This window comes from Haliotis cracherodii, unplaced genomic scaffold (genome assembly GCF_022045235.1).
Source record: "Haliotis cracherodii isolate W230 unplaced genomic scaffold, xgHalCrac1.p SCAF_12, whole genome shotgun sequence".
Lineage (NCBI taxonomy): Eukaryota > Metazoa > Mollusca > Gastropoda > Lepetellida > Haliotidae > Haliotis > Haliotis cracherodii.
Window position 1 is genome coordinate 1,860,508 of NW_027266267.1, and position 57,088 is coordinate 1,917,595.

The 57,088-nt window shown below is 38.2% G+C and overlaps 2 protein-coding genes and 1 long non-coding RNA gene across 3 annotated transcripts; 2 read left to right on the forward strand and 1 right to left on the reverse strand.

The window, feature by feature from the left end:
* Positions 1–13,889: 13,889 nt before the first annotated feature.
* LOC139458048 (platelet binding protein GspB-like) lies at positions 13,890–21,063 on the reverse strand. Its single transcript, XM_071239362.1, has 6 exons — positions 21,026–21,063; positions 18,632–20,969; positions 17,363–18,439; positions 15,188–15,218; positions 14,296–14,393; positions 13,890–13,959 (listed from the first exon to the last, which is right to left on the reverse strand). The coding sequence occupies exons 1-6, from the start codon at positions 21,061–21,063 to the stop codon at positions 13,909–13,911; spliced, it is 3,633 nt and encodes a 1,210-aa protein (XP_071095463.1). The 3' UTR covers positions 13,890–13,908.
* A 3,771-nt stretch (positions 21,064–24,834) lies between these two features.
* On the forward strand, positions 24,835–30,033 carry LOC139458109 (uncharacterized). Its single transcript, XR_011652653.1, has 3 exons — positions 24,835–24,887; positions 29,485–29,517; positions 29,905–30,033. It is a non-coding gene; the product is annotated as an uncharacterized lncRNA (long non-coding RNA).
* Positions 30,034–34,482: 4,449 nt separating this feature from the next.
* LOC139458049 (uncharacterized) lies at positions 34,483–43,184 on the forward strand. Its single transcript, XM_071239363.1, has 7 exons — positions 34,483–34,503; positions 34,837–35,484; positions 36,515–36,565; positions 36,711–36,914; positions 39,964–40,086; positions 40,204–40,351; positions 41,258–43,184. Exons 1-7 carry the CDS (start codon positions 34,483–34,485, stop codon positions 41,668–41,670), a joined length of 1,608 nt encoding a protein of 535 aa, XP_071095464.1. The 3' UTR covers positions 41,671–43,184.
* The last annotated feature ends 13,904 nt before the right edge of the window (positions 43,185–57,088 follow it).

Consider the following 57,088-nt stretch of genomic DNA (forward strand, 5'->3'; position numbering starts at 1 on the left):
TATTTGCAACATTTTCCACCGGCTGCCAAAGAATCGAGTCTTTCTCCATGCTTATCTAAAGATTTATCTGTCATAGGTTCTGGCTCATCTTTGAGCATTTGTACGATGAGTCTAACATAATAAAATATGGCATAATACAGCCCGTAATAATAAACTGTTGCGAAAGAATGAGGATTTCAAGCCACGTTATGTCATAATAACCGCTAATGTTCAATTTACTTGTGCTATCTGTTTGCTATAATTGCTATAATTTTGTCATATTCTAAATCATCGCTGACTTCTTTAACAGAGTGTGTACCAGCGTATGGAATACCTAGACTAGGGTTAACTCCACGCAGACGCCAATCTTTACTCGTAGAAACATTAAATTCCTAACAAATACGTTCAAATGCCCACCTATTGTACAGATTATCTGATGAATTCCATACTCGATCCTGCGGTAATGCTGCACTAATTTCTCTAAGTATACGTCTAATCTGATAGTACAGGTGAAATGATAAAACAGACTTATTTAGTTCAAATCCTGGGGCATAAAGAGATACACCACATCCTGTTGTGGCACACCATATGGCAAAGTTTAATTGATTCTGCCAAAATTGCATTAGATTGTGAAACCAATCGTGCACAAAAAAATTAGCACCAGAGGTACTTACTAAAATCCACTGATTCATAATATAAGTTGATTTCACATTTAAATTATCATATAGTATCATTGTATATTTAATATGTATGTCACATTCCCGGGAATAACAAATGGTCGGTCTACTGAACTGCTTCATACTATCGATAACTTGGATGGTCAACTTGAAGTCACCCTATGCAATGTAACATATTACCCGCGGTGGACCAATATAAATGCTGCAAACAATAATGAGATGTTTATATTAGGTGAAAACGATGTTATTGACAAAAACATTATTATACCTGATGGGTATTACAGTCTACGCTCACTCAATGATGAAATTTTTAAGTCTAATGGAATTAGTGTCACACAAAATAAGTCGAATGGGATGCTGATTTTGAACGCTGGAGAAAAGGGTGTATTCAACTTCAACTTCAACTCTACTCAAAGCTATTCCAGTCAAAGATGAAAAATACAATAGCGGTAGAATGGAATCTTTCTCATCATTACAATATAAAAAATTAAAGTGTGGTTTTATTTCAGACCTCAAATTTCTGTATTAGATGTAAAACACCAACCTGTACATATAGGATACTTGAGTGTAACACTCCATATTATAAATAATGGTTGATTCATCAAGCCCTGGAACACTCAGACAATGTAATACAATTGCGCTTTCCGATCTTGGAGACACAGAAAGATTTGGTAAACCCAGTACCGATAGTAAGTCATATGCTTTACACTTACAAGATAATGTACACAAGCGGAAAGAAGTTACATTCACAGGTAATCTAGGAGATTTAAGCGATGTCGACGTTAGTAGACTCCATAAAAACACTTCGTATAATCTTACTCGCAACGATGATAATAAATGGACTATGATCGACTAACATCGAGTGGCTATTGAATATCGTCATTACCCCCACGTATGTGATGATGGGTAAGGCACATAATTTAACTAAGATGATAAATAGTGGCATCGTACACGGGTCTTATATCCCGTCAAAACGAAAAAGTGTGTTAGTCGCTCCCCTACCAGAAAACCCAGGTCACTTGTTATATAGTCGTCCGGCATAAAAAAATGTTAGTTTAAAGTTGGTTACTGAATTCAATGATATTAAACAGAACTTGAGTGCAATACCTAATCTTTCTACGCTTATTATTGACGTCTTGTTCGGAGATGTACCGGAAGATGCCTTCGAAATATTACCAGGTCTATCGTTTAAATGGCTAAAGAAACACCAACGTTAACGTTGCAGTATTATTCATATTGGAGCATCACCCATTGCAACCCTTGAGGGGGTCCAAATTATTAAAAGTGACATAATTTCTCTTACTAAGATATTCATGCTGTATAATATTCACTTGATAAGGTTGATGTATACTCTCAAAACATTTAAGCAAGACCAATTAAAGACTATTATATTATATAATAATAACATGGATTTATATCCGACACTGGATGAAGTTGATGGATATCGATTACATCAAATAAGCGACATAAAACATCGAAAAGAGAAGGAGAGGGAGTTGAGACTTGGATTGTATAAAAAGTATCACAGAGCCATGAATGCTCTCGATGGAGTTGACACCGTGCTTGTAACGGCTAGCATGAGACTTGGTGTAGCAGGTGTTGGTTTGTTTTCAACTATAATTGCTGCGCATATCCTCACCAAATACAATGCAATGAAGCAGGAAATTCGATCAAAGACCAGTGGCATAAGTAGTGAAGACGAGAAAAAAAAGTTCATAGAATAGGGGAGGCAACAATTATTCCGAGCCGAAACCAACATTTAGAAGAGTGCTTGCACAAATATATAATAATATCTCATGACGATCGTTGAATCGCATAATCATTTTTGCATAAAAAATTCCCCCTGTAGTGGTGGTATAGGTATATAAATCTGGCTCAAGTTGAAGTTGTCCAGAACCCCCATTACCTATACTACTGCATACAATGTGTTGGTTTGATTTTTGTGTAACACCGCACTCAGCTATATTCCAGCTATATGAGGGCGGTTTGTAAATAATCGAGTCTGGACAAGACAATCCAGTGACTGACACCATGAGCATTGATCAACGCAATTAGGATACGATGACATGCACCAACCAAGTCAGTTAGCCTGACCACCCAATCCCGTCGCGGAAAGCATGGGTTGCTGAAGACCTATTTCAGCCCGGATGTTCAAGGGTCCCTCACAACATGTAATACGTCCAACAAACTCTAAACGCCATATCTGTAAGGTTTAGTTAGGAATTCATATGCAGATTCATTATTACAAAGCTTTGTAGTATCATTGATGGCAAATGCTAAATCACAATCCCGCATTAAGACACTAATTGTTTAGGGTACATTTCCTGACGCTGGGAATAATATTGGCATTAAGATAAATGCACATATTGAAATTTTCCAAATCGCTTTTTGGGAAAAGCAGTGAAATACACATATTTGACACCGCTACCTGCCATCCTGGCAGGAATGTTATTTCATATATGCCGGAATAATAGAATCAAAAACAATTAGTAAGTGTTCTATGGTATACATGTAGGTACATGCAAATTTTACAATGTCCAGTTCTTAACGGGACTAACATATTATGATATGAACTAAAAGATGTTATGTTTTACGTAGTTATTTCAATCCATATTTCAGGTGTTCAGATTGATTCCTACATACATTTATTTACTACGTCAAACTTAAAACTTGAGAATCATTAATGCAAAAAAGTTCAACGAGCTTTGACATTAACAGACACAGATTAAAACGATACTCGTCACGACAACTTCTAAAGTCAAACCTGTCAAATGTGCAACATGAACGTGCCGTCGGCATGTTGCAATTAGGAACGTGCAAAGGCGATGGGTTGCATAGGCGCACAGTTAATGATCTGTGAAAGGGATCGCCCCATACCAGGGAAACTACGTGTGACGTCACAGGCACATGAATGTCACTGCTTTGTGACAGATACATCGACAAGGAATGAATTTTTCAGAGGTCTGGTGTCTGCGCAAAGGATCCTGAACGGGCATCGAACCGCTCACCTTAATGCACGGCTGTCATAACTTGGATCCATTCTGAGGGTTTCAAGGCGGCCGAGGGACGTCACGCTCTGTGGTGAGTACAGGAAGTAGCTGTTTCGGACACACAAGTGACAGATTTTGGGAAGCATTCTGTTGGCGGTTCTTGACTGTTCATGTTCCAGGCCAGATCTTTCTACACGACAATGCCACCCAATAGCGCCTTCTGGGGAACGGCGAGCCATCAAGGTTGTTCGACCAGAATCCAATCGAGCACCTTTGGGTTATGCCGGGATGACATTTGCATACTGTCAGGAGTTTCCCACAGACTTTGAAGGAACGTGGTGCCGCATTGTTTTACCAATAATTATTATGGGCCTATAAAAGGGCCAAAACCCGTCCCTTTTTCATGCAACATGTATGATTCCGACTATTTTGTAAGGATATGCTTATGATTCACTAGCAAGTAATGATTGTACTAGATGTTGGCGGAAACTTGAGCGTACCCTGTCCTAGAGATGACACCTATCACAAACACATGCAAAGGGCAGTCAGTTGCTCACCTGAAAAAAGACACTGACACATAATGGTACAACTCAAAATAGGGAGTTGTATTGGACATTATTTTTGTCACTAATGCGTCAATTTTGCGTCAATGTCCTTTAACTGTCTTCCTTGAATGATTTCTAAATCTTTACAGATGTGTTGAATGTTTTAATCGTAATCGACCAGCTTCTGAGCAAAAAGAGGCACGGTTGGCCCAGTCGTCTTAGGCGCCGGAATTCGCTGGGCAGAGTTGCGTCCCTTGGGCCCACCAGAATCCTATGATTGTGGGTTCGAATCACGGTTCGCCCCGATTATGTTTCTTTGTTTGCACCATACCTGTGCACGTGGGTGTCATCGAAGTGGTAAACGTCTAAGGCATGCATCACTTCGTGCTTTCCTCCCACATTAATCTGACACGCTGTGATATAACTGGAACACTATTAAAACGGCGATAAACCATAGTCATATGCCACTCTTTGAATTCTTGGAAGAAACTTTCCTTTAATGTTGAAATATTACAGCAGCTCCAGCCTCCAACATGAAGGTTGTTCACAAATATCTGACATACAGACATTAAACAACATAAAACAAAATATGTTTTGGCTGGTTGATGCGCAACATTTAATTTGTTTGAAGTGTTTTGGATCAACCATACTTATTTTTTTTCTTTTCGTGATTTTGTGTCACCTGAAAGTTGGGCTTCGACGCCTTGACGTCAGCATTATTCCTAACTGAGTCACACGAACTACCTTCCGCCAACCTGGTTCCTTAGCGACAAGCATAACAGTGTTGTCTGTGTTGTGTGTTACCCGGAGTGAAGTACCGAGTGGTTCTGGATTTTATGACCAGAGGTAATCAAGTTCAGCGAGAGCGACCTACGTGACTGTCCTCAGAAGTACAAACCCTGATTTATTGATTTTTCACACTTGACACCAACTTGATCAACGTATTCAGGGGCACTGAGTACAAGAACGTTTAACACATACACCTAGCAAATAAGATTTAAGAAATGCAATAAGCTGCATTCCCTTTGCTTGTGAACTTTAAACCTACATATTCAATGATTACTCTGCAATTACATCATCATTCATCTGCTTCTCACTGCTGTGAGGAGGTGAGATGTGGACTGTCGTTCACAATAATTATAACTGGATTGAATGAACCAGACTAGATTACAAACAGGGTGCCAGTATGCAGCAGGAATATCGCTAAGGGGCGAGATAGTGTTATGTATTGAATAACTGGTTGCATATTCCCTGTGATCCCTGTACCTCAAAGTAGATTGTCTAGCATCGAGACAAGAAGTTGACAAGAGTTGTTTCCCTTTAGCTGTTTATGCCAATACACACTCATATCACTTGGTCGCTCGTCACCATCATGATCTAAAATCTCACTCTAATTTCCTTTGTGTATAAATATGAGATACTTAAATCTATTGCAGAACAATGTTTGAACCTATTCTTATTTTCTGTATTTATCTCAAGAACCTAGGGAGTTTGCATTCAACCTGCATTCAACCTGATATATTTTTTGTTTGTAAATTCTATATGGGGAGAGTTTGTATGTACATTTCTTAATATTTTAAGAGTGATATAAGAGAGATAAGGTTCATAATCATTAACCAGAACGCAAAATGGGGAAGTTATAAGTATTGGATATAGTTAATGTTTCATACAGAACATTTTAGAGGGAGGGATTTGTATCCAATATATTCTATTCTTAATTCAGAAGTGTGAAGATATTTGTGTGTATGCAATATATTTAATGTTAATGCTATACAATCTTGGGAAGGTTTGTATCAAATATAGTTTACGATTAATTTAGAACATTATGCAGAGACGAGTATTCAACCCTATTGAGGACATGTACTTCAATGCCTATCAGTTGCATTTCAGAATGGAAGGAGAATTTCAATTCACATGATCATTGTTTCAGTGACAGGCTTACTTCATGACGTCAACACTGCTAGTAAAACACGTCGTGTGCGCCGCTGGTTGTTAGATGATGCATCATACAGACTGTGGAAGTCAACAGTACCAATTAAACACGTCGTGTGTGCCGCTGGTTGTTAGATGATGCATCATACAGGCTGTGGAAGTCAACACTGCCAATTAATTACGCTGTGTGCACCGCTGGTTGTTAGATGATGCACAATACAGGCTGTGGAAGTCAACACTGCCAATTAAACACGCTGTGTGCGCCGCTGGTTGTTAGATGATGCATCATACAGGCTGTGGAAGTCAACACTGCCAATTAAACACGTTCTGAGCACCGCTGGTTGTTAGATGATGCATCATACAGGCTGTGGAAGTCAACACTGATGGTTAAACACGCTGTGTGCACCGCTGGTTGTTAGATGATGCATCATACAGGCTGTGGAAGTCAACACTGCTAGTAAAACACGTTCTGAGCACCGCTGGTTGTTAGATGATGCATCATACAGGCTGTGGAAGTCAACACTGATGGTTAAACACGTTCTGAGCACCGCTTGTTGTTAGATGATGCAACATGGAAGTTCAGAATCAGCACTTTGATGTCGGCATTATTCCAAGTTACCTCGATCTCCCTAATGCCACCCTGGTTCCTTTGCAACAATGTTAGACATTTTAAGAAACAAGAAGGACAGACGGCAAATTCAATGTTGAATTCTCCCGTTTCGTATGTTTGACCGTGCATGCGAGTCAATGTGACCTGTGAAACGATTATATGCACCTAATACCTGACATGTTATTAGACTAAGGACATACACAAATGCCCAATACGTTTACATGTTCCTTTCTACACAAGCACCAGGACCTTAATGCACCATGAGTTAAAACTGACAGAAGCGGGTGACCTCGCCTAGATGAACACGACCAAGCAGCGTGTCGTTCATTTCTCGATGAACGTCAGTATGTTTTGTGATGACGTTGTCAATCGAGCGGACACGTACAGAACTACTTTAGGGAATTCTTCAATGTCAAAAACTTATGTCATTTGGGACGGAATCATCATAAGACAATTTCTTTTAGATTCTGCCCCTTACACCAAAACTATTGCCATAATCTTAGTCTTCAAATAAAGAATGAATTTTAATCTGTTTATAATATAATTGTTGTCACAAACATCTGTTGGCTAGTATTGAACGCGTCTCGTGGGTTGAGCGAACCCCACTGCATGGCCCATGACATCACCGATACCAGAACCATGGCAAATGCTGGTCAGGACGATGATTTGGATGAATGGATGTATTTTTGCGAATTTGATATCAGCGTTCCTGGTGTTACTACACACTTTTAAAAAAACTATCTCGGACATCATAGGAAATATCCAAACGAGAAATTAAAGATGTATTAGCCCTTTCTGACTACAAAGAGTTACAACCCCTGGAAATTCCGACCCAAACAACGTTCTGAAGCGTTTCAATGTTGCTACTGGGGACAAATTGATGCAGTACGAGTCATTACATCAGTCCGAATCAACAAAGAAAAACACAAAATGGGGACTGAGAATACTCCAAGGAATGAGAATATTCTAAGATATTTTCCTACATGTGCCTAAATACAACTAATCTACGTTTATTAAATTATTGGTGTGTATTACATTTACAGCTAGATTTATGAAATGGGAGTATCAGACAAAACGAAACATGAACATTTTACATTTTAATTTCAGATTGGTACATGAAAACCTTTAATGAGACATGGAAACTGTACCCCCAGAGGCAATTGCTCTCCCTATTGAGGCTCCCTGTCAGGACACGCATAGTGCAAGGGAGACTACTCCTTCAGTCACCCCAACATCATCACAGCAAAAGGAAAAGAAGCTCACTGTCAGGACACGCTCCGTGCAAGGGCGACTACTCCTTCAGTAACACCAACATCATCACAGCAGTGAGGTGGAATAGGCTCACTGTCAGAACGCACACAGTGCAAGGGAGACTACTCCTTCAGTCACACCAACATCATCACAGCAGTCAGGTGGAAGAGGCTCACTGTCAGGACACGCACAGTGCAAGGGAGACTACTCCTTCAGTCACACTTCTTTGGGTGATACTGTGTCATGCACAGCTACTTTTACAATGTTATTTGTGTTTGTGTGTTGCTTATTGCAATATTTCTAGTGAACAGGACTTTATCAGATACATTATTTTGCATACTGGCCTAAAGTATTTAAATATCTGTATTGATATTTGTATAAACATTTGATTGTAGAATTGCAGGTATATACTATTTCATTTGAAACAAACACCTCAGATAGCATAACCATCTGCAATAATTACTTAACCAAAGAACATGACATGCATCAACCAAGTCAGTGACCACCCGATCCGTTACTTGCCACTTGCCGACTTCATGGGTATATTATATTTCTGACAACTAAGAAGCATCAAAACATAATGCTACGAGCTTCTACGGAATCCCAACAATGTAATACAGTTACAACACTGTTTAACAATAAATTGCACTGCCTTATAACAAGGCATACTGATGATCTGATATTGTTCAATAATAGTCCAATAGCCCATTCTTATCCACTGATTTATCAAATTAGAAATATGAGAAACCAGTAGGAGCGGCTAATCCTTTTGATTTTAGATCCATGCATAAAGAGGGACACACAATTGTCCAGCGGTGGGGTAGCCTAGTGGTCAAAGCGTTGGCTCCTCAAGCAGAAGACTCGGGTTCGATTCCCCACATAGCCCATTTGATATTGCTTGAATATTGCTAAAAGCGGCTTAAAACCATACTCACTCGCTTTGGCAAGAGGGATGACTTGACACTTTGCACCAACAACTGATACATATGATTAAGGGTATTAGTTTGTAAAAGATCTCGGTGAGCGGAGGACAGTTAACAAGTTGTATTTGTTATCCCTAACTATTTGACACATTGACAGGTTTCATGTTCCCTGTACTGCACTGATGCTTGTTGAACTCCCACCCGAGAGGTTGCCAAGAGTTATTTCCCTTCAGCTGTTCATGATCTAAAACCTTACTCTGACGCCGTCTGTGCTTAAATCTGAAACTGTCAGTTCTCGTCCAGAAGAATCTTGTAACCCACAATTAGTATGTGGATTAACCTCAAAATTCTCATCCCAGATAATTTTAATACACAATTATGATTTATGCTTTTCGTTTACAATTTCATTTAAGTAAGAACTCAGTTCTGGAGAACCTGTTCTTTTCTTATTATCCGTATGACATACAAAGTAAAAGATGAAGGATTCATAACATCTTGTAAGCTTGAGGTTTCTTAATTTGTGGTCATCGATTGTCACAAAAACACATCGACATTGCAAATACCAAAATGCATCTCTAATTTTCCATTACAAAGCAAAATTGTAGCATACACATTACAATAAAATGTAACGAATTTAGAAGGCCAGATTTGTTTGGAAACGTCTTATAATCATTGCCCAGAACGGGGAGAGTATATGTTTAATATAGTACATAGTACAGAACACTCAAGAGGGCAGGGTTTGTATCCAGTATAGTCCATACTTAATTCAGGGAGCTGATTTGGAGATGTATTTGTGTATTGAATATATTGTTTGTTTACTTCAGAACACAATTGGGGGCGCGGGTGGCCCAGTCGTCTAAGGTGCAGCGATTCACTGTGCAGAGTTGCGTCTCTTGGGCACACCTGATTGTTGGTTCGAATCCCGGTTCGCCCTGATTATGTTTCTAGATTTGTCAGCACCATACCCATGATCGAGGGTTTTACTGAAGTGGTAAACGTCTGAGACCTGCATCACTTAGTGCTTTCCTCCACACATTAAGCTGACAGGCCGTGATATAACTGGAAAACTGGAATCACTCACTCAGAACACAATTGTAGGAAGGATGGCATCAAACATTATTTTTTTTATAATTAATTCAGAACGCTACATTGGAGAGAGTATTCAACCATAGTGGGAACACATACTTCACTTCAGTTTTGTCTGGAAACAGGAGTATTTCAATTCGCAAGATCACCGTTTCAGTGACAGATACTTTATGACCTCGACCATGCTGGCAAAACAAACTGACTTCACAACTGTTTGCGAGGTGATGCATTACAGACATCTATAGACAACTAACTTGTCGTGAGACTAAGGACCGGCACTTATGCTCAATACCTTTACAGGTTCGTGTCATCAATACAAACAACAGTGAGATTTTGGAAACAAGAAAAACACGAATACTGGAGAGTTCCTCATAAAAAAAAATCAAACCTGCATTCATCGACATATTTTACATAATAATTAACCAATTTCATCATAAGCTCATTTTGATATATACTAAGGTTGATCCATGCCCTGAGAGTGAAATATGTGGTTGTGGATAAAAGGAGAAAGGTTCTAGTATCTGATCCAAAACGAAGCAGGCGCAACATGTATCCTGATCTATCTCTGTTTGAAGCTGATTAAGAAAGGTTTTTTCAACAACACAACACACCCTAAACAGGGTGATACAAGGACCTAATCCGTCATAATAAGCTCCCTACTAATATAAGTAAGCAGCCCACTCCAAAGAGGCTCCCCACTAATACAATGACGTAAACCAACAGCAGAATCAGTTTTGCCTTGTCATACGCCCTTGTTGGTCTCGTATACTAAAGACGAGTAAACAAGCAGCACAACAGCCCCCTTAACCTTAGGTGTACAAAATATAAAAATATTAAATTGAAAATTGGCAGAACATTCGACTTATAAGTTTTCTATTGAACACGTTAATAGAGGTGGGAAGTGAGTTGCAACGTTGAGCTGTCAAGCTTTCCATCTTTCCAAAACGATGTACAAAAGTAAGAAGTTGGAAGCGGTGTTGGTCTTTCAAGCATTCCATCTTTCAAAACGATGTGATCTGCGAAACAAAACCGGGAAACAAAATAAAACATGAACTACTGATTTTGATTGATTTTGAAAAACAACAACGTTTGATACTTATCGAAAGGTTTGATGATGTTAGTCCTTGAAAAGTATGATCTCGGCCCAGTTCTTAGAAAATGGATCAATATGTTGAGAAGTAACTCAAACCCATGATCCACATCTTTCAAAATGAAAGAGCGAGCAGGCAGGGTGACCGTATCTCTTCCCTTTAGTGGCTGACAATTTAGGGAATATGATTATAAAACAATCCTATAAGGGGGATAAATATCAACAATACTGAAAATAAACTTGGACAATATGCTGAAAATACAGAATGTCTTTTAGATTGAACAGAATCAAGCCTCAAAGCTATTTATGTTACTCTTGACATATTAAAAAAAATGTATCAGCCTCATCATTAATGTAGATAGAATTAAGCAAGTTAATGGGCACAATTACAAATAGCAATGTTAGGCTATGTGAAAATACACAATAAGATTGGCATACAGGCAATTTTAACGTACTAGAGTTTTAAACATAAAACCATAACTAGAGGATTTCTGGGCCATTGACATCAGAAAATGACTTAAACATGTTAATATAGGCGAATTATTTGGTAAAATTACGGTTCTCAAGACACATGCATTGTCAAGAATAGTACATAATTCTAGAACATTGCCGAATCCGCCTGAGAGTTTAAAATAACACTAAAAAATATTTTCTATGACTTCATCTGGAATGACAAACCTGTTAACATACAGAGGATCAATTAAATAATAAATAAGTTAGCTTATGATGAATGATCTCAGTGCTTTTACTGATTCTTTAAAATTGTCATTTCTGAAACAAGCTATCAATAAAAACTGCAGCCAAAATATCATATTTTCCATTTCCACATTTTTTAATGAAGGAGCACGTATCGGATCGATAACCCATTTTGGAGAGACGTTTTAGATACTTGGGCAAAGTTCAACAGTACAGTCTTGTTGTTGAAATAATTAGGGAACCCCAGTGGCTTAATATTCACTTAAAAGATCCGGCTAAATGATAAAACTTTGAGTGAATAGGAAGGTACATCTAGCTAAAACATAGGGAACGAAAAGGTTTAATGAGTTTCCAGGTTTCCAGGACAACAATGATATTTAGCATACGTTTTTAGATCATAAGACATTTTTGATGAACATTCCTCCAAAGACAACGGTATAAGGATCTACACTGAAACGTCGCCTTTTCAGTAAATAGAGAATGTGTTATCCATAAATTGTATCTACTTTGCCATCCGTCAGCTTCTAAGTAATGCCTATCAAACAATTCAACATTCCTCCAGACCCGTGAGGATTCCGGTGTAGAATAGGTCTTCAGCAACCCATGCTTGCGGTAAAAGGTGACTATGCTTGTCGTAAAGGGCGACTAACGGGATCGGGTGGTCAGGCTCGCTGACTTGGTTGATGCATGTCATCGATCCCAATTGCGTGGATCGATGCTCATGATAATAATCACTGGATTGTCTGGTCTAGCCTCGATTATTTACAGACCGCCGCCATATAGCTGGAATATTGCTGAGTGCGGCGTTAAACAATAAACCAACCAACCAACAACCAACATTCCTCCCTCATGAAGGACAAGGTTGAAACACACCTACAATTTGAACCTATAGTGTAGGTGTTCCAAGAACATGTCTTGCATTATGATTAACATCAAATCATAGTAAAGGAGGCCGACAATTTTATAATACCTTAATTGAAACAAGTAAAGAACTCAATGTATGCTTTAAATGGCAAACTAGCAGAGCCTTTGGTTTTAAAGGATATATTTAATCAATGTAAAAAATATACAAGAGATATTAAATCAATTGATTTCCACTATACATTTATACATTAGATAATGTATACAAAAGAGCAGCCTTTAGGCGATCCTTTCTATGTGATATGCTTCTTAAATATTTTTCTTTAAATGTATTTTCTGGTTGATGAGATAAAAAGTTGTCACAATAGCACTCTTCATTAAGGATGAACTTGTTCAGTGTCTAGAGGCCTAAGTTCAACAATTGGCTACAATGTCAGTTATTTACACTGGTGCCGTACAACAGAATTATATCATCGACATTAGCTGTCAAGTATTTATTTTCCAACACTTCATTTATTGCTAGATGACATGGGCAACGATAACAGCAACTATTGCAATATATTTACAGTTTTTCTTGAATGTCAACCTTGTGGTACAATATGCAGGAATCTAGATGTCTGGCAACATTTTCTTGTTCGTGAATCTAGGATTCTCGCTTTGCTCAAATCTTAGACAGTATAGAGTGTATAACAATTGTTTTTCTTGTTTGTAAACACATTGAATTTAAATAATTTGTGTTCAATAAAATTAAGTTGTAGTAGTGCTGGGATCCGTTGTTCGTGGATTCGTGGGTAGTGGATCAATATCCATTGGTGGTCATTTCTACACCCCTTGAGTTTCACCTGTTTAAGGCGAGTTAAAGTTGATATGAATGATTAGAATATAGTGTAAAGGTGCTTATTCACTCTATGTGTCTCACATGATATACATATTCGTTTGCTTTTGCCTGATCTAGCCTAAAGTATATCCAGTCTGGTATGATATATAAAACCTCATATTTAGAGTCTGTTGCCTGAAAACAATGGAACTTTGATGACTATTTCACTAGGTATTTGAGATCATGGATGGGTGCATAGCATTCGCCTAACCTGCTGCAAATGTCCTTGAAAGTTGCTGGATAAGACAACTACATCCTTTATGTATATATCGCCTCAACCAGTTCGCACACTCATGATGATTTAGTTCCTCTGCCTAAACATGTTTGCCTACAAGCTGCTCACGTAGAGGCATCATATGAATATTCTTCACAACAACTTTCTTCAGCGTCCCTAATGCCACCATTTCTTCAGTCCGCTATACCATTTCACATCTGGCTTCACCTGAAAGGACCAATCAACAGATCACACCGTAGCCTTCCTCCCACATGATCATCATCGCTCAGCTACAAAACATTCAATGAGAAACAACTACTTCTCATCAGTTCAGATCAGTTCATCTGCTGTATCATTGATTTTGTTTGTATTTGTTTTGTGTTCTCCAAATGAAACTCAACAAGCTTTGAATACATTTACACTTGGCATGACTCCGAGCTACGGGAAAAATAACACTGAAATAATTATGGTGTATCATATGTGTAACAAAGTGCCTCCAAGTGGATAAAAGCACCAGAATTACCTGAACACAGTTCTATATAACAGCCCAAAAGTGAATGGTACCTTTAGCAGAGATGTTATGATCTTATTAACTGATCCTTCATCCAGTGTCAGTTGCTTCTCTATCTTGCTGGCCACATCGACTCTAAGCAGGGGCGGAGCTGAAGATAATTTGAATCATTGTCACATCCTTGTACATAGATGAAACAATTAAAAAATTAAAAAATATATAAAAATAATGATAATAAAAATAAATAATAATAATAATAATAATAATAATGATAATAATAATAATAATAATGACTACAGTTTATAAAGCGTTGGTATCCAGCTCAAAGAAATGCTCAAAAGCGCTTCATTTGAGTCTACAAAAAAAAAGAGACATTACACAGCTAGGAAAACACAAAGCCTCAATACTCTAAGAAAGATTTGGTGAAAAGATCGGAACAAAGTAGGACTTTCAATGTCTTAATATCCAATGGCAGCCTATTCCATAGGTCAGGGGCAACTTTGGCGAAACACCGACCTCCAAAAGTCGCCGTTCTAACACTAGGCACAGAGAGTAGGGCCTGGCAGCTAGATCTGAGAGATCTCCCAGGCACGTACTCTTCAAGAAGCTAAAATTAGCTTAATTATCATTAAGTGTGTAAGGTCAATTCTGTATCAAAATAATAAGTTATATAAAGAATTGAAATACTGATTTTTCAATCATGAGGGATGTTCATAATTGTTATTGAAGCATCACGAAACGTATATTTAATCCATTGATAAGAGATTTAAAGGTGTATGAAAACTCTGTTTTTTCAGCATTATACTGATAATGGTTACATGTTAAACGTACATTGAATTTAGAGTCTCATTAACTGTTTCATTGAAGACCCATCATATGCTTACGCTACAATTACGTTACTTCTGTTTTTACTTCTCTGATCAGAATCTTCCGTTTGGGACTTACATCTTTCCCTTATCTCTGCAGTTGCTGCAGCCTGAAAAATATAACAATTTATCTTGTGAAACATCTCTTGAAATACATGGAGGGTCGTGACGCTGACGATCCGGATTCGATTCCCGACATGAGCACAATGTGTGAAGCCCATTTCATGGTGTCCCCCGCTTTGATATTGCTAGAATATGGCTAAAAGCGGTGTTAAACCATACTCACTCATTCACATGGAGGGTAGTAGTATTTTGTATAACAAGTAATTCCATTTCTCTCTCTGACACATAGTCTTGGTTTCCCTTCTCGAAGTTTAACTAGTAATTATATATGCATGTTATATATGATATACTTATCTAAAACACTAACACTCTTTCTAAAAAACACGCATTTCAACAGATGATGGAATAATTTGCTTTGACATTAACATAAACATCAATCTCTATCTGGCTAGCAATTGTTTGAAATTTGTTTGGAATCAATAAGACCGTTTCCTGGATCAAAATGATCCCAATGTAGACATGCAAATCATTAGTCGGGAAACACGTACGATTCGGAAAAAAACGTACCCAGTGTCTTAACAAAAGGGCCATGGAGCTGCTAGCACTGCACGTGCAGCAGCTATATTAACGGTAACTAAGTGCAGGGTTTTTGATTGCCAATCGAACAGTGACAGTTCAACAACATGCGAAGATTAACAGAAGTGCAAAGAAATAACGTCATAGGCAGCTTGCAGGCAGGGGAATCCCGATCAGTTGTAGCAAAGGATTTTAACGTAGCGCCCAGCACCATCACAAGGGATCGGTTTATACAGCATGGGTCAACACGTGATTGGCCAAGGTCGAGACGGACAAGAGTAACCATCCCCGTCCAAGAACGCAGAACGCACAACACGGATCAAAAGAGCCTGTCTACACAACACCAACATTGATGTTTGCTCCTGGCCCTCCAGATCCCAGGATTTGAACCCGATACCTCGGGATGATATGGATAGACGACTACGCTGACGTCAACCAGGCTTTTGCGTTACAGGACGAGTGGGCTACCATTCCCCAGTATGCGATTCACATACTCGTCTCTTCCATAGGCAGGACATGTCAGGCCGCTACCGATTCCAACGGGGGGCATACGCGTTATTGATGGTAGGTGACCTTCAACTTGGACGCTTCCTATGATCCGATAACTGAGATGACAATCACCTAGTAGACAACACACACTGAGAAAGAATTTTGTTATTTGACCCCTCCCTTTTAAAAATGCTTGATCCGCTGTTGAAAGGTGACTTTCACCAATGCCTATTGCAAACTTTCCTGCTGATATCGTGGATAAACTATTCGGTGTCTTGGGCTAGAAAGCACTCACAATGCTATATCTTTGTGGAACATGAAGCGATGTATTTCAATCATTTATCGATATACACAAAATGAAATAAAATAATAATAAACTATTGAAACATTAGCTAAAAAATTACACTTTAATGTTTTCTGTTTAACGCCGCACTCAGCAATGTTCCAGCTATATGACGGCGGTCTGTGTTAATAATCAAGTCTGGACCAGACAATCCAGTGATTGACATCATGAGCATCGATCGCAATTGGGAAACGATGACATGCATCAACCAAGTCAGCGAGCCTGACCACCCGATCCCGTGAGTCGCCTCTTAAGACAAGCATAGTCGCCTTTTTACGGCAAGCATGTGTTGAATATGATCTACACATATCTATCACGAACATTTTGGCTCAATACCGTGTACGATTCCCGTATAAATGTATTTTCCTCCCTCACACAAATCTGGCTTTCCGTTTCTTTTTTTTGAAGGGTATATATTGAAACAATTAACCACTGTACTAATGATTAAGTAAATAATATAATCTGTAGAATGAAGCAGTGGGATCGCCTGTGATCGCAAAGTCAGAACTTTTCAATTTAAACGGCAGAAGCTGAAAGCATAAGCAATAATATATGACTTCATGGCATAATGACATACAGTCAGCAACAACCTAACTTTAAACATTTCGGGTGACATACATGAATTATTCTGACCTAGGATGTCTACAGGGATATAGAATGGACAAGCATGTGTTAAACCTACACTGTTTCAGAGGAAGAAATATATAAGTTTGACAAGCACAATTTGAAACATATGGATGATGACAAAAAGTATTATACCCATGATCATGAGATTTATGTTACCTCTCGTTCCTGTTCCAGATATGTCACGACCTTTTCAAGCAATCGAAGAAGTATCCCTGGTGGCAACCTGAACTGGGCCTCCACCTCCCGTTGCAAAGCAGTTGTCTCTTTCTTCATTTCTTCCCGTGCAGTCCGTAATCTGTCCGCAACAGTAGGGTTGCCTCTGCCCCCTTGGCTACTGGCAACATTAACAGTAGGGTTTACTCTATACCCTTGGCTACTGGCAACATTAACAGTAGTGTTGACTCTATACCCTTGGCTACTGGCAACATTAACAGTAGTGTTGACTCTATACCCTTGGCTACTGGCAACATTAACAGTAGGGTTGTCTCTGCAGTGATTAACATAAGGGTTGATCCTGTCCCCTTGGCTGCTGGCAATATTAACAGAAGGGTTGACTCTGTACCCTTGGCTGCTGGCAACATTAACATAAGGGTTGACTCTGTTCTCTTGGCTGCTGATAACATTAACAGAAGGGTTGACTCTGTTCTCTTGGCTCCTGGTAACATTAACAGAAGGGTTGACTCTGTCCTCTTGGCTCCTGGTAACATTAACAGAAGGGTTGACTCTGTCCTTTTGGCTCCTGGTAACATTAACTGAAGGGTTGATCCTGTCCCCTTGGTTGCTTGTAACATTAAAATAAGGGTTGACCTCGTCCTCTTCACAGCTGGTAACATTATCAGTAGGGTTGGCTCTGTCCTCTTGGCTACTGGCAACATTAACAGTAGGGTTGACTCTGTCCCCTTGGCTGCAGGCAGCATTAACAGAAGGGTTGACTCTGTCCCCTTGGCTGCTGGTAACATTAACAGTAGGTTTGACTCTGTCCCCTTGGCTGCTGGCAACATTAACAGAAGGGTTGACTCTGTCCCCTTGGCTGCTGGTAAAATTTACAGAAGGGTGGACTCTGTCCCCTTGGCTACTGGTAACATTAACAGTAGGGTTGACTTTGTCCCCTTGACTGCTGGTAACATTTACAGAAGTGTTGACTCTGTCATCTTGGAAGCTGGTAACATTAACAGAAGGGTTGACTCCGTCCCCTTGGCTGCTGGCAACATTAAAAGTAGGGTTGACTCTGCACTGTTGGCTGTTCACAACATTAACAGAAGGCTAGCCTCTGTCCCCTTGGCTACTGGTAACATTAACAGTAGGGTTGACTCTGTCCCCTTGGCTACTGGTAACATTAACAGTAGGGTTGACTCTTTCCCCTTGGCTGCTGGCAACATTAACAGAAGGGTTAACTCTGTTCCCTTGGCTGCTGGTAACATTTACAGAAGGGTTGACTCTGTCCCCTTGGCTGCTGGTAACATTTACAGACGGGTTGACTCTGTCCCCATGGCTGCTGGCAACATTAACAGTAGGGTAGCCTATGTCCCCTTGGCTGCAGGTAACATTTACAGTAGGGTTGACGCTGTACCCTTGGCTGCTGGTAACATTAACAGAAGGGTTGACTCTGTCCCCTTGGTTGCTGGCAATATTATCAGTAGGGTTGTCTCTGTCCCCTTGGTTGCTGACAACATTAACAGTAGGGTTGACTCTGCACTGTGGGCTGTTTACAACATTAACGGTAGGGTTGACTCTGTCCCCTTGGCTGCTGGTAAGATTTACAGAAGGGTTGACTCTGTCCCCTTGGTTGTTGGTAACATTTAGAGAAGGGTTGACGCTGTACCCTTGGCTGCTGGCAACATTAACAGTAGGGTTGTCTCTGTCCCCTTGGTTGCTGGCAATATTATCAGTAGGGTTGTCTCTGTCCCCTTGGTTGCTGGCAACATTATCAGTAGGATTGACTCTGCACTGTGGGCTGTTTACAACATTAACGGTAGGGTTGACTCTGCACTGTCGGCTGCTGACAACATTAACAGTAGGGTAGCCTCTGTCCCCTTGGCTACTGGTAACATTAACAGTAGGATTCACTCTGTCCCCTTGGCTACTGGTAACATTAACAGTAGGGTTGTCTCTGTCCCCTTGGTTGCTGGCAATATTATCAGTAGGGTTGTCTCTGTCCCCTTGGTTGCTGACAACATTAACAGTAGGGTTGACTCTGCACTGTGGGCTGTTTACAACATTAACGGTAGGGTTGACTCTGTCCCCTTGGCTGCTGGTAATATTTACAGAAGGGTTGACTCTGTCCCCTTGGTTGTTGGTAACATTTAGAGAAGGGTTGACGCTGTACCCTTGGTTGCTGGCAACATTAACAGTAGGGTTGTCTCTGTCCCCTTGGTTGCTGGCAATATTATCAGTAGGGTTGTCTCTGTCCCCTTGGTTGCTGACAACATTAACAGTAGGATTGACTCTGCACTGTGGGCTGTTTACAACATTAACGGTAGGGTTGACTCTGCACTGTCGGCTGCTGACAACATTAACAGTAGGGTAGCCTCTGTCCCCTTGGCTACTGGTAACATTAACAGTAGGATTCACTCTGTCCCCTTGGCTACTGGTAACATTAACACTAGGGTTGACTCTGTCCCCTTGGCTGCTGGCAACATTAACAGAAGGGTTGACTGTGTTCCCTTGGCTGCTGGTAACATTTACAGAAGGGTTGACTCTGTCCCGTTGGCTGCTGGTAACATCTACAGAATGGTTGACGCTGTACCTTTGGCTGCTGGCAACATTAACAGTAGGGTTGCCTATGTCCCCTTGGCTGCTGGTAACATTTGCATAAGGGTTGACTCTTTCCCCTTGGCTGCTGGCAACATTAACAGTAGGATAGCCTATGTCTTCTTGGCTGTTGGTAACATCTACAGAAGGATTGACTCTTTCCCCTTGGCTGCTGGCAACATTTACAGTAGGGTTGACTCTGTACCCTTGGCTACTGGCAACATTAACAGTAGGGTTGACTCTGTCCCCTTGGCTGCTGGTAACATTTGCATAAGGGCTGACTCTTTCCCCTTGGCTGCTGGCAACATTTACAGAAGGGTTGACTCTGTCCCCTTGGCTGTTGGTAACATTAACAGCAGGGTTGACTCTGTCCCCTTGGCTGCTGGTAACATTTGCATAATGGTTGACTCTTTCCCCTTGGCTGCTGGCAACATTTACAGAAGGGTTGACTCTGTCCCCTTGGCTGTTGGTAACATTAACAGTAGGGTTGACTCTGTCCCCTTGGCTGCTGGCAACATTAACAGAATGGTTGACTCTGTACCCTTGGCTGCTGGCAACATTAACAGTAGGGTAGCCTATGTCCCCTTGGCTGCTGGCAACATTTACAGAAGGGCTGACTCTGCACTGTTGGCTGTTCACAACATTAACAGTAGGGTTGACTCTGCACTGTTGGTTGCTGGCAACATTAACAGTAGGGTTGTCTCTGTCCCCTTGGTTGCTGGCAACATTAACAGTAGGGTTGACTCTGTCCCCTTGGTTGCTGGCAACATTAACAGTAGGGTTGACTCTGTCCCCTTGGTTGCTGGCAACATTATCAGTAGGGTTGACTCTGTCCCCTTGACTGTTGGCAACATTAACAGTAGGGTTGTCTCTGTCCCCTTGGTTGCTGGCAACATTATCAGTAGGGTTGACTCTGTCCCCTTGGTTGCTGGCAACATTATCAGTAGGGTTGAATCTGTCCCCTTGGTTGCTGACAACATTATCAGTAGGGTTGACTCTGTCCCCTTGGTTGCTGGCAACATTATCAGTAGGGTTGTCTCTGTCCCCTTGGTTGCTGGTAACATTAACAGTAGGGTTGTCTCTGTCCCCTTGGTTGCTGGCAACATTATCAGTAGGGTTGTCTCTGTCCCCTTGGGCAACATTATCATTAGGGTTGAAAATGTCCCTGTGACTGCTGGCAACAAACCCAGTTGAGATCCCTGTGTGCGCTGTGACTGAAAGACAGTAGATGTAATAAGTGTTGCGTATAATTATTGATATATCTCATTCAAAAGAAATGGGATCTGTTAGAACAGTGTGTTATAAAAATGTTTATTTTTACTAAATGTGTCAGTACAGCTCTTTAAAGTGCGTACACGTGAATATGAACGGATATTTACCTTGGCCCCGAAAGAGATGTACTGATCCCACGTCCTTTTCTGGTTGTGATTGATCATCAGATATCTGCTAAAACGTTAAACAAACTACTAAATATCAAATTCAATCAATTCATGCGATGTATTTTGTCAGATATAAATTTTCATGTATATTGGTTGTTGTCATTTCAGGTTGTGAGAATTATGATTGTTTATAGTTTTACCTCTAATAGAATCTTCAAGTGTTAGCCTATAGTTATTTTAAGATCTTTGTCACGTCAAGGGGTGACAGGTTGTGTTGTGTAATTGCCTGTCTTATGTTCTTTGTCTTTCTCTGTCTTGATTGGCTTGATTTAAAATACTAAAAGCTACTTTCACGTCAGCCATTGCAGTTCAAAACAACCAGGGCACGTCAACGATCGTGTCAGTATCATGTTTTAAGGATTTATTTTTCATGTACTGAGTAGTAATGGTATTAATGTAAATTGCCTCAATTTAAATGTGTTGATGACAATGTCATTATTTCTGTATAGTATGGTTTCTGAGGAACGATATTAGAATTACTCCTTTTGTAATAGAATAGATTTGTGATATTAATTTGTTGTATTTATTCATATATGTGTATATGTTTATCCTGAACTAGTATTTATTCCCTATACATGTGTTTCAGGCTGTCTATCACTCAATAGACAAAGGAATAAAGTCTCACACACGTAGCCTGTTTCTGGCCTTCCTGTGTACCTACACAATCCCGGTTACAGTATTATACAAACAGATGGCTAGTTTCAATGTGGGTCCAAACTGCCAAATCTTTGAAGAATATTTATCCTATTTGATTTGTGAATCTTACATACCTTAAAGTTATATTCTTTCACAAAGATATCTCCAAGGCTCTCAAATGTGGACTTGTTAACTTGTGTATCAAGATGTCCGGATGTCACAAAGAGTTTGTCCTTGAACTTGATGCCTGATGCACAAGCTGGAGTGAAGCCACGACCATACCGCTGTGACGTGGCGAAGGCAGTGAGGAGAAATATATCCCTACAAGGAGGTTGACATAACATAAAGACATGAAAAAGAACCTTGGTAACAGAAAAATGCTTAATAATATTCATATGATTTATATGGCATCCTCTAGTAAGTGTACAGACTTTAAAGAATTCAGCATTCCTTAAGTGTCATTCAGTAGTTGGATTGATGAAGATATAACGTTCCTTAGTTCTAACTGTGAAAAGCCTTGATGTTGTAATTCATTAATTTCTTTGAGTGGCATACTGTATAACATATATATGCCTTATATATTTAACATAACCTGACCCATCAAAACCGAAATCATCGAGTAACTTACCTGAAGTCGGTATATGCCCAGGGCGCATGTTATCAATAAATTGTTTAGAAACCAGCTTCAACGTGATTTTGCCTCGACCGGTTCACATTCAAAAGGGAGGAAGACATAATAAGCCTTAATGACACAATGAAATATTTAATCATTCTTTATATTCTTATTTAATATTCCCTAATTTAACATTCACCGGATCAGATAAGTCCACTGTTTGCATACAACAGAATGACAGAAAATGTTATACAGATGAGAATTCGTTAAAATTTAACGCCGCATCGGCATTATTTCAGGCAGAAAAAAATCAGTGAACATCTGCACTCGCTAACAGTACAGTTTTCACTTAAAACAAATCTTACAGTTACGAAGGAAAGGTAGAACCACGCCATCAAATTCATCATTCGGTCTGCCTTGAGGCCGGAATATCACAATGATCGGCGGTGAAACAGTCGGGGACAGTTCCTTGTTCAGTTCAACATGGAGAGACAGTTGGTCTATGAAAGACTTCTTGAGTTTGTCATCATAACGCGTGCTGGGAAGAACATGAAGTAGCAGTGACATATCTGAAACAGATTGTAACAATCTTGACAAAGACATTTTCTAACTATGTAAATAGATTTATAGCGTAAGAAATACATATTGTCATTTTGTTTCACAAAAAAATAATTCAAGAAACATATTTTTGTTGTAATTTCACGTATTTGGTTTTGATTAGTCTACTTATGACTAAAAATCGAAGAAAGGCATAAGCACGTTAAAAAATCCGGTGACTGAGATTTGGAATCAAGATGAACACTGGTCATAGTGTCAGTTCCAATCAAGAGATCCTTGGTTGTTAGTTGCTGATTCCTACATTGAAAGAATATGTTAACCAGGGAATCTGTAAGCAAACGAATGTCGTGTGAAATCAACCAACAACCAACAACCAACAAGTTGTGTGCAATCAACAAATGTATTACAAAATTAACTCAGTTTACAAATCAAAACAAGCTGCTGCACAGCTATTGCAATGGCAGTACATAATAAAGTTGTATTACAATAGTCAATGGCAATACATAATAGGATGGCAATGGTCAGTTTTCAACTACAAAAATACAGCTGAGATAGCAAAAGTCAGTGATACTTGTACATTCAACCAGCGGCGACTGTGGTCAAGCTTCCGAGATGGGCCTAAGTATGCAATCAGGGGTGATGAGTGATCTTCACAAGAAAGCTGGTCGTGATGTAATGAAATGTGTGACGTTTTTAAGCTATTAGCGGCACTAGAACATTACAGAATATTCCACATCACACAAGCATCTAAATATAGTAACTTCCTTAAAGCTGTATACATTAAGCAGCACTACTTTCCTGACAACTGTCCAAAGAAATGCAATGAGCTTCTACCGAACCATAACAGAAACAAAGTAAAACAATTTAACAATATCATTCACTGCCACATAACAGTGTTCAATCAACGTAGCTTTCCCGCAATTTCAAGCTGACAGAAATGTGGCAAAATTATTCATTCTTGACCTCTTGCTATCAGAAATGCATTTTCATAAACATACATTGTACACCCTGTAAAACCCTTTATTACATTAAAAAGAAGTCAGTAATATATGGAAACAATACTTTGAGCAGAATTAACATGTTATTGTAAATTTGTAATTGAAAGAAGCGAACGTACAATTTTGTCCATTTGGTTGGATGACGATGAGAGTTTATTATCAATGATTAGATGATAGATCAATGTGTCTTAAAGAATAAAACGACTACTTTCAGCCCCGGTTGACAACACATGCATCCAAAGGTAACTACGTATGTGAAAAGCCTACAAACGTAATGATACCAAAGCTTTGCATGAAAAAGATAGATGCTAGCTGCTTAGTTGAGAACAAAGTGTAAGCCAACGTAGAAGGATTACAGATCAAGTATGATAAGGACAGAAACGAATATGTCATGTATAGCTAGTACGTGAAACAGTGTTGAAATATGTAACTAACAGTGTTGAAATATGTAACTCACCAGCGCCAACAGTTTGAGCCAGGCAACTACATGCAGAAGTAACTCCATCCAAACCTGTATATGCGCTTGGGTTTGTCACAGCTGTCAGGTATGCTGGCTTGTAAGGCAGTCTACACAACCCAGATCGAATGAGTCGTGTTGTTATACACTGCTCCTAGCAACCTGCGTCATTGAATGTGTGAACGCCAAGCTGGCAGGACCTGTTATTCCTTGCAAGTCTCAAAGCAACGTAAGTTAACGTATCTCATATGTATCTTCCTTCATCAGAGAAATTTAAAAGGGAAGCCTTTCGTTTGGCTACTACTTATTACCACGACATATGTGTGCAAAGTGTTTCTGAAGTCAACAGTCATATTCTATGAAGGAAGCTGCAGCTTAATATTGACTTCTTGTTTCATTTTGAAATATATTATAGCTAAAATGGATAGAATTATCATAAAAACGCCCGCATGTAATCAGAAATGAGCAGGCCACTGTAACTTGATAATGCCCTCATATTACTTGACGACGGGCCATTATCACGCCGGTTGTTAGGTGACGTCATAGGATAGGGATAGGTGACGTAACGTTCAATAGTGACGTCATCTGGTTTGTTCTATGACGTTTCCATATTTGTAAAAGTGGGTCAGTGACATTCGTGTTGATTGCACTAAATGTGTCAAAACCGATATTGTTGTTTCTTTTTATTTGATAACAAATTCCATCCATTTTAGCTATAATAACGGTAACGCTATATTGCAGGGCATCATCATTTGCAGAAGGCCTCGGTCTTTTCAACTGCCCTCCTTCGTCGGCCAGTTAATGGAAGACCTCGGGCCTCTGCAAATGATAATGCCCTGAAAAATAGCGTTACACTTATAATAACATTTGACATAATCAGTTCTGTAATAGGAGATGGCAAGATCCATGTTCGTTCCTCTTACCGTTGTGCCGCTCCGTTACGTAACATAACAACAAGATAGTTTCTTAAACAGTCTTTTCCAATAATGGGAATAAAACAAACAAACAGCAGTTATTGTTCGGCACAGGGTACTTAGTGGTGTGTATCGTATTGACATTAAACAAGACTATTTCTGATTTTAAATTATTTTGCTCTTCGTCGTTCTCATTTGTAGCCAAACGGACTGTAAATTAAGGGGCAAAATAGGACATGATAAGGGTAACGCTATTTTTCAGGGCATTATCATTTGCAGAAGCCAGAGGTTTTCCTGACACACATTTTCCTTAGATCTGAAAAGTGAAGGTTGTGCGAAAATTGCGCTCACGTGGCACTGGATCTATCTCCTGCTATATAATTACGCAGAGATGTAGAATATTAAATCTCCTATCTGATGATGTAAATATAAGTTCAAATATTAAACCGGTTTGAAATAAAGCCACTGCTAAGTGCTAATGTAATCTTTGTTCAAAAACAGCCAGTTTCTCCTCTTTATTATCGTTCACTCATAAAAGTACTGGGCGGCGATTATTTGTATTTAGCGGCTTTACGGAAAGTGTGAGTGAACAAAATACTGTCTAATAACTAATACTGTCTTATATCTGAACAAGATAAATGTATATCAAATGGAGTTATATGCTAATGTATAACGTTATATATTCAATACAAAAAATAGCCCGCCTTAATGAAAAAAAAACAGATTTTCTTTGATGACGTCAAAAGGGGACAGGGAGGTTACACGCATACAAAGAAAACGTGTCATAACCCCGCTATGCTTAGCACTAGTTTATTATAACTCAGGTCACTTGGTGAGTGTTAGCTGTGGATAAGTACAATGTATTTTCGTGGTGTTTTGTTCACGAGGAACTAAACAATTCCAACACAAATATCGATATTGAAATTGTATACGTTTAGGTATAAAAATATATATATGAAATTGCGAAATCGTACTTCATAAAAAAAGGATTTAATAGTGAAATGGATTGTACTATCTGACCTATTAATTAATCCTTAGATTCCAACATTCTCCTGATTGTGCAAGTCTAAATTGACTTATGTTGCACCATTTTTAATGGAGCACCAGCCTTTTCATCAAATATTATGAATTACTAAAAAAATGACACCATTTTATTTGACGTCAGGGGTGGTTTTATGACTTCGATAACGTCGGAGAAGGATTGCACAGGTATTTTGATTAATATATATATCCCCTTATTTTCATTCATGGTATGGCAAATCTCGATGTGGAAAGCGGAATATGACACAACCAAAAATGACTGCTTTTACCATGTAAATGATGTTTTGAATAGATCAACAATTAGATAGTATATCTTAATTGGACAAGACACGCACCTGTTTGGCATCAATTTGCGTTATCAAATACCCAAAGAATAGTTCAAAACATACAAAATTATATTCAATATTGGACATGTATTTGTTCATTATTATGATTATTTCTCTTCATCTCGTCTCAGAATTATACAATAAAAGATACGCAAAAAAGCTTCTTTGGTATAGAATTATCAGGATAATCGTATACTGTTCAACAAACCGAGTTTATGGCATGGTTTTATACTTTTTAAAATTCTTGGAGAAATAAAGTAAACTGTTGTATATATCATGTGATCACAATATATAAAATAGGTGAAAACATTCATTATATAATACAAAACAAGAACAATCACCGTTCTGTGTATCAAACGACATAAAAAAAAGAAAATTCCAAGACCAAGACCATTTTTCTTCAAATGTGTGCCTACATTTAACAAACAATATTATCCATTGTGTTAAATAAATAAATTCAGTTTTGGTTATAAAATAAAATAAAACGGCTATTCACTAACCTTGCCATTTATATGAAATTACGATATTTACTATTATACTCCAATGAAATACGTACCTGTGACACTTACATTTCATTTTCTAACACCTGTCTAAGGAACGAAATATTGAATACAACACTATAAACTATCAATTTCTGAGGTAAACAATGTTCAAACAAACAACAGATAATCAAGGGTTCATATATGTTTTGGTCTATATCTACGTATATCATATTGAACATAGATAAATATCCGTAGTGAAATTTATCGTGTGAAAAAATATATAAAATATATGCAAAATCTACATCATAATTGAAACTGCAAACAGCAGGATACACAGTTCGTGTGTACTGTGTAATTTAAAGTAATTTCACCTCAAAGAAATAAACGAATATGTACAACAATGTTGACGTATGACATCACTACCGGTGACCTACTTTTACAAAATGGCGTGTTCACTGACAACAGTATGCGGGGTTTTAAGAGGGGACTTTCGCTGATTCAGGGACCGTCTATACATAAATGTGACATGTAAGTAATCAGAAACATTCTGAAAATCTGCGTACTGTATTTTTCATTGAAACCAAGAGAAATAGAGAGAAATTCCGTCGCTGTGCCCGATTTTGCACCAGTCATGATGTCACGCAGAACGGAAACTTTGACAATTTCTGTTGAATTTATCAAATTATTGCAGTGTATCTTTCTTTAATTCGGTAATTCTTTCTACGATTTTCTTCCCATGTATATTTTGAAAACGTTGAGCCAGTTTATACGAATAGACGAATGGATAGCTCAAAATAGGAGAAAATGCTACACCGTGTAAAATCTGAATTTTGCTTTGTTTACATTTCAAACAAGTGCAGTTTTCCGACCTCAGCGTTCATTTTCACAACTAATGTACTTTGCTTGATTTCATCTAGACACTTTGTATTGGTGACAAAGGCCATTTGTCATTTGCTTCTACTTTGTATGAGGATTTCAAGGATGTATGTGTTGCAGCTGAGTTTGAAGTACACGCGATGTTATAGGCGTCTAATTATCGGCTTAAGTGAAACGTGATTTTTTAAACACTATCCAATATGGCGGAAAGTTTACTTCGGACATCGTGTTTGCGTATTTTCAAATACATTTTAAACGATTCTAGGGTTATCGGCGACGTTTTGAAATGATCAATGGTGATTTGATAACAGACAGATACAAGTGATCACTAATATGTTATTTTTGAAATTCATTTCTCCGAGTAAATATCAGAAATTAAGATTTTGAAACATGCTGTAATAACGCCGTGTTTGGTGATTTAGTATTGTGTAAAAATGGCGACATTTACGATGTACCTACTTTTCAGAGGTCATTTTCAGTATTTTTGCTTTGCCTAAAATGACAGTGGACCATATAACATAACAAAGAATTTCCCTAACAATCCAAAGCTGTGACGTGTATTTATGTGCGTGAAGTATGATGAATTTTATTCGACTTCAAAGTGAGGGTTGAATAGGAGGGACATACATATCAATCTGGTATCCAAAGGGTTAGGGACCGAATGCTTCTGCAAATGATATTGCCCTGAAACATAGCGTTACCGTTATTATAGCTAAAACGGACGGAATTCGTTATCAAATAAAAAAAAAAACCCAACAATATCGGTTTTATAACATTTACTGCAATCAACCCGAATGTCATTGACCCACTTTTATAAATATGGTAACGTTATAGTACAAACCAGATGACGTCACTGTTAAACGTGACGTCACTTTCCCTATCCTATGACGTCACCTAACATGGCCCGTCGTCAAGCAATATGAGGGCATTATCATACAATGGCCCGCCTGATAATATGCGGGCGGTTTGATGATAATTCTATCCATTTTAGCTATACTATTTCATATTGTAATGATGCGGGTACATATGTGAAGTCACTATGTGCATAACTGTGTTGTACCTTTTTGCTGAAATTGGTAATTTAACATGAGTAAAAATAAAGGCGATAGAATCATTACAATAATCATAAGAATTTTCAACTAAAAGGCGAATCAATCATTATGATCACGATCTTGCCTTTTTTTCAGCACAGCAATAAGTCATGAGCATGTTCGGCTATGGTAAATATGCACTAATTTTACGTAATCTGAAGTCATAAGGAGAACAAGGGATATTTGCTTCTCTGGATGCTTTTAGATAGCTCCAGCTTTGTCAACAATAATATGTGATTCACAACTATCTAATGTCTTTATTATTCCCATTTTGCATTAATCTCACGGTTACCAACCGAAGTATAACTTTAGTAGATCATATTATCATACTCATTACTGATAAACTAATATTTTGAGACATTAGTGAATCTTTAGGACTATTGTTAGGTAAATGAATATCTCTCACAGTAGTAAAGTACATTCAACACGACTTCATAAACCAAAACTATGCCATGCTTACCTCTATCATTCTGTAATACGCTAAAAGTTAACATGTTGCTTATGGTTCCCTTACAGTTCCTGCTGAAAAGGTAAGTAATACTGGAGGTTTCTGTTGAACCCCAACAAATACCATTTTCTAGAAATGAATACACTATGGGCATAACGTGTATCAGCTATAATGCATAACACCAAAAGTAATGTGGAGTTGTTTTTTTTTGTTTTTTTTGTGTTTTTTTATTATTCCATTCCATATATATTGTTACAAGTGTAGGTATTAACATGTACATATAAGACAGGATTAACACAAGTTATAGTTTTCATAGGTGAGGACAGGCAGGTTGTGTTGGATGTATCGTTTTCTCAAACTGAGAGGGAGATTATAAATATGTGTTTACAAGAAATAAATGATTACTAATTAACAGGAAGTATGATTCAACTGCTTCGTTAGATTATGAATTGTAAGTTTTGCCATTTCTGAGCATACTGGTTAAATTGATTATTTTTTTTAGCGATAAAACTTTCCAAACAAATTGTGTCTTTTAGTAGTGAAAGAAATTGCTTGAAAGATAAATCTTGTTGTTTTATGTTTGATATGTAGATGAATCTTTTTGCTAATATAATAATATGATTTGTTACATGGTTTTGAGTGGAAACACCAAAAAAGATATTAACTTTCGAAAGGATAAAATTTGTTTGCAGGTTGTTATTTAGGAAGTTTTCAACTTTAAGCCAAAATTGTTGAACAGATTGGCAATCAAAATATACATGAGACATATCTTCAGAAGCAGTTTTACAGAAAGTACAAATATCTTCATCGACAAGTTTCATCTTGAATAATTCTTTCTTAGTGTAAATTATTCTGTTTATAAATCGATATTGAAAATCTAAAAGTTTACAGTCGCGTGTGCATTTTCTATAACATAGAAGTATATTTTTCCAATCCAAACCTTGAGGAAAAACCATATTCCAGTATTATAATGATTTCGGTATGGTATCATTCCTAATCAGTTCATCATAAAAAGTCCTTGATTTTTTAACGTTATTAAAGAAGTGTTTACATACATTGTTCAGCTGAACTACATTAACATCAAGGGTTTTGTCTCTGATTTGAAATCTCCAACTCTTTGGAATATTGTTCAGTAATTTTTGAAAGTCTAGAAAAGTTCCCTGGATCTTATATTTTTGTTTGAAATTTTCAAAACTAAGAAAACCGTTGTTGTCGCAAAGGTCTCTAACACTCTGAACACCTCGATTAAACCAGTTTTTTATAATATAAGATGAATTAAAAAAATGGTTCAGCCAGAGTGGTTGATTCAGAATGTGGTCTAAATCATATTCATACAAACTCATTTTTTGGTAAAATATCTTCCAAGCAGACAATACATCTCTCCAAAAAGGGTTGTCATGTTTAGATAAACATTCTACAGCATTAGAACCAAGTTTGAAAAGATGTTTTAGAGGGAAGATTGTTATAGAATCTTCAAACTTTTTTATATACTTTTGTAATGAAGATAGTTTGAGAGCATTGATAAAACATTCAATATCTATCATCCTTAGACCTCCATCTTCATAATTTCTGATAATAGTTGATCTCTTAATTTTGTCGTTTTTGTTATTCCAAAGGAATCTAAAAATTAATGTGTTTAGGTCGGTAATAAATGCTTTAGGTGGATTAGGTAAAGCAGAGAAGATGTGTACCAGAGTTGATATAGCAAGAGTTTTGATAACCGTAATTTTTCCAATAAGAGTTAAGGTTCTTCTACGCCAATTAGCTAGTAGTCTATTAATATGTTCTATTCTTTTTCTAGTATTGATTACCCAGAGGTCATTCAATGAAGCATTTAAAGTTATCCCTAAAATTTCAAAACCTCCCTTATACCAATCAAGTTTAAAGTCATGTGCTAAAACTAGATTACTTTCAGACAATGATCCCATCCAAATTGCTTTTGTTTTTTCTACATTTATTTTAAGTCCTGACATTTGATAGAATTTGTTGAGGGTATCCATTGAAGTATTAAGGCTTTTTTCAGATCCATCTAGAAATAATTGAGCATCGTCCGCATACTGACCTAGTTTACTTTCCTTATCGTTAATTGTTATACCTTTTATATCTGGATTTTTTTCTTATCATAACACCTAGAATTTCTACAGCGATAATAAATAAATAGGGTGAAATTGGATCTCCTTGTCTACATCCCCTCTCAAGCCCAAAGAATGATGATAGATGTCCATTTTGAATAACAGATGCAGAGGTATTAGAAGTCAAAATACCTACCCATTTAATGATGTTCGGTCCAAAACCAAATTTTGTCATTACTTGTATTATAAAAGATTTAGAAATGGTATCAAAAGCCTTTTCAAAATCTATTAGTAGGAGTAGGCCAGGTTTGTTAAGTCTTTTGGTTTCAAAGATGATATCATAGAGCTTCCTAGTGTTTTCGCTTATACATCTACCTGGAATAAATCCTGTTTGATTATGGTGTATGATTGTATTTAAGTTTTTTTTAATTCTATTAGCAATACATGAGCTGATAATTTTATATAAAGCATTTAGTAGTGAGATTGGGCGCCAGTTTTTTAACAATTTTCTGTCTTTGTTTGGTTTAGGAAGACAGGTGATGACTCCCCTGTTCATTGTACACGATAATGAGTTGTCATCATAGGTTTCCTGTATGAATCTAAATATCCACTCTCCTAAATCATTCCAGAAAAATTTGAAAAACTCTATAGGGTAACCGTCTATTCCTGGACTTTTATTATTTTTCATAGATAAGACTGTTTTTTTAATTTCCTCTTTTGAGAGTTCTTTTTCTAGGTCTTGATATTCTTTTGCACTAATTATAGGTGTGTTGATTTCTTCTAACAGGTTATTATTCACATTATTATTATTGTAGGTCTGTTTATATAGTTTAGAATAAAAGTCCTTTAATTCATCTAAGATTGTTTCACCATCTGTAATAATTTCACCCTTTTCTGTTTTAATGCTATTAATTAGTTTAGTGGTATTATGTCTATTTTCAAGGTGGCAGAAATAGCTTGTAGGTTTCTCTCCTTCTTCGTACCAGGTTATTCTTTTCCTAATTAGGGATCCTTTTACCTCCTCTTCATGGTATTTTTCTAACTGTTTTTTCATTGTTGATAGATCGGAAAATATTTTTTCATCTGTATTTTGGAAATCATTTCTTATTTTATCTTCCAGAACCCTAATATTTTCTTCCAAGTCTTTTAGCTTCTTGTTCTTGTCTTTCTTTGAAAAGGAAGAGAAAGAGATAGTTTTACCTCTTAGCTTTATTAAGAAAGTTTCCAGAAAAAGACAATTAGAAATTTTTAGTTGCAATGTTGAATTTTTAATATGAGAATCGATTTCCTCTTCAGTGTATTTGCTATCAGCATACTCATGTAATGTTTCTTTTAGAGTCTCCTTGACTATCTTACTATACTCTTCTTTTTGCAATAGTGAGGTGTTAAATTTCCAATATCCCCTCCTCCTCTCTTTACTTAAAGCGTTCGAAAATGAAAATGTTATTGGGGAGTGGTCAGATTTATACCCTGTCATGATAGCCGTATCGCATGAGAGGATATACAAATCCTGTGAAATAAGAAAATAATCTAATCTAGCCTGTTGTTTTGGGTTCTTTTTCCACCATGTAAATTTTCTGCTGTCAGGGTTTTGTTCTCGCCAAATATCTACTAAATCAAGTTGCTCTATTTTCTCTGTAATAATCATTCTTGCACTAGGGTTATTGATATGTTTATAATTTTCTAGATCTACAGATGGATTTAATACCAGGTTCCAATCACCACATAAAATCGTTGATTCGTTTCCCAATTCTTCAATTAAATCAAATATTTTTATATAAAATGAAGGATCATCTTTATTTGGGCCATAAAGGTTAGTCAATGTCATTTTAATCCCATCAATAGTTAGATCTGATATAATATAGTTCCCTTTATTGTCAATATAACTTTTATGAATTTTAATTTCAGTGTTGTTATTAAATAAAATAGCTACTCCTCTAGAGTTGGTTGTAAAAGGAGCTATAATGCAATTAAGTCCCCATTCGTTTCTAAATATGTCTCTATCTTTATCAGAAATGTGAATATCTTGGAGACATATTACAGAATACTTCTTTTTGCGCCAAATTTTCATAATTTCAAGTCTTTTACTTTTTTCTGCAAGCCCTCTACAATTAGCTGAGACTATTTTAATCTTACTATCCATCTGTGAAGTTTGATGAAAAATGTGTTATACCTACACATGAATAAATAAAGACAGATGATGGAATGGAAAATTTTATTTTTTTTTGTAACTAAAACAAACACCATAAGTGTAAAACTAAGATATGCCCTGCTATCTGCCTTTGTTTACAATAAATAAGTAAACTAATGTCAACAACAGAAATGTACAAACATAATTCAACACTGCCGGTTTTCTTTTACTAAATCTTAACATGGTATATGCAGACTGGTCATGTCTAGAGAATCGGATTCATACAAACAAACAAAACTATATTGTTTTCGAATGTATCCTCCAATTCAGGGCTAGAAACTAACTGCTTTTGTCCACTGGTCCCTACGATGTTTACACACAGCAAAACCCCTAAAATGGGCCACTCTCCACTAGCCCCTAGGATACCTTGACCATTGGGCAGCATGGCATGGACCACAGGACCGGTGCCAAATTTCTAGCGCTGCAATTTAACCCCTTTCCTTACACAAAAAACAACAACATTCCTCAGCACTTGTATGGCAAACGTAATAACGAAAGTAATGTGGAGTTGATGACCCACTTTGTTTTAATGTATGCTATTCAGCTCCTTTTAGTAATCTTAATGAACCATTCAGAAATGTCAGCATGTATGAAAAGCTAGTTTAAATTATTTCAACTTAATGTCAAAAAGTAACGCAAGCAAAACACACACAAATATAAGTCACATATTTTTATTGCCCAGACAATATTACATTATATTTCATCATGATATTAAGCTGGAATAATGCTTACTAAAGTTGAACATATATGCACAAAAACAGTTAGCACAGGCAGAAGAATTGGCTAGAGCCGAGAGCAGGCGAGCGGAGGAGGCAAAGGAACGTGCAGCAGAGGAAAGGAGAGATGCTCAAATAGCAAGGGCAGAAGCAACTGCAAGTACAATAAGAGCTCACAATGCTGAAGAACAAGCCAGAATGCAGAACCAAAGAGCGAATGAGGAACGGGAGCGTGCAGAACAGGAAAGGATTGCTGCTGCTAAAGCAAAGGAAGAAGCAGCTGCAAATGCAAAAACAGCTGAACAAGCTAAAGATCAAGCCCAAAGAGAAAATCAAAGAGCGAATCAGGAGAGGGAACGTGCAGAACAGGAAAGGATGGCTGCTGAAAACGCAATGGAAGAAGCAGGTGTAAGTGCTGCAAGAGCCAAACAAGCTGAAGAACAAGCGAAAATGGAAATCAAAAGAGCTCTTGAGGCGCATGAAGATGCAACGGAACAGAGACAGAGAGCAAAAGAGGCACAAGAACATGCAGATAAAAAGACCAGGGAATTGTCAACTGCAGAAGAACAGTTTGAGAAGATGAGACTATATAAGGAAACTGCCGAGCAAGAAAAGCAACGCCTTGAGAAAGAGAAAAAAGAAAAACAAAGGAAAGATGAAAGTTTAATGGTAAGTAGTGAGTGGCCTTAACAAGAAAGAAGCCAGTTAGGCCGGAGAGAACACAAGGTCATGACTGCGTCCTTTTGGGATTAATGATTGTCAATATTTGCTAGATAGGAAAACTGATGTCCAAAAGACAGTACAAGACCATGAAATCATGGTGAAAATATCGCTTTAGTACAATCAAATGCATTCGATGAAATAATGCATGAGAAAGTGTAAATTGTAATTTATGATTTTGCAGTGACTTGGCAGTGACTTACAAGTCTATTGTTACACATGTGGTACAGTAGTAACAATATGCATCTCATTTTGAAACCGTGTATCTTTGTGCCACTGTTGGTCATGAAGTTTCTGCTTTTATGAAGTGAAAAGTGTGCACATGATGGTAAAACATATCTTCTGGTGGCTTTGGAAGGTATAGCCTCTCAAATCTATTTGTCCAGGCATGTTATCTCATACGAACATTCCAACATTGTCTGCCATGAAAAAGACGTTGTAAAACATACAGTACAGAAACAGACGGCTTGTTTACATTGGCATTGGAAGTTTCGGAATCTGTTTTGTTCATAGGCTATAAACTGGATAATTCCTATCACCTACAGCTATTGTTGACTGTCATTGGGATTAGTTTATAATGAAGTAAAATTCTGCAGTAGAGAACCTCATTCAGATATCTTGGGTGGAGAACACATTGTTTGTTTCATATGCACAATGTTCCCCCAGGCACGAATATTGTTTGTCAGTCTGTGAAAGCAAGTACTTTTTAAAGATGCTGTAGTTGTCTAGAGATTTATTAGTTAAAAATATTATTTTAAGATTGATATGCTGGATCCATTGAGTGGCACATCTTCGCATGGGAAGTGATGTACAAGTGAGGTACCTAAAGATACTGTCGTCAGATCTGAACGGCCAAAACATTCGGGAAACAAGGGAATGAAAGATATGATTACAAACCACTGAGTTTTTGGTAGACAGCTGACCTTGGTTCCGGCCACGCCACAACCTAGCAAACCTAATCTTGGATCTACATTTTCAGCAATTTGCATGGGGACCAAAGACGACAGAACGAGGAAGGTGGACATCACAGGTATCAGTAGATAAATGTGATTGTTCAAAATATGAGACAATAAGATCATTAGTAATCAAACTCTTGCACACGTTTGAACTCTCCTCGTTACGAATTTGTTTTCGATATCTGCATCTTGTATAGCTTTCAATTAAACACTTTGCAGGAGGTTGAACGACTCAGCAAGAAATTTCATGAACACATGTATGACAAGGAAGGGAAGCTGATTCGTGGGAAGATCCTGATTTTTGGCCCCAGCGGTAGCGGAAAGTCCTCCTTCTGCAATGGCCTGAGATCAGCACTAAAGGATTCTGCCACCCCTGCCAACTACTATGCCGTTGGTAATCTTGACAAGTCACTTACTAGCAACGTAAGTATTTAAACGGGACAAATCTGGAATAAGCTGAAACTTCATTTAACAAAAACCTGTTGTTAATTAATCAGAAACATATGCATACTAGGAACCTCCTCTGTCGTCATCTATTGTTTTTCGGGTGACCTATTTTCACACATCGGTCTCTGAGGTTCTTAAAATAAGGATCCCCAATGTTCATGATATATATTTTAACAAGCGTCATACTTACCTGCACATTCGCTGCTGCTGCTGCTGATTTAGTTCACTAGAAACATTGCATCACTGGAAAGTCATTACCCCAATCTTTAAAATAATAACCTATAGTACACCCATAAACGTTTTCTTCAAACATTTCCTGATCCTTGAACTGGAACTCATGCACCACCTTCGTTAATATGTCTTAGCCTACTACCAAGTCGTACATGTCAGTGCCCAAACTCATTCTTTGTAATAAAAATGCTTCTGTTTTGTCGGTTTACTACAAAGACTTAATAAAACCAATGTTTGTGTTGTACAATTGTTAAAGAAATTGTTGCACGTTCATTTTTATCAGAAGAAATTTGTGTTGCATGTACATAATTGACTAGGTGCCAATGCCATTCACTGACATCCCAGTCATCACCTCATGTTTCATCTTTCACCCAAACCAGTTTATTTTACAGTTCCAGCCTACACAATATGGTGCAGAACAGGAAAGGATGGCTGCTGAAAACGCAATGGAAGAAGCAGGTGTAAGTGCTGCAAGAGCCAAACAAGCTGAAGAACAAGCGAAAATGGAAATCAAAAGAGCTCTTGAGGCGCATGAAGATGCAACGGAACAGAGACAGAGAGCAAAAGAGGCACAAGAACATGCAGATAAAAAGACCAGGGAATTGTCAACTGCAGAAGAACAGTTTGAGAAGATGAGACTATATAAGGAAACTGCCGAGCAAGAAAAGCAACGCCTTGAGAAAGAGAAAAAAGAAATGAAAAGATGAAAGTTTAATGGTAAGTAGTGAGTGGCCTTAACAAGAAAGAAGCCAGTTAGGCCGGAGAGAACACAAGGTCATGACTGCGTCCTTTTGGGATTAATGATTGTCAATATTTGCTAGATAGGAAAACTGATGTCCAAAAGACAGTACAAGACCATGAAATCATGGTGAAAATATCGCTTTAGTACAATCAAATGCATTCGATGAAATAATGCATGAGAAAGTGTAAATTGTAATTTATGATTTTGCAGTGACTTGGCAGTGACTTACAAGTCTATTGTTACACATGTGGTACAGTAGTAACAATATGCATCTCATTTTGAAACCGTGTATCTTTGTGCCACTGTTGGTCATGAAGTTTCTGCTTTTATGAAGTGAAAAGTGTGCACATGATGGTAAAACATATCTTCTGGTGGCTTTGGAAGGTATAGCCTCTCAAATCTATTTGTCCAGGCATGTTATCTCATACGAACATTCCAACATTGTCTGCCATGAAAAAGACGTTGTAAAACATACAGTACAGAAACAGACGGCTTGTTTACATTGGCATTGGAAGTTTCGGAATCTGTTTTGTTCATAGGCTATAAACTGGATAATTCCTATCACCTACAGCTATTGTTGACTGTCATTGGGATTAGTTTATAATGAAGTAAAATTCTGCAGTAGAGAACCTCATTCAGATATCTTGGGTGGAGAACACATTGTTTGTTTCATATGCACAATGTTCCCCCAGGCACGAATATTGTTTGTCAGTCTGTGAAAGCAAGTACTTTTTAAAGATGCTGTAGTTGTCTAGAGATTTATTAGTTAAAAATATTATTTTAAGATTGATATGCTGGATCCATTGAGTGGCACATCTTCGCATGGGAAGTGATGTACAAGTGAGGTACCTAAAGATACTGTCGTCAGATCTGAACGGCCAAAACATTCGGGAAACAAGGGAATGAAAGATATGATTACAAACCACTGAGTTTTTGGTAGACAGCTGACCTTGGTTCCGGCCACCCCACAACCTAGCAAACCTAATCTTGGATCTACATTTTCAGCAATTTGCATGGGGACCAAAGACGACAGAACGAGGAAGGTGGACATCACAGGTATCAGTAGATAAATGTGATTGTTCAAAATATGAGACAATAAGATCATTAGTAATCAAACTCTTGCACACGTTTGAACTCTCCTCGTTACGAATTTGTTTTCGATATCTGCATCTTGTATAGCTTTCAATTAAACACTTTGCAGGAGGTTGAACGACTCAGCAAGAAATTTCATGAACACATGTATGACAAGGAAGGGAAGCTGATTCGTGGGAAGATCCTGATTTTTGGCCCCAGCGGTAGCGGAAAGTCCTCCTTCTGCAATGGCCTGAGATCAGCACTAAAGGATTCTGCCACCCCTGCCAACTACTATGCCGTTGGTAATCTTGACAAGTCACTTACTAGCAACGTAAGTATTTAAACGGGACAAATCTGGAATAAGCTGAAACTTCATTTAACAAAAACCTGTTGTTAATTAATCAGAAACATATGCATACTAGGAACCTCCTCTGTCGTCATCTATTGTTTTTCGGGTGACCTATTTTCACACATCGGTCTCTGAGGTTCTTAAAATAAGGATCCCCAATGTTCATGATATATATTTTAACAAGCGTCATACTTACCTGCACATTCGCTGCTGCTGCTGCTGATTTAGTTCACTAGAAACATTGCATCACTGGAAAGTCATTACCCCAATCTTTAAAATAATAACCTATAGTACACCCATAAACGTTTTCTTCAAACATTTCCTGATCCTTGAACTGGAACTCATGCACCACCTTCGTTAATATGTCTTAGCCTACTACCAAGTCGTACATGTCAGTGCCCAAACTCATTCTTTGTAATAAAAATGCTTCTGTTTTGTCGGTTTACTACAAAGACTTAATAAAACCAATGTTTGTGTTGTACAATTGTTAAAGAAATTGTTGCACGTTCATTTTTATCAGAAGAAATTTGTGTTGCATGTACATAATTGACTAGGTGCCAATGCCATTCACTGACATCCCAGTCATCACCTCATGTTTCATCTTTCACCCAAACCAGTTTATTTTACAGTTCCAGCCTACACAATATGGTGACCACTGGATTATTGACATGCCAGGAATATTTGAATCCAATGATTTAAAAACGGAAAATATTGAAGCTATTGCATCCGGCAGGGTTCGCTTTGATGCCCAGGTAAGCACTGCACAGTACTTTCATCTTAAAGTTTAAGATATGGACAAAATAGAAATTGAAATATACATTTGTAAATTCAACATTCATGACCTACTGATACATTTTTTTTGTTTCAAGATTACAAAACGTCTTGATGTGACAGGCAACCTGCAAGAAGCACGAAGGGATGTGTCATGTGTTGTGCTGGTTCTCCATCATGGCATCACTGTGGGTGATGAATTGAAACGTCAGATAGATGCTGTCATACGATTGGGGGGAGATGGCTGTAAGTTAGAAAAAAATGGCACGCCCCTCAAGTCCTGAAACAAGTTAAACTGCCATGTGTATTTTTTAGCCATTTTGAAACTGTGTGACTTAATTGAACTTAACAGAACTTTCAAGGTATTTTTCTCAGGTAATTTGACTGCTGATTCTGCACCTGCTGCAATATTGCCAAACCGCAGGATTTGAATACTTCCAAAATACAACCAAAGAGAGCTCATGGCATATGAATAGGTCATTTAGAGTCTCAGCATCTTGAGTTGATGGTATAATTCCGACCATATCCTAAGCAGGCCTCCATGAATCACCATGAAATTGTGAAGAGACCAGGTGTTCTCGAAAAGGTGAGCGTGCCTTGGCCCACCAGTGGCACCCATCAGAAACACATGCAATGGCAAGTCACAGCTCAGTAGTGTCTTCATGTTTTGGATTACACACTCTTGGATGAATATCTCTATCATACAGTGTTGTTGAAACTGTATTGTCAAGCGGAACCTTTATGCATAAATCGGAATATGAGACAAGCGAGGCGGTCTCTCTGATCTCCTTTATTTCCACTTCAGGTTATTTAATGATATCAGATGATAGATATCAATCTCCAACTGCATGCAAAGTCTTTTTGGGTAAATAGTAGAAGTATGTAACACCTGATATATGTAAAAGTTCCAAAAAATATGAATATGAAGGAAAATATTCAAGATAATCACTTCTGAAATTACTTGTTTCTTTCATAAAACAGTATCCATGTATAGAAATGAGGCTATATATCAGGTCAAGGTCACTCCTTTCGAAATGTGTATCCATATACGATAAGTGGGATATGCTTTAGGATGTTTGTTTACGATCGCTATACTATAGTGACTTAAGTTGTGTTATTTCGCCTGTGCTGATTTAATGTATTTTGTTTCAGTCCTGTCCTACCACCTGGTGCTGACTCACCTGGATGAGTGCGACCCGCAGTTCAAGGACCCAGGAAACATCCCCAACCTGTACAATTCACCTCGAGTACAGGAAGCTGTGAAGCTGATGTCAGAACAAACAGGCATTCCACCCTACGCCATCAGTTATGTAAAGAATTATGTCACGGAAACAAAAACACACACCAACGCGAAGCTGCTTCACCTGAAAGCTCTTGACAGAATCCTCACCTCTGCAGCTGACCAAGTGGAGAAGATGATTGATTTAAAACTGAAGAAGAACATGTATGAGGACGCCCCTGATACTGAAGAGAAAAAGCTTACATCAACCGACTGGACCATCCCAATGTCAATATTTGCTGTTGTAATACTATTCGTGGCTGTGGTATGTATGTTTATCCAGTGAATGTAAAATCTTTCTCTGAGTATGTAGGTAAAATGTCCTCAATAATTTGTAAGTTAATGTCATTTCCCTTTCACTCAAAACTAGTAACCAATGTGTCTTATTAATTTACAAATATATGAATTATTTTAAAAGAACATGTTTATATTTTTAATCATTGGAAACATTTGTGAAAGAAAATGATGCTGAGCCGATACACAGGCTGTATCTGAAAGACAAAGCTTGCGTAAATCGACTGGACCATCCCAATTTTAATATCTGCTGTTGGGATACTTTTGTTGGCTGTGGTATATATGTATGCCTAGCAACTGTAAAACTATGCTCTGCTATGCATATGAAAGCCAAAATGTTTTGACATTAGTGAGTGAGTGAGTTAAACTTGAAAGTCACAGCCAGTACACAGATTGAAGTGATGATATTAGTATTTGTTTGCTGTGATTCTCAGTATATTCATTAGAGCATGTTTTTGAGCAAGAGAAATAAATACAACCCACAGAGTGAAATCCAAAAATAGGGACACTACTGAGCTGTGACATGCCTTTGCATGTGTGTTAGACCGGTGCCAGGATGCGGTCACCTCTTCACGAACACCTAGTATCATCACTATTTCATAGTGATTTGTAAACACGTGCTTATGCTATAGTCGGACCCTTTTCTATACACTATGTTTTTAGCAGATCTCTTATGAATATGGAAAGAGTTTGTGTTGTAAGTTTTGGAATGGCATTTGTCTGAGGCACCATATGAATAACATTACTATGGAGTGCAGGTATTTGGAGACTGTGATTCTTAACATTTTCATCAGGTCATGTTTTTGACCAAATAAATTCAACCAAGATTATGTATTCCAAATATTAGAGACACTACCTGCCTGCTTGCTTGCTTTGTTGTTTTACGCCGCACTCTAGCTATATGACGGCGGTCTGTACATAATCGGGTTTAGAACTAACAATGCAGTGATTGACATCATGAACATCGATCCACGCAATTGGGAGACGATGACATGCATCAAGTCAGCGAGCCTGACCACCCGTTTGTCGCCTCTTGCGACAAGCATAGTCACATTTTTCGGCAAGCATAGGTTGCTGAAGATCTATTCAACCCTGAATCTTCAGGGTCTAGGGACACAACTGTTCTGTGACTTGCCTTTGCATGTGTTTCTGACTGGACCACCTGGTTTCATAGTGAGTTCGTACACATAGGCTTATGATATCGTCGGACTCGTACAATCGACTTTAATTTTAGCAAATAGTTGTTCTGACTATGGGAAGTGTTTTTATTGTAATATTTAAAATTGCATCGGTCTGAGGCATCATTTGAATAAAATGAGGGCAGAAACATACATTTTGTATGTTATTTGAGCAGTAACTTTCCTATGGAACAATGGAATACATAATTTACCATAAAGGTGTCAATAAAGCATGAACATTTACCTGTACTCTTGTGATGGGGTTATATGTTGTGGCGGGAAGCTCTGGATAAACTGTTCTTTTATTACTTTTCATAAGTGACGCACGTTGTAGACAAATTTGCAAGGCTTATTTCATCTGTAAATTCAGTCTTACAGGTTTAAGTCAACACTTGATTCATTGTGATATATATATATATATATATATATATATATATATATATATATATGTTTAATGTCAAGTGTTAAACATGTTTCTATTCAGTAGCTGGAATATCACATAACACAAAACTCACCTGGCTTCTTTACTGATCCTTAAATTTGTCCAGACACAATAGGTAGAAATGACTTTATAAAAAAAAACACCTTTCCTTAAGGAATGCCTATCAAACAATATGAAAAAAATCTGTTACCATTAAATTCTTCTTGAATTGTTCATACCGAGTGTGTGAGTGAGTAATATATTTAAAGTCACATCGGCCATATTTCATTCATATCGTGACATGAATAAGTTATGCATTAATATTATATATATCAAAAAAAAACTCTCAACGAAGGACAGTACAACAACCAGTACAGTGTCACTAGCCACTGAACCACCATCCTTGGATCCATCAGTAAATATAGATCGATAAGTATTGTAGATATGCCATAACTGATTATATTCCTGCTGATACATTAAAGTATTAGTTTCTGATTTCTTTAGTTTGTTAATTCAACATCTACCTGTGGTGTAACCAGTTGCCTGGGGGGAGACGACAGTAATTTGTTTGGAGATATGTTAGTAAGTTTAATGTTTGCAGCAGAAACGTCTTGCTTTATCCTTATGCCATGAGGCGGGAATTGCTTCTTAAGTTAGAGATCCTCATACAGCGGATTAAATTCGCAGTGATAAGATAGAAGATAAATACTATGTGTGTGTCTATTTCCGGGATTTTATCGAGTATTCGCATCTTGGAAATTCATCTCGAGACCCGAAAGTGTCAGCTTTCCCAACCATTCTTAAAACTCTTAACCCCACTGTTGATCCACCTTAATCGAGGTGAACTTTACCAAAGCAAATTGGTCATTATATGAGATACTATGTATTGACATCATAAAACATGTTCTTTTTAGGAATATTCCAGATCCAATAGAGCTGTTTTCGGACTTACTCAATGACATTGCTGACCAAACAATTCCAAAGTGCTCTGCGAATCCACATATTCGTAAACAACTGAATGCAAACAGGCCAGAAAGTGTAGGAAGAAAGCAGAAAAGTATTTTCGCAGACATCCTACAGTCCATAATTTAGATTTGGCTAAAATCCCAAATGCCAATGTTTGACGCACTTTTAAACAAAATGAGCGACCATCATGGAGGAAATATGTTTCCAAAATAAATTCCCGTACACCTATCTCCAAGGTGTGGAACATAGTTCAGAAAATAAAAGGCCAAGGTTCCAAATCTTCTATTTACCATCTAAAGGATGGTGTAAAATTATTAACTGATAAAATAGACATCACCAATAAACTTAGTGAAACACTTGCAAAACATTCTTCATCATCTAACCATGTTCCTGAATTTCAAAAATATAAAAAACAACAGGAAAAATATAAAATTGATTTTAAGTCTGACAATGGTGAAGACTATAATGAAGTCTTTTCTGTACATGAACTAAAAACTGCCCTTGCGCAAGCTCATGATACAGCGACAGGAACTGATAATATCCACTACCAGCTATTGAAGCATTTGTCTGAAGCATGTCACATTCTACTTTTAGACATATTTGATCAAATATGGACATTGGGGACTTTTCCACTAGTACTAGAAGTACTATTAATCACTTAGCACGTTTAGAATCCTTTGTTAAAAAATGCTGTTGTAAATAACAACATGTGGTATCAATATTCTTTGATCTCGAGAAGCATATGATACAACCTGGAAGCTGGCATTCACGGAATTTATATGATTTTGGTTTGAGAGGATGTTTGCCTCATTTTATATCACAGTTTTTAACCTATAAGCAATTTCAAGTCCGAGTGTGTACAACCCTGTCTGACCATTACAATCAGGATCAGGGTGTCCCACAAGACAGTATTTTGTCTGTCACACTATTCAGTATCAACATCAATAGTCTTTCAAAAGTGTTTAGCATTTCAGTAGATGGCTTGCTGTTTGTAGATGATTTTAATATTTCTTGTCGTGGTAAAAACATGCATGCTATTGAGAGACAACTACAATTGTGTCTGAATAAGATACATAAATAGTCGCTTGCCAATGGGTTTACACCAAATGAGGAGGGGATCAGAAAACCTTCCATCTGTACCGATCACTTATTCGCTCAAAACTGGATTATGGTTCAATCATATATGGTGGAGCCTGTAAAAGTAATTTACAGAAATTGGATTCCATACATCATCAGGGATTGAGGCTCTTGCAGCTTTCCGGACATCTCCCGTTCATAGTTTATACGTGGAGGCCGATGAACCTTCGCCGTCTTAAACTTGCATTACAATAAATTACTGAATTATACTCAAATCCATCAAATCCAATATATAATTGTGTTTTTCATCCCACTGATGAAGAATTGTTTCTGTCTAAATCTACACTTGTCCCACCTCTTGGGATCAGAATTAAGCCACATATGATATCAGCTAACATAGATCTGGAAATTATTGCGCCCGATAGGCTGCTGTCTTCACCTCCTTGGCAACTTGTCAAACCAGTGGTAGACCTAACACTTGCCAATTTTAGAAAATCCAAAACATCCAATTAAGATCAAAGTATAATTCTCACCACTCTATTTTCACTGATGGGTCCAAGGGTGGTGCAAAACTGATAGTGCCACTGTCGTTGGATCAACAATTATCTCTTCTAGAATACCAGATAATAGCTCCATATTCACTGCTGAAGCAAAGGCTATACACACAGCATTGAGACATATTCAGGAAGAAAGACATTTTAGAAGTATATAATAATCTTGCAAATGGCCAATACGACATTGTCTTTTGTTTGTTACCCAGTCATGTTGGTATCATTGGCAATGCAATGGGTAATGAAAAGTAGCTCTCAACAAATTGTGACACCACGTCTTCTTCCCTACAGTGACTATAAGCCTGTTATCAGTTCTTACATCAGAGATCTAATTCAGAAGAAGTGGGACACCTAAGTGGGTGTAAATAAATTACATGCAATAAAACCAAATATCGGTTAAACCTATTTGGGTTGTCAGTCCAGATTTGATGAGATCATTGCGACGATGTCGTATTGGCCATTCAAGATATACTAATGAATATATATGAAAGGTGAGATCCTCCATTCTGTATCCCTTGTGATGAAAGAATCACAGTCAAGCATGTACTGCTTGACTGTATTGATTTTTCTATCACAAAGGATAATCATTTCAGTGCAACATCAATAACGGATCTTTTTAATCAAATACATGCTCCTTTAATCATCGGTTTTTTAAAGGAAATAAAATTAATTAATAAATTTTGATGTACACAAGATATATATTTTATAAAGTGGTAGTATATGACTATTAACTGAGATTGTTAGTGGGTATATCCTCGAAGGCGGTTTTTTCGTAGAATATATTTTTTTTTTTTTTAAATCGCCGGCTAAACTCTGTCAATGGTCGCCAGTGACTAAAGAGAAGGTGTAAATCCTGCTGGGGTCCATGGTCCTCAGTATGGTGACCTCACTTTGCTGGTGATATATAACCCATATTTATCTATTGTAATGTTATGAATTGTCATATTGTATGGTTATGTACTAGTTTTAAACATATATCTGTGATAGTTGTTTTACTGTCCTTCGTCAACAGAATTTTAGACAGTTTACATATATATACTGAAAAAGTCTTTACGGCCATTTGTTATGCCACGCCTTTCAAATGTGCAACGTGAACGAGCCACCGGCATGTTGCAGACGGGAAGGTCCATAGCTGAAGTCGCAAGGACGATGGGTTGTGGTCGACGGACTGTTTATGATTTACAGACGCGTCTACAGCAAACGGGTACCACCGCTGAGGCCAAGTCGACCACGTGTGACGTCACATGCAGAGGATCGTCAGATTGTCTTACGTCACCTCTGTAACCGATTTTTGATGGCTACATCAACCAGAAATGAACTGTTTAGGAGTGCGAAAACGGTTCGAAACCGTCTGAGAACTGCTCACCTGCAAGCACGACGGCCATACTGCGGGCCGATTCTGACTCAATTACACAGACGTCAACGTCAATTGTGGGCACAGTGACACTTACGATGGACTCAGAGGAATTGGAATCAAGCAATCTTCAGTGATGAATCCCGATTTAATCTTCGATTTGCTGATGGTAGGGCGAGGATGTGGAGGCGCCGTCATGAACGTTACGCCCAGTGTTGTGTACAGGAAGTTGACAGATTTCGAGGCGGTAGTGTCATTGTGTGGGGTGCTTTCTGTGGCAATGCACGTTCCAGTCTTCTTGTCATCCATGTCAACCTCAACGCTGCTGCTTATCGCGACCAGGTACTGGAACCAGAACTTGGACCAGGTTTGATCTTCCAACACGACAATGCCAGACCCCACACAGCAATTTTGACAACGAATGGACTGGCCGTCAAGGCCTCCCGACTTCAATCACATCGAACACGTCTGGGATGCTTGGCAGAAGTCTGCGCACTCTCCAGAACCAACCACAGAATTTGTAAGATCTTGGCACCATTTTGCAGTAACAATGGCGCCGTCTTCCGAATCATGTGTTCACAAGTGTCAGAAGGTCCATGAAGGCGTTGTTTGGAAGTTGTCAACGCACATGGTGGCCATACACGCTACTGAACTTGTGTGCCATATTATGCCACAAGTACTGTCAAAAGGGAGGCGATATTTGAAAATAACAGATGGTTACAGACATACAAAGATGTACTTAATGATAGCAATACAGTAAACTACAGAGTAGAGTTGCCTTTGTCCTCTTGTCTCTTTGCATCACCACATGTTGAGTTGCCTTTATCATCTTGTATGCATTGCTTGTTTGACTTTTCCACATATGACTGAAAGGTATGCAAATTACGGTTATAACGAACTCGGAGTGACCCCTAATTTTAGTTCGTAATAACCTTGGTTCGTTATAAGCATATGTACAACATTAATACAACAAATGGTGGTGACTAAAAATAAGTTTGTTATATCGGTCAGTTCGTTATAAGCGTGTTCGTTATAAACGTAGTTTACTGTATTTTGAGAAGAACAAGAAATGGCTTGGTGTTACAAGACGATCAACAGAGCCGTTTGTTAGTGTAGTGTAGGGGTGCAAACAATAACAGTAGGCGAGAGGGCTGTGTGTGAGAAAAATGAACACTTGAGATGAATGAAGGGTCTTGCCCCAACAATTTGTGAATCATTCGCTTATACTTCAAGACATGGTCCAAATCACTCTACCAGTGACAAGGGTGGGTCTTGTTCACTCCTCTTCCAGTGTCTGGCCCAGTTCAGATATATCACTTCACTGAAGCTCGACGTGTGAATAAAGCCCAACATTATACAGGTCTTAATGTTTATCAATCATGTGAAACACACAAACATGTGTATGGTCCATAGTCATAGTATTCTCCGAGACGTAATGCTACACAGCAAACTCCAACACCCCAGATGACTGATGAACATGGTAAACAACAGATACACATGCAGATAAACATTTAGCAAAAGTCGAACAGTTCTAGGCCTAAAGAAGATCATAATAGTTTGAATGCGATTTGCACACCTTTCTAATGTTTGAATCGGAGACTATCAATGAAAACAACATTCCTGAAACCCTAACAACTACACCAGACACCGATCTTTTATGATCGAAGTGAAAATCCATGTCCCTTTTGTTTTGGACAAGTGAATATTCTTATCGATAATAACTTTATTTTACCAATGTTGACTGGAAAATGTAACGTGCATTTATAGCGTATGTCAAGGGTCTGCTTGTGGCATATTATATCGTGTCTATACACAGAGGGACACTCAAGTTGATGGATTCAACCAGGTGTTTCTCACGTCCTCGTAGTGCAAATGTCAACTTTTGTTTGATATACAGGTCAATATTTGACAAGGCACATTCAAATTCTTTTCAAATCAAATCCCTTTTAAATCGGTCATTATAAATCAGTTTCTACATGTAGTAATGGTCCCATTACTATTTTTGTATTGGCATGACAAGGCTATGGTGTAAACAACTATAATGAGAACTTACACACATGTTGATATTGAAGACACTAGTGTACAGAACATTGTTGATAGCTTAACACCTGCACCTGCCAACCACATGCACAACATTTCAAGATTGTGGTGGTACACTCGACGTGTATTTCGTCATTAAAAATGTATTGCCAATAGAAGACCTTCAAAGATTCACAAGGACGTGTGCACGTCCGTCAAGTAGCCAGTATGTGTGATTAGCTGTGTGTGCCGAGTAACGGGAATATCCCTAGCCCATGCTGTATATTCAGAGGCGCCACTGTATTAGTCATGTGTTTTACTTTATCTTGAGTAACTCGTAGCACAATACTAAAACATAACCTTCAGCCTGCATTCACTTATTCTTCATATGAATGTACTTTGTGTATGCGAGTGAATGTGACTGAAATGTCCAGTGGATGTTTCACCACCGGTATTGAGAGCAAGGCAATGCTAATGACTTCCTAGATGTTTAACAGGAAGGGGTTAGCAGGTATAATTCATGCCATTGCAAATTGAATAATCAGCGCCTAATCATCTCATGTAAACATCTCATGCAGTCGTGAGGAGGGATTTTCTAGGAATACCACTATGGAAGAAACCATTAATGCTCCCCTCGCCCTAAGACACATACACGCATGCACGCACGCACGCACGCAAGCACGCACAGACATATTTTTATACATGTCACTGTCAACATCCTTGTATCACCCGCTACAACCACATCAACTGTTTCCACAACAGCAGCATCGACTACATCTCCATTGACATCAACAGCCTCGACACATTTGACTGTTTTTGGGTTTTTTTGTTTGACGCCGCACTCAGCAATATTCCAGCAATATGACGGCTGTCTGTAAATAATCGAGTCTGGACCAGACAATCCAGTGATGAATATCATGAACATCGATCACCGCAATTGGGATCGATGACATGCATCAACCAGACAGCGAGCCTGACCACCCGATCCCATTAGTCGCCTTTTACGACAACCATAGTCGCCGTTTACGGCAAGCATGGGTTGCTGAAGACCTATTCTACCCCGGATCTTCACGGGTCTTAAAACATTTGACCACTTTCTAAATGACATTGTGAATTCATAGCTTTTGGCCATGGGAGCCATGCCAATCTACACTTATCAGAGGGGTACACATCTAAGTACGTGATCTAGACGACCAGTTGTCGGACGTACGTTTTGTGCATGCGTCGGTGGCTGAGTGGGTAAGATCGCTTATTTGGCAGTGTGGGTTCGAATCCCGGACGGGACTCAACCCCCCCCCCCCAAAAAAAAAGATGAAAAAAATAAAATAAAATAAAATATAAATACAAAAAAATAAAAATACAAAAAAATACGAGAATTATACTTAACTAAGAAAGTGTTATCCATTGTTCAACACTAAAGTCAAAGTCAAAAGTTGATAGTTCTAATTTATGGTTTGGCAGATTTGTGGCCTCAAATGTGGCATTATTTGATGTGTCATTTATACAAAGTTTGTTGATCAAACAATTAATGATAGTGACCCTTACGTATAATGGTTATGTTATTTGTGGCCTTTTCAGTGGGAACAACTACAAACTTTTCATGTTGAGCAGCCAGACTTTGGATGACAGCTGGCTGGGACTGAATGTGTTTATTTCAATTCTGTTTCCTCTTTTAGTTTGTGCTTTCTACCAATGACAACATCAGAAGGGTGAATGCACGTGGGTGTACCAGCAACGGTTTTCACTAATTTGGTCTTTGTCAAGACAATCGGAAGCTATATTTAAAGCTCACAGAATCAAGGTCCAATTACCCATGTTCCTGTTAGGTGCGCCAGAGGAGAATCAGAACCCCAGTGCAGCGGTGAGAAACACGATGTTTGTTTCGGAAATTTCAAGGCTACTTTGTACTTTGGCAAAAACACGTGTTTTTTTCATTAATCTATCATGTTTAATTTAAGAACACCTTAATTATATTTCCATATATCCGCAATTCTCATAAAGATAATTGGTTACAATTCAAAGCAGACACGTCAGAGAAATTGCCTAACTGTGTCCTCGTGTTTGTAAGCAATTCAAACTCAACCAGCACAAATATGCCTTAGTTCGGCAGTCTATTGTTGTGAAAATCAATTGGCGGAGCTTCTTGGAAAAATACTTAGTACGAGGAATGTCGGAACGCAATATGACCGGTGGTATTTTGTATTCAAGGGAGTCATTCTTCAATGTGATCTACAGGCCGTGTTATGATATCACAAGGAGACAATCTTTTGATGCCGTTAATGTGTCTGACAAGCGACTGGACCCCACGATTTCTCCACTGAAAGTAGGTTGCCTAACTGTTACCCCTGTATTACAAGGACTGTGTGTCGTTCAGTGAGTTAAAAGCATACAGTGTGATGTTTGTTGGTTGGTTTGATTCTTGTGTAACGCCGAAATCATCTAAATTCAAGCTATATGACGGCGGTTTGTGAATAATCGAGTCTGGACCAAACAATCCAGTGAATGACACCCTGAGTATCGATCAACGCAATTAGGATACGATGACATGCACCAACCAAGTCAGTGAGGCTGACCATCTGATCCCGTCGAGGAAAGCATGGGTTGCTGAAGAATTATTTCAACCCGGATGTTCAAGGGTCCCTCACAACATGTAATACGTCCAACAAACTCTAAATCTGTAAGGTTTGGTTAGGAATCCATATGCAGGTTCATTATTACACAGCATTGTACCATTATTGGCGGGAAATGTTATATCACAATCCCGCATTGAACACACTAATTGTTTAGGGTACATTTCCTGAAGCTTGGAATAATATTGGCATTAAGATAAATGCACATATTGAAATTTTCCAACTCGCTTTTTCGGAAATGCAGTGAAATACACATATTTGAATCCGCTACCTGCTATCCAGGCAGGGATGTTATGTCATATATGCCGGAATAATAGAATCGAAAACAAATAGTAAGTGTTCTATGGTATAGGTAATGACGCAAATTTTACAATGTTCAGTTCTTAACCGGACTAACATATTATGATATGAACTAAAAGATGTTATGTTTCACGTGGTTATTTCAATCCTTCTTAAAGGTGTTCAGATTTATTCCTACATACATTTATTTTCTGCGTCAAACTTAAAACTTGAGAATCATTAATACGAAAAAATTCAACGAGCTTTGACATTAACAAACACAGATTAAAACGATACTCGTCACGACAACTTCTAAAGTCAAACCTGTCAAATGTGCAACATGAACGTGCCATTGGCATGTTGCAATTAGGAACGTACAAAGGCGATGGGTTGCATCGGTGCACAGTTAATAATCTGTGAAAGGGATCGCCCCATACCAGGGAGACTACGTGTGACGTCACAGGCACATGACTGTCACTGCTTTGTGAATGTTCATGTTCCAGGCCAGATCTTTCTACACGACAATGCCACCCAATAGCGCCTTCTGGGGAACAAGGGGATCAACTTCATGGTGTGGCCTTCATGGTCTGTCTGTTGTTTAAAAATTGTGATATGAACTGAGGTAATCTTCCCCTCAATCCAAATTCATACAAATCTGTTCAAATACCATGTTACCACGCTGTATCACAGGACCCTCAGATCTTTTGTATCCCATAATCCACAGAAAGAACACACCAAAATACCTGAGCACTGCGAGAATAAAGAAAGACGTGTATTGACAATACAATTCACTCAGAAAGACTAGCTAAGTGTATACACCTTCCCAGTTTGAATGGCTGTGTATTTGTGACATCACCCATGTAGCCCCCGGTTGGTACATCTTTGTTACTGCTGAGATTATCCAAACATAGTTGCATTAATGAGCGTAGGTTAAACTGACCAATTGTTGGAATTGTTTTGCCCAGTGTATAAAACTGTCTTTTTAAACACTGATTATGATGCCTTGTAACTATAATCTGAAGAACCTTCAGCCAATGTCAAGACTTTGCAACTGGAAACAGGACAGTATGTCCCTTAGTGACGCAGATTGTACGATTACAGTCGCATTGACAGATCTTTCTTTGTAAAGTACAAATTCTCGTTCTTTTTTTGGAGGGTTTAATCCCGACTGGAATTAGGTGACTCACTCTGGCAGTGTGGGTTCGAATACCGGATGGGACTCAACCCACCAAAAACATTTGACCACTTTCTAAATGGCATTGTGAATTCAAAACTTTTTGCCATGGGAGCCATGCTAAATTACACTTGTCAGAGGGGTACACACCTAAGTACGTGATCTAGACGACCATTTGTCGGACGTACGGGTTTGTGGATGCGTTGGTGGCTGAGTGGGTTAGATCGTTACTTTACTAAAACGTGTTATCCCAAATACATTGTACAACACTAAAGTCAAAGTCAAAAGTTGATAGTTCTAATTTATGGTTTGGCATTGTTTGATATGTCATTTATACAAAGTTTGTTGATCAAACAATTAATGATAGTGACGCTTACATATAAAGGTTATGTTAGTTGTGGCCTTTTCAGTGGGAACAACTACAAACTTTTCATGTAGAGCAGCCAAACTTTGGATGACAGCTGGCTGGGACAGTATGTGTTTATTCCGTTTCCTCTTTTAGTTTGTGCTTTCTACCAATGACAACATCATAAGGGTGGATGCACGTGGGTGTACAAGCAGCGGTTTTCACTAATTTGGTCTTTGTCAAGGCGATCGGAAGCTGTCCCTCGTGACTGGGACAAGGCCAAGCTTGCACAGAGGAGCTGATTTGACAAATTCTAGTGCAGAGGGCTGGTTAACCTGGGTTAAATGGTACATTCATTGCTGAAACAAGTTACAGCGTGACTAATATATAGAGTTATGTATCAATGTCTATCCTTCGTCATAACAAAATACGAAAAACATGTCCTGAGCTTGGGAATAGTACTGGCGTGCAGATAAATTAACATGTTTTCAGATATTTAAACAGTGTTGCTGTATTTGAAGCTCATAGAATCATGGTCCAATTACCCATGTTCCTGACAGGTGCGTCAGAGGAGAATTTTAACCCAAGCGTACAGGTGAAAAACATGTTTGTTTAGGCAATCTCAAGGCTACTTTTCACTTTGCAAAAACACATGTTTATCATTAATCTATCACGTTTAATTCAAGAACACCTCAATTAGTTTTCCACATATCCGAATTTCTCCTGAAGATAACTGGTTACAATTCCAAGCAAACACGTTAGAGAAATTGCATAACTGTGTCCTCGTGTTTGTGAGCATTTCAAACTCAACCAGCACAAATATGCCATAGCTAGGCAGTCTATTGTTGTGAAAATCAATTGGTGGAGCTTCTTGGAAAAATACTTTGTACGATGAATGTCAGCATGCAGTATCACGTGTTGTATTTTATATTCAAGGGAGTCATTCTTCAATGTGATCTACAGGCTGTGTTATGATATCACCAAGGAGACAATCTTTTGATGATGTTAACGTGTCTGACAAACGACTGGACCCCACGATTTCTCCACGGAAAGTAGGTTGCCTAACTGTTACCCCTGTATTACAAGGATTGTGTGTCGTTCAGTGAGTTAAAAGCATAAGTAGTATGGATAATGGGGGTTCTGGACCACTTCAAATGGAGCCAGATTTATATACCTATACAACCACTACAGGGGATTTTTTTTTATATGCAAAAATGATTATGTGATTCAACGATCGTCATAAGTCGTATCATCAATATTAATTGATAATGAATAAACTTTACTATAGCCCATGAGGATATTGGAAAGGTATAGGAGCAATACAAAAATAAGCCTCCACGGCTAAGGTATCTAAAGATGTGGCCAAGGAGTGTTTAAAGAAACAAGTGATGTGACAAATATATTTACCGGCACCGTGTTATATACCGAGGAAGAGGTTTGATATTTTTACTACGAATGAAGTTCATCAGGCTGACCTCTTGCTTCTTCCCCATGATAAGGTAAGACGCAAAACGTATAAATATGCTTTAATCATAGTGGATGTGGCTAGTTGATACAAAGAGGCTGAGCCATTAACCTCGAAAGATTCAACAGAAGTAGCTAATGCACTGAGTCGCATATATAAACGCAAACCACTAAAATGGCCTAAGCTATTTCAAGTAGATCCTGGTCGAGAATTTATGGGATCTTTAACTAAACTGTTAACAAAGCAGGATGTCAAAATCAGGCGGCGGGAAAAAAAGGCCCACCGTAGTCAAGGTATCGTTGAAAGATTTAAAAGAACGTTTGTTTGGCTATCAGTATTGGATCGAAATGAAATCAGAACGATTGAGATCAACCGAATGGGTGACACGATTATCAGCTGTTGTATCAGCGCTGAATAATGAAGTAAAGAGATTAATCAGGAAGAAACCATCCGATGCGATTAAAATGAAATCCGTGACTTCCGAATCTTCAGCATGGAGGGGAGGCAAGAAACAAAACTTCCGGATAGAGTAAGTGTAATATATTTATACCAGCCCGGTGAACTCGAGGGAGGCTTATGTCGCGATCCGGTTTGGTCCCTTAAGACATAAGTCGTGTGGTTATGAAAGAAGGAGAGCCTATTCTTTATTATCTTAAAGATGGACCGGGCAGGGCATTTTGTACGAGAAGAGTTGCTCATAGTTTCCAATGATACAGTATTACTGCCCTAAATACCCATAAGCATAGGTAGTTACACCATCCTTATCAATCCATCTCTTTGTATCTAAGGAGGATAATGATGTCTTGTTCATTCTTAATCTACATATCCTATGATTGTAGCTTCTTAAAGAGTTCATCTCATGTTTGAATGTTCTACCGTTGAATAATGCTTCTTTATACTGTTCGTGTTTGATATGCTTTTTTACCACATACTTCTTAACACCCTTAGCTTTTCTAATCTCTCCATTATCGGACTTCTTTATAGAATACATCTTAGGTCTTAATCCGACATACTCCGCTATAGGGGTCCCAGCACATTCATCCTTCATCTTACCTAACACCGTTTTTTTTACTATGCTGTGCAGTGGATAATCTTTTGGGTAATCTAATCGCTCGTGTTGTACACATCTATTTTTTCTACCATATCTTTATACACATCCTCGGTTTGTATTTCCATCAACAAAGAATCTGCGTCTGTATAAAACACCTCACATCTATCGCCGTACCGCTTTTTAAGTTCGTTGTAATAAAAGTCATACATTAAGTGTTTTGACAAGTCGAGAATACTCATACCAACATACAGCGGTCTGTTGAATTTTGTATTACTCTTCTGCATATGCAACGCGGCTAAGTCGTTATCAAATATCTTGCTTCTGTTAAAAGCTGGACTGGCTATAAGTTTCCTGAGTCTTTCGTCCTCATTAGATCTGACTAATTTAACATCAACATGCTTCCTTAGATTCTCCATAGTTTTACCAAATACTGAGTTATTCATGAGCTTATATAGATTCTTTTCAAAATTGCTGGTAGCTATCTTTCTTTAATCTGTGTTCAACCTTATATAGGGCTCCATCCAAGGGCTTTGATCAAACTTTAGAACTCTGTGTATTTTCTTTAGTTTCATACCTAACGATAGATATAACTGGAGATTTCTTTAGTGAACTATATATTTTGTCTTATCCATCAATTTTGATACGAGTTTTTCTACGTTAGCTAACCTTGTATTACCCATCAAGGAGTGTTGATATTCCAACATCCAATCTTTATTAACCATTAATCTTTCAGGAGATAGCGGATAACTGTTATGATCTTTATGTAACCAATCTGGATATTCCAAGTCAACTTCTAGTATGTACGCTTTATTCACATTGATATTATGGATATCATTCACATCGACCCACTCAAAACCACCCGTGGGTAAAGGTTGACTCATAGCCCATCAGTCTGCCGG

Bases quoted from the DNA above. Each gene is read 5' to 3' on its own strand.
- LOC139458048 (XM_071239362.1), bottom strand. From the start codon at position 21,063: ATGTTGCCAGCAACCAAGGGGACAGAGACAACCCTACT. The intron at 20,970-21,025 runs GTTAATGTTACC...TAATGTTGCCAG, and splicing joins GGGACAGAGACAACCCTACT to CAACCAAGGGGACAGAGTCA. The intron at 13,960-14,295 runs GTACCATTCACT...TGGTCCTTTCAG, and splicing joins TCATAACATCTCTGCTAAAG to GTGAAGCCAGATGTGAAATG.
- LOC139458049 (XM_071239363.1), top strand. From the start codon at position 34,483: ATGGCATGGACCACAGGACCG. The intron at 36,566-36,710 runs GTATCAGTAGAT...AACACTTTGCAG, and splicing joins GAGGAAGGTGGACATCACAG to GAGGTTGAACGACTCAGCAA. The intron at 40,087-40,203 runs GTAAGCACTGCA...TTTTGTTTCAAG, and splicing joins GGGTTCGCTTTGATGCCCAG to ATTACAAAACGTCTTGATGT.